The sequence below is a fragment of the Misgurnus anguillicaudatus genome, chromosome 21 (genome assembly GCF_027580225.2).
Source record: "Misgurnus anguillicaudatus chromosome 21, ASM2758022v2, whole genome shotgun sequence".
Classification (NCBI taxonomy): Eukaryota; Metazoa; Chordata; class Actinopteri; order Cypriniformes; family Cobitidae; genus Misgurnus; species Misgurnus anguillicaudatus.
Window position 1 is genome coordinate 8,528,766 of NC_073357.2, and position 72,089 is coordinate 8,600,854.

General features: G+C 37.3%; 2 protein-coding genes, 1 long non-coding RNA gene and 1 pseudogene across 11 annotated transcripts; 1 reads left to right on the forward strand and 3 right to left on the reverse strand.

The window, feature by feature from the left end:
* The first annotated feature begins 2,826 nt into the window (after nucleotides 1-2,826).
* On the forward strand, nucleotides 2,827-10,193 carry LOC141349090 (uncharacterized). 6 transcript variants are annotated; one of them, XM_073859428.1, is made up of 5 exons: nucleotides 2,936-3,037; nucleotides 3,145-3,206; nucleotides 3,285-3,366; nucleotides 5,392-5,474; nucleotides 7,070-10,193. In XM_073859428.1, exons 4-5 carry the CDS (start codon nucleotides 5,400-5,402, stop codon nucleotides 9,158-9,160), a joined length of 2,166 nt encoding a protein of 721 aa, XP_073715529.1. In that variant the 5' UTR covers nucleotides 2,936-3,037; nucleotides 3,145-3,206; nucleotides 3,285-3,366; nucleotides 5,392-5,399; the 3' UTR covers nucleotides 9,161-10,193. The 6 variants fall into 6 exon arrangements, with proteins under 6 accessions (XP_073715530.1, XP_073715529.1, XP_073715527.1 ...); XM_073859429.1 differs by lacking the exons at nucleotides 2,936-3,037; nucleotides 3,145-3,206 and adding an exon at nucleotides 2,827-2,877; XM_073859426.1 differs by having other exon boundaries at nucleotides 3,145-3,366.
* Nucleotides 10,194-11,040: 847 nt separating this feature from the next.
* On the reverse strand, nucleotides 11,041-17,441 carry LOC129431402 (uncharacterized). Of its 3 annotated transcripts, none has more exons than XM_073859661.1 (3): nucleotides 17,145-17,441; nucleotides 15,841-16,720; nucleotides 11,041-12,736 (listed from the first exon to the last, which is right to left on the reverse strand). In XM_073859661.1, exons 2-3 carry the CDS (start codon nucleotides 16,672-16,674, stop codon nucleotides 12,386-12,388), a joined length of 1,185 nt encoding a protein of 394 aa, XP_073715762.1. In that variant the 5' UTR covers nucleotides 16,675-16,720; nucleotides 17,145-17,441; the 3' UTR covers nucleotides 11,041-12,385. The 3 variants fall into 3 exon arrangements, with proteins under 3 accessions (XP_073715762.1, XP_073715763.1, XP_055045258.2); XM_073859662.1 differs by lacking the exon at nucleotides 17,145-17,441 and adding an exon at nucleotides 17,005-17,093; XM_055189283.2 differs by lacking the exon at nucleotides 17,145-17,441 and having other exon boundaries at nucleotides 15,841-17,056.
* Nucleotides 17,442-20,886: 3,445 nt separating this feature from the next.
* On the reverse strand, nucleotides 20,887-21,090 carry LOC129418023 (small nucleolar RNA U3; annotated as a pseudogene).
* A 26,635-nt stretch (nucleotides 21,091-47,725) lies between these two features.
* On the reverse strand, nucleotides 47,726-55,006 carry LOC141352916 (uncharacterized). Of its 2 annotated transcripts, XR_012359974.1 has the most exons (8): nucleotides 54,865-55,006; nucleotides 54,568-54,693; nucleotides 54,392-54,460; nucleotides 53,643-53,697; nucleotides 52,197-52,265; nucleotides 52,018-52,055; nucleotides 48,958-49,011; nucleotides 47,726-47,862 (listed from the first exon to the last, which is right to left on the reverse strand). It is a non-coding gene; the product is annotated as an uncharacterized lncRNA (long non-coding RNA). The 2 variants fall into 2 exon arrangements; XR_012359975.1 differs by lacking the exons at nucleotides 47,726-47,862; nucleotides 48,958-49,011 and adding an exon at nucleotides 51,370-51,699.
* Nucleotides 55,007-72,089: the final 17,083 nt, after the last annotated feature.

The following is a 72,089-nucleotide window of genomic DNA, read 5'->3' on the forward strand; positions in this document are numbered from 1 at the left end:
CGGCCACACCACCCTGAGCACGCCCGACTTGGTACGTTCCAGGAAGTGAGTTGGCTGCAGTTTGGTGAGGAAGGCTCACCACATTTTTTGTAGTTATTTTGTTTGTTTTATCACTTTATTTAGAAAGAATTTTATTTTATACAAAGTTTTTTTCTTTATTCCTCCCAGCAGCGATCGCTGCTTGGGGGGGTAGAAATTTATTTTTGGTACTTGTGCCTTTCTTTTTATTCAAACACAATTGTTGGACAGACTAATGGCATCGAAAATGGATATGGATGAGGAAACTAATAAACAAACACTGCATTGTCTCGTTTATGCACTTGCCCGCTTACATAAGCGATCACAAAAGTTTAGAAAAACTTGAAGGGTGGGGAGTTATCCCCATTTCGGCTACTAAAAGACGTCTTTATCCGGGCACCACTATCGAGGATGGGACAAGATTTGTTAAAACAATGTTCCCAAAGGAGGTTACCTCTCTCTCCTACAGTACTAAGTTTGATACGGCTGAAGGGCTTCAATATTTTCGGGTGATGCACAGCCATCAGGTTAAAACCTGTCGGCTGTGCATGTGCCCAGATCATATAATGAAAGATTGCCCTGCTTTCTAGTGCTATATATGTGACGAGAGAGGACATTTTGGGAGAGATTGCACTGCGATAAGGTGTATGGATTGCAAAAAGGCTCTAAACAAATGTGAATGTTGGTTTGAAAATGATGATGAGCATTGTGCTGGCGAGCAAGTGCATGGGCGAGAAAACGTAATAGATTCAGAGGCTCTCTCTACAAAACAGATAAGAATCGATGGAACTGCTGAATACAATGACAATGTTGAACAAATGGAGGATCAACACAAACTTTGACATCAAAAGCCAGACATTGAGGTGGGAACTGTTACTGATAAGACTGTGGAAAGTACGATGGATATATTAGACAAAGAGGAAGAAGGGAGGGAAAGACAGAGGATGGAACTTAAAGAGCCAGAGGAACAATCTTCACAAGAGAGTTGGCGGACTGGATGGAGATGAGAGCTCTAACAATGATAAAGAAGAACATGCTGGATTATCAGTGAAAACCTACAAAAAAAACAAGACAACTAAAGGTAAAGCCAAAATTAAAAGGAATAAGGAGAAAAACTCTTTTGCAAAATAGATATGAATGCTTAGAAGATATAGAGGACATGAACTAAAGAGAGAATTTTGGTTCATTTATTGTTTTCACTTTCTTTTTATATACTTTTTATTTATTTTTATTTCTCTCATATGGTTTTAAATCTGGTCACCTTTAATGCCAGAGGACTTTTAGACTTTAACAAATTTGAAAAAGTGAAATAGATGTTTAAAAATGAGGATGAGATTTTGTTGCAAGAAACAAATTGGAGAGAAACACATATATGTGAAATTAGGAAGAGATGGAATGGTGATATTTTTTACAACAATCAAGACAAGAGCTATGGCAGAGGGCTGGCCTTTTTAATAAAGAAAAACAAGAACATTGTTTGTAAAGTGGTATATAAAGATAATGTTGGGAAGTGTTTAGCCATTGAGATGGAATATGAAGAAAACAAAATAATTGTGATAAATGTACATGCACCTAATGAGGAGAAGGAAAAGAAACAGTTTTTTTTTTTATAATTTAAGGACGGTTTTACTCAAGTACAAAAAGGCCATTTTGATGGGGGATTTTAATACAGTTTTAAGCAATATAGATATGGTGGATGGTATGGTTTTTAAAACTGATACAGGAAGGAAAGAATTGAAAATCAATAATGGAAACTTACAAACTAATTGATGTGTGGAGAGAAAGGAACGGGAAAAGAAAACAATTTTCTAGAAGACAAATGGTTGGGGGTTTTATATGTCAAAGCAGAATTGATTTTACTTTATGCACAAGAAACCTAGAAGGATTTATTGACAAAATAAGATATGAGGGAACTAGTTTAAGTGATCACAAATCAATGTTTATGCAAATTGATTGGAGTAAGCGTAAGAGAGGTCCAGGGGTTTGGGCTTTAAATGTGGAGATTTTAAAAGGGGAAAGTTATGTACAAGATATAAAGGAGCTCATAGAAAACGAAAAGCATAATGCAATGTATATGGAAGACAAAAGATTGTGGTGGGAAAATGTCAAGTACTTCGTGAAAATTCACACAATAAAGATATGCCGATTGATAGAGATAGGGGTAAAGCAATAAGAGAGAATTTAGAAAAGGAGTTAAATCGGAATGAGAAGGATATAAGAAAATAAAAGATCTAGAAGATCAACTTAAAGAATTAGAAGACAAGAAGTATGAAGGTGCAAGGTTGAGAAGTAAAGCGCAAAATGTAATTGAAGGAGAAAAGTGTACAAAGTTTTTTTTTCGATCTACAAAGAAGGAAAGGAAATGCGGAAACAATAAAAGTAGTTAAAAAGAAGAATGGAGAAGAAGTTGAAAGGAATGAAGGTATTTTAAGAGAAATTAAAATATATTATGAGAAATTATTTACAACAGATAGTTACGGAAGCCGAGAACGGCCATGGACTTTTATTTTTATTTTGTATGGATTTATTTTTTTTAAGCACTGTTATCTTGTAATAACAACTTATTAATTCGTTATCACGATATAACAAAGTTTGTTTTCTCGAGATAACTAATTAATTATTTAGTTATAACAAAAAAAATAATTCGTTATCTCGATATAACAAAGATTGTTTTCTCGAGATAACGAAATAATTAATTCGTTATAACGACATAACAAATATTGTTTTATCGAGATAATTTTTTTAATTATTTTTTTTTATAACAATAATGTGTTCGTCTTGAATTCGTGCGGATGCGCTCGCGCTGCCACCACGGACTGCTTCCTAGCGCCACTGGCTGCAGCAAGCTCTATCCTATCGGTAAGTTGTGCGATCCATTTTGTACACGTTTATTTGTTAGTTGACTGGGTGTGTTTAGGGTTTAGCAGATGGGAGGCTGATCTTGTTTAGCAGATCTTGTTTAGCAGATGGGAGGCTGACAAACTCTTAGCTAGCTATATATCCGACTGCTTCAACTAAGGTAACGTAAATGTAGGCGTACGGTTACTTAGAAATGTGATGTGAAACGTGATTAGACGTTTATTAATTCATTTAATAGTGCTTTGATATGTGTCTGGGTTTGTTTAGAGGCTACCGGTTAGCAGATGGGAGGCTGACAAACTTTAACTATCCGGCTGCTTCAAATTAACGTAAATGTAACTTAGGCTAACCCTAACTTAGCAATGTGTTGTGAAACGTAATTAAATGTTTATTAATTATTTTAATAGTGCTTTGATATGTGTCTGGGCTAAGTTAACGGATGGAAGGCTGACAAACTCCTATCTGTCCTGGCCGGCTGCCTCAGCTAAGGTAAGTAACTGTAGCTAGGCTAATGTTAATTAAGCAATGTAAGTTAATGTGAAACGCGTAATTAAACGTTTATTAAGTATTTTAATAGTGCTTTGATATGTGTCGTGATTAGTATTATGGTTTGATGCACAGCATTACAATACGGTATATGTCGAACGTCACCTGACCAAACCGGAAAACCGGTTGCAGGTACTTGCTATTGTAGCATGTTATTCCCTGCTAAAAAAAACAATAGACACCATCACAGAAATTCTATTGGATTTATTGGTTTTAATGGGAATTTTATTGGTTGTATTGGAAACTCTAATGGTCTCTATGGGTCTCTGTGGGTCTAGTGGTATGTATTGGTTCAATTGGTGGGACCATTAAATCCTGAATTTTGTAGTAGGTTTTAATGGTAAAAGCTAATGGTAATTATTATTTGTGTTCTGTTCTTTTTTGTTGTAATATCTGAATGTATATGAGAAGAGAATTCCTTTGTCAAAAGCTATAAAGTATAAAAAGTTAGTACATTTTCTTTTACTTAGGTTTAAGATGTTAATTAGCATTATCGTTCCTATAGCTCCTAAAGGCTTTATGTATGAAAACAGCACCATGTCAGCGTAGACCATACAGAACCGGAAGTGATAGAGCCTGTTTTCCGCTTTGGTCACGTATTACATGGTCAAATCAATATGTGGCTATTAAATAATCAGAAGAACTATGACCAGGGGTGCACATAACTGGTACGCAGGTACACATGAGCAATTAAAATAACAAATTCAGACTTCAGACAGGATGCCAGTATGCAAGCAATGGTTAAAACAGTGTGCAAATGCCAACTAAATTAATGTTTTCTTGCACTTGAGCAGACATTTTGACACAAAACAATCTCAAAATGCTGTGATTATAGTAGTACACAGTCTTTTACACCTTAAATGACTATAAGCAGTTGAGAAATCAAATGCGTGCATAACAATATATTGAATCTGTGCACTTAAAGTGATAGTACTCAAAAAAATAATGTGTTGTTACTTAACAACACCTAACTATTGGGTTCTGTCCAATACTTACTCAGCCATGGAAGCAACCCAGCATGTTTAGAGTGTATAAACTTGATGCTCTTTTCAAACCACAGACAAAGAAAATCATAATATTATTGTCTTGGTTGAATAACTTTTTATCTGATTACTTTATTCAGTTTCTGTCCTCTGCCTGAAAACTACAGACCAACCTGAAAACATGAACAGCACTGTTTATTTAATTTGTATGTTTGTTCTATTGTATTTATTTGTGCTATTGGTCATAATAAGATTTTTTTTATTACAAACCATTTACTTGTCTTTAACAATATTTGAAATTTATATTAGGCTAGAAGTTATTTATGAAGGTTACATGGGTTAAAAACAATAACCAGGCATATTTTATTTAGCCAACATTATCGTCTACTATGCTTAAAGGAACAGTGTGTAGGATTGTGGCCAAAACTGGTATTGCAATCACAAAACTTGTGGCTAAAACTGGAACTGCAATCACACAGCTAGTGGCCAATACACAAAATGACAACATAAATATCAGTTGAGGGCTGCAACTCCACTTTTTAAATGACAATATCCTGGCCAGACCACTGTTGTCAGTGTTATAAGTATTTGAAATGAAAATAATTTCTTAATTTCTAGTGACATATCAGGGCCATTTTATGATTGACTGATATAAATTTCTTACATACTGTTCCTTTAAACCAAACAAATGGCAAAGAGAGTAGTCAGGAGATTAGTGATGATGACAGCATGTAGGATGTCTGTGCCATAAATAATGTGAGTACCAAGCAACATCTCCAGCTACTCACTTGAGAACCAGGACAAAAAACCCCTGACTATGACAACCCTTTTGTATAAGGGCCAGCAGTCAAGAATTGAACAACTTTGTTGCAGTTGCTAACAATGACTTGCCTAGAAATCTAGACGTACCCTAGTGGCAGCAAATTTAATTTGTGGTTCTGGCTTGTCAGGCTAAACAATAACTAAATTTACTGTTGAATCCTAGAGATCGCCATGGACCAGTTTCTCTCAGCCTTGAGAGAAAGGGGTGTTCCTGAGGAGAACCTGGCAAGAATGGCAGAGGACAAGGTGAAGTAGCTACACAATCTTTGACAGGTCATAGGTCCGAGCGAGGATTTGGGAGAAACATGCGGGATTCTAAATTTAAAGAGGGTGCTAGAGTCTGTCAGGACGTCCCCCGCAATGGGGTGTAAGGTTCAGGGATGAAAACACGGCGCTTTTCGGCGCCTCCCGCTTTTTTTCACATCAGTTTGGTCTGGCCATTGTGCTTTCACACCGGCTGTGTTTGCCGAGCATGCAGTTTAATAACAGTATAAAAATCTCAAGTTTACATTATTTTACATGCATTTATGAGCAAAACCTCTTCAATAAGTGTTTTGACGTTGAGCAAACGTGATAATTACCAGGTACACACACACACACACACACACACAAGAATACACAACTACATACACAGACAGACACACACACACACACACACACACAAGAATACACAACTACATACACAGACAGACACACACACACGCACACAACTACACACAAACAAACACACTCACATACAGAACCACACACAAGTACACACACACAAACGTACTAGCAGAAACACACATAAAAATATACAAAACACACACACACACACACACACACACACACAAACAGACATACACAAACACAATATTACGCAAACATACTCGCACAAACACACAGACACAAACACACGTACACAACCACACACAATTACACACACAATTAAACACAAATACACCAACACACAGACAGACACATGAACATACACAACACACACAAAACACACAGACATACAAAACCACACACAATTACACACACACACACACACACACACAATTAAACACAAATATACTTACACCAACACACAGACACGCACATGAAAATACACAACATACACAAAACACACAGACATACACAACCACACACAATTACACAGACAAACACACAATTAAACACAAATATACTTACACCAACACACAGACAGACACATGAACATACACAACACACACAAAACACACAGACATACACAACCACACATAATTACACACACAAACACAATATTACACACACAAACATACTTGCACAAACACACAGACACACACATAAAAATACACAACATACAAAAAACACACAGACATTATACTCTACAAACAGTACAGTATGAATTAATCCTCTGTACATTCCTTAACCTAACCCTCAGACAAACCTACCTACCAAACTAACTACTTGTCTGTCTGTCTGTCTGTCTGTCTGTCTACCTACCTGTCACAAGGTGGCAATAATGACTTATGTCACAAGAATAAAATGATTATTTTTCCTTCCAAAATGTTCCTTCAGTGTTTTCTAAATAGAAAAGTTCTGATATAGGCAGAAGAGGATAGAGTAGCAAAAAAAAAATACTCAAGTAAAAGTATATATATATATATATATATATATATATATATATATATATATATATATATATATATATATATATATATATATATATATATATATATAGGGGAGAAAAGTGCCAAAAGAAGTGTTCTCTAGAGTCAATTGTTTATATGTCGAAGTCAATCTCTCTGTGAATAGCTCTTTTAGAGCCTTCTTTTTCTGACTGTGATTATGACATTATATCTGCTTTTGTGTTTTAGATCGATCAAGACATTGTAAAGTTCCTTGGAGAAGACAAACTCTCTGCTTTTATTCCTCGATATGGAGACCGTGTGTTTGCCAGAAACTGGAAGGAGTTATCCTCAAGTGAAAGGATAGAGGATACAGAGCAAAGGAAACATACTTTAATAAATAGACTAAGAGAGAAGATGAAACTTCCATCCACTGCCTCAGCCACAGCAACCAGCAGCTTTAAATCTAAGCCTACACTTCTTGGAAATAAGAACGCTGAAAAGAAGACAAGGAAAATTGAACTTGGCTGGTTGAACTACCAAGATTCTATGTACAAACAAGTAAGAAGGCCTACTGGGGGTGGAACAAGAGAGATAGTTGTAAGCAAAGATGATACTGTATCCACAATTATTGAAAAAGGGAAAACCCTTTTTTTCCCCAATGGTACATCGATGAAAGGAAAATTAGAGGACTTTGATGTCATGCTTTCTGTCATTGGTTCTGATGAGCCCCTTGAGGATAGCGTCACAGTTGGAAGTTTGTTAGAGCAAACTAATTACAAGATCCTCAGACTATACCTCTGTACAAAGCCAAAAGATTGTAGTGATTCTGAGCTTAGTGATGAAACAACAGACATGTCCTTTTCACCTGACACATCCAACACAATTGGGTCAGCTAAACATCCATCCTCATCCAGCCCATCACTGCTCTCCCCTACTCCTGTCAAAAGACCTCGGTACGGCAGTTGGAGTATTCCCAGTGCTACCTCAACACTCCACACAACTCCTGCTTCTCAAACATCAGTCCAGCCTCTTATAGATCTATCCAGTGATGATGAAGTTATTGTATATGAATATAACACCAACATGCCTTGTGAACTTGTCGATGGTCTTGCAGACACACTGATATACTCACCTCTACATGTCAATACCACAATAAGTCCAGATTCCTTGCCAGTTAACAGCCAACAAGAAAGTGGCACAAACACAGTCTCAGAAAATCAAATAGAAACAGTAGTGGTAGCTGAGATGGAAGAAGCTATTATTGACTTTGTGGATTCTGAGCAGGCTTTAAGTTCCACCAGCACGATGGCCACTGATTTCTTTGAAAATCCAGAGAATATAGTGGAGAAGCAAGTCATTGTGATCCGCAAAACACAGTGTGTTGTGGACATGATTAAAGCATTTACAGACGACTTCATACTGGATGCTAATATTTCAATCAGGCGTGTGCTTGAACGTGGTGAGGTTGAGGCTGGAGTTGGGAGTGGGGTCACCAGAGACTGCCTCACTGATTTCTGGGATATGTTTTATGCAACAAAGACCTGTGGAACCAACTACAAGATCCCAATTTTGTACCACAAATTCCAAGAGAAAGAGTGGACTGCTGTTGCTCGCATCTTGGCCTTTGGATGGCAGAAATTTCAGCTATTTCCAGTCCAACTTGCCCCTCCGTTCCTTACAGAGGCGCTATCTCTCTCCTGCTCAGACAATCTACTGGATGCTTTCTTTAACTATATCAGCGCAACTGAGAAGGATGTGCTAACTGAGGCCATTAGCAACTTCAAAGGGGCAGACATGGATGAACTCCTTAGCATACTCAGCAGTCACAACTGCTGTGTACTCCCAACTGAGGAAAATATACAGAGTCTTGTGGAGGAAATAGCCCACAAAGAGATGGTACAAGAACCAGCATTTATCATAAAGTGTTGGAAGCCAATTCTCAGGTCTATTGGAGAATCCATGAGTACGGAAGGACTGAAGAAGATTCTAGATGATCTCAAACCCAAGGCAAGAAACATTACCAAAACCATCAAGTTTCCAGAATCGATGTCACTGGAAGAAAAAAATACCTCAAATCATCTATTGAGATTTGTAAGAGAAAGAGATGAGAAGGAGCTTGGCCTATTCCTTAGGTACTGCACGGGGTCTGACTTGTTCCTATCTAAGACCATTAAAGTCACATTCACAGCAGAACAGCCACAGTTCGAAAGGGCACCTTTGGCTCACACCTGTAGTTGTTCTTTGGAACTGGCATCTAACTACAAAAACTATGCAGATTTTAGAACAGAATTCATCTCTGTGTTGAAGAGTGGAGTGTGGGTAATGGATTTGGCCTAATAAGGCTTTGTTTGCTTAGACAGCAAATTAAAAACTGCACACACATTTTGAAGGTTAGCAGCGTGATCTTTTTTAAAATCCACAAGTTCTATATGTGGAGAGCAGATGCATTGTCATAGTAGGAGATTGATTTTTCTTTTCAATTTATGATCTCTTTAAAATTCAGTTCTGACAGCTGACAGGGACTGTGGGAAAAAATCACAAAACAATTTAAATGTTACAGTGTATTCTTGGACAAGTTGTGTGTAAAAACTGGCCAACTGTTTGTGGTTGATGTTTTTCCATTGTTGTTAAAATTAAACTAGGGCTGCATTATGATTAATCGGGATTAATCTATAGCAGAATAAAAGTTTTTGTTTACATCATATATGTGTGTGTACTGTGTATAATAACGTATAGATAAATACACACACATGCATGTATATATTTAAGAAATGTGTACATGTGTATATACATTTGTATATTTATGTATACATTATATTAAATATAAATATAAATACTTAATGTATAAATATATATTCTTTCTTAAAATTATACATGCATGTGTGCATATTTATATATACATATTTATTATAGACAATTCACACACATATATGATGTAAACAAAAACTTTTATTCGGCTATAGATTAATTGCGATTCATCGTTATGATCCCTAAACTAAACCTAAAAATAGTTCATAAATTACAGTGTAAAGCTATGCAGATCTTCAAACCTGGAAGAGTTATATTGCCAGTAATGTTCTATGTTGTCAGTGTCAAATGTGCTATATATATACATTTTAACCACACTTAAAGTAATATTTGACTTAGACCTAGTTTCAGTATTCTTACCTGAAAAACTCAAAATCTTACAAGGAAATCTTGTAGTTTGTACAATTATTTTGTTTTGATTAATTTGATTTAGAATACCCACCTCCATAGGACCCTGCACTTTCTCGGGTCCATGTTCATGTTACTTAAATGAAGGCACTGGCTTATGAGTTTGCAATGTTTGCAAAGAAAATGTTTAATAAATTAAACTATGTCAACTGTTTGTAATTTGTAATTGTCTTTTTTAAACTGTTAATGTGTTGTGTTGACTAGTCGATGAGTCAGTTCTAATGCTGAATTAGTAATATCCTGGAAGATTACAGTAATTAGTAATTTCCTGGAAGAGTACAAGGACATATCTGATGAGCATGGTATTTAAAGAGCCCTACCTTACAATGATTTAAAAAAAAATCATAGAATGGACTCTATATTTGTTACACTTAAGGGACACAGACTCTCATTTTATGTAAACTTGTCTTTTGGTCCCAAATCTGAGAATATTTTTATTAAACCCAAACTACCGGTCAAAAGGTTGGGGTCACTCACTCATATTTTTTTTCATATTACAGAATAATAATAAACTTGTCCAAACTACGGCATAACACAAATGTAACTGTGAGACTCATGTTTGTGACTAAAAGCATCCAAAATAAATCAAACCCTGTTATATTTTATTATCTGAAGTGCAGTCACCCTTTGACTAGAAATTGCAAAACCGTACGCCAAGAAGCTTCTAAAATTTTAAATTTAGGAATTTTAGAATTTTGAGTATAGATGGAGTTCATATTTAATCTGGGCTCTTATTGGCTGCTTCAATATTTAGTGCAAGTCATCTATTTAAAAACTAATATTTTAAACTAACATTTTAGTTTTCAAATAACAGAAATTAATCTGTTTGGCACAGGTATATTTTTGTCTACAAAAGTAATTTCAAGCATTTAACCGTACACCAGATTAAATTATTTTTAAGATCATAGTTAACATTTTAGTCAAGTGACCGTAAACATTTGAACAGTAGTGTATATACAATTATGTGCAAAATAATAGCAGTGTAATAATAAAAGTGAAAAAAGTGCAGACATGTTATAGATTTTATTTCCTTATTTCAAATGTATTGAAAACATTACACATTCAATTCCAAATCAAAATATTAACAAAATTTACAAGTCTGTCTTGTTCTTGTAAAGTGAAACAAAGAAAACAAATATTAAAGGAATAGTCTACCCTTTTATTACCTCAACTTAGACAAATGAATACATATCTATCTTATTTCAATGCGTGCACTGTACAGCGCGTCGTGAATGTGTTAGCATTTAGCCTAGACCCATTCATTCCTATGGTACCAAACAGGGAAGCCACCAAACACTTCCGTGTTTTCCCTATTTAAAGACTGTTACATGAGTAGTTATAACAGCAAGTGTGGTGCCACAAAATAAAACTTTTTTTTGGTACCATAGGAATGAATGGGGCAATTTTGGAAATTTAGCTTATTCACCGCATCCCATATTCACCGAGTCAGATAAGTCCACACATAACTTTCTCATCTCCGCGCGCGCTGCAACTCCGTCTGACGCAGCCCCCACTAGCCTAGCACAAAGTCTGGAAGTGAATGGCCCCAGCCAGCACACCGCTCCAAACAAGCGACAAAACAACGCGAACATTTTCCTATTTGTGTGTTGTGATTTGTGTGGTCACACCGTGTACAAACAACAAGGTGATATGAGACACAGCCATCTTTTAACAGTATACATACTGGGAACTATATTCTCTAAAGGCGAAGCACTGCTACTTGGGCGGAGTGCTTTGCTCGCAGCACCCGAGAAGCCCTCTCGTGAGGAGCAGAAAGTTCGGTCAGAGTTGTGCAAATCACTCCGCCCAAGTAGCAGTGCTTCATCTTCAGAGAATATAGTTCCCAGATCGCTGTGTCTCATATCACCCTGCCACCTGCACACGGTGTGACCACACAAATCACAGCACACAAATAGGAAAATGTTCGCGTTATTTTGTCACTTATTGGGAGTAGTTTGCTAGCTGGAGCCATTCACCTCCAGACCCCGCGCCAAGCCAGGTTAGCGGTGCGTGCTTCAGAGCCACAGCACGCACGGAGATGAGAAAGGCATGGACCTACCCAACTTTGGGGGATACGGTGAATAAGCCAAATTCCCAAAATCTGTGTGTGTTCCTTTAAGTGCCTTTGCTGGTCCCCATTATGAATCTGGCCTACTACACAGAAATCACATTATCTTAGTAAAACATTTCAACACACAGCATCAATGGATGCAAATGCCAATGATACTTGAGAAATGTAAATTTTTAGAGAGGCATCATTGCTGGAAATGCCACCACCATCATCATCATCATCATCATCATTATTAGTACCATAGACAGTACATCTGTCTGTATGCTACAACAACATCAGAGATGAGGCTCTGGCAGGAGTGCTCTTATTAAAGGCCTCAGGTCTTTGTAAAGTCGTATTGCCTCTGTAGCGTTATGACACAGTGCTATGTTGTTTTCTTCCATCACCATCAAACAGAGCTCATGCAGGTCATGGTCGCAGGGAATGTCTGTTTTCCACAGACAAATGTCCTCTTGGAGAACAATTCCAACTCTTTCATACTGTAGTGGATGCAAATAATCTTGTGTATGATAGAGCTCAGGTACATTGTACATCAAACATGGTTTTCCATGATAATTAGGGTGTCCGTTTCCACCTGGTCGAATGCGATGGTTGTCCCACATTGTCACAACGGTGTCTAGCTCATTCTGCAACACAAAAACATGAGGATTTCAATACCTATGATGACTTATTTTGAAAATAGTACATGGAAGAAGACACTTTAGGCGCCTTACACCGAATATATCGTCATTGTGATTAACAAATGACTTAGGCAATTATTTTAGGAAGGTGACATTATTTATTATATCTCATTATAGCATAATAATGGGGAAATGCAGTAATGTTTTATGCTATGCTGGAGTTATTAGTAGAATAATACCGTGCCCCAGCTTCCAGCACCATAGTAGCCTTCATAATGAAGACAAGAGTATTGACTGCAGGAAAAAAAAGCCTACATATTGATGCAAAACAGGCTTGGAGAAGAAGAAATAAGTAGTTACAGAGAAAAAAGTCCAGAGAGCTCAGAAGTTTAGACACATGTTATGAGTGTGCTCTATTATGGGATGATTTTAGTCGTATTATGGTTAATAAATGCACACACAATTATCCATGTACTATAGATAAATGTGGTGAATGTATTTTACTAACTTCAAACAAATGCCATTTAATTTGAATCTATGGAATTAGGGATTTAATGATTGTGCAGCGATTTATACAAATACAGACATGTTTGCGAATAAACATGTTCTGTTCTGCATTAATAAATAAAAATTGCTCATGCAAAAATTAATCCATGCATTTGTGGATCAGAATACATGCATGCATTTATTGACATCTTGTTCGAATCAATCGTGCTTGGTTCATTTGGATTTTGGGACTTCCTTTTCGTAGTTTAGGTAAAAGCTACTTGTCTGAGCCTACAGACAGGTATACAAGTGGAGCAGGTGGCAAATTGATATTTAAGCTGGTTCATATCAAAACAACACAAAAAACAGCTCTGAGATGTAGGCTACTACAGGTACAAAAGTTGTCACTGGGACAGTACTCTTTCAAAAATGTACACCTTTGTACCCAAAGAGTGCATATTAGTAGTTCAAAGGTACACAGCAAAATCCCCAGTGTTAAATTAACACTGCTCAGTGTTTATATAGGTCCACACTACAGAGTGCAATCTGTGACTTTATCCTCTCTATCATCATCTGTGTTTGAAACCTAAAATTGCAGTTTACATCTTGTAGAGTTATTCATTAACTTAGGTTTAGATGTTTGCTTTGTTTTATTTAAAGTCCCCATTATGGTGATTAGTGTTTGTAGTTGGACTCTTAGTTGGACTTTTTGGCTTGTTTGTTTTTTCTGGCTGCTGTGGCTTTGTGTGTTTGAGGCATGTTTGTTGTGGCGAGGTAAGGGGACTGTAGTGCGGTTCTATGTTGGTGGTTGGGATATAGTGTCAGACATGATCTAAAAAATTGATTTATTATTTTAGTGTTTGCTTACTCACCAGAAGTATTTTTTCTGTCAATAATATGATACTAAAGTATGAGATCTGGCACTCTTATATAAGTTTGTCTTCTGAAGAATTTTGAAACACTGTACAATAAAAAATGGACAGACAGTTGTCTAATAGACACACAAACATTAAGAATCGGGGGATTGATCTCAACGATGGTGACAATAAAATTAAATGCTTTATGCTGCAATGCATGATGGGCATCAACAAATTATAAATCTCAGAATTCCCAGAATGCACTGCAGCATAAAAAATCATAAACATTTTGACAATTTTCTTTTGTCACCATTGTTGAGTGTCGTTGTATCAAAATCTTCAGGATGACAAAATGCTATGAGTGTGTAGTATCACATTACTGAGAGAGAAAGATACTTCTGATGAGTGAGCAAACACCAAACTAATAAATACATTTTCTGGATGATAATGTTTGACATTATGTATCAACCACCATAATAGAATTGCAACATGGTCTCTTCTTTGCCATAACAAATATGCTTTAAACACACAAAGTTATAGCAGCCAAAAAAACCCCGAACAAGCTAAAAATCAAGAGTCAAGAGTCCGGCTAAAACAAACACTGATCACAATAATGGTGTCTTTAAATAAAACAAAGCAAACGTCCAAACCCAAGCCAATGAATAACTCCACAAGATGTAAGATGTAAACTGCAATTTTAGGTCTCAAACACAGACGATGACAGAGAGAACAAAGCCACAGACTGCACTCTGTAGTGTGGACCTATAGACGGGTTGCACGGCGACGTCATTAACTGGTTGCGCGCGCAACCGAGAGGCAAAAAGAAGAGACGTGCATTGAGTTGTAGGCTAGTAGCTGTGTCTGTAAGTCAAAATGCCAAGGAGTTGTTGCGTGTAAAATAGTACCAACAGAGTCAGTGCTGGGTGCCTGATGTTAACATACCAGTAGATGCGACTATTACGTTACTACCCTAACATTATAATTCATACATGTATCACAGTAACGCTGCAAAAATAAAGACAGAAAAACAGATCCAACTAAAATCAAGTTTTATTTATATACAAACAATAAAGAACGCTTCAATAATTAAGGTTGTTGCAATAGCGAATCAGCTCACCAAGCGGGCTTTCTGCCTCCTGGATGCGCGCGCACCCTGCAATGTTTGTAAACTTGCAACCCGTCTATATATACACTGAGCAGTGTTAATTTAAAGGAAAACAACACCATTTTTACTATGTTCTAACTCAACTTAGACAAATTAACACATACCTATCTTTTTTCAATCGTGCACTGTACGGCGCGTCATGAATGTATTAGCATTTAGCCTAGCCTCATTCATTCCTATGGTTCCAAACAGGGATGAATTTAAAACACTTCCATATTTTCCCTATTTAAAGACTGTTACATGAGTAGTTACACGAGTAAGTATGGTGGCACAAAATAAAACATTTGTTTGGATCCTAAGAAATGAATGGGGCTTGGCTAAATCCTAACACATTCACGAGGTGCAGTAAAAAGATTAAAAGTGCACGCATTGACAAAAGAGTGGTGTATTAATTTGTCTAAGCTGAGGTAAGTACATAGTAAAATATTGAAAAACGGTGGTGTTTTCCTTTAACACTGGGGATTTTGCTGTGTACCTTTGAAGTACTAATATGCACTTTGGGTACAAAGGTGTACCTTTTTTGAAAGGGTACTGTCCCAGTGACAACTTTTGTACATTTATTTCTGAGAGTGTATTGAAGATATGGACAGTGGAGGACTTACTTGGATAATCTTAAGAAAGCAGAATTGGATGAGACCCTTGTCTATGAAATCCCCATTAAAGTCTCCAGTTGCCTGGAACTCCTGGAAGACGTCCCTCCAATAGCTTGCGTTCTGTCTCCTGTAGATCCCCCACCAGCTTTCGATCCGTTGATTTGCTGTACTGCGTCCTTGGAACACACACGGCCCATGCACAACGCCAGTCTCATCTTCTCGGAATAAGTGTTGCAGCCTATTAACATGAACATTCTCAGTTCCTAAATCCGATCGGATTATTTTTGGACACCCCCCGGGTCCCGTGACTGCATTCATAAAGTATGCTGCAATTACTTTGGGGTTACTATTGGAAGAGTTTGCTTGCATCCAGATTATATGACGCGAAAACCCATCAATGCATCCGTTTATTCCAATGCCGAAAGGAGTCAGCTTGTCATAAGAGTCCATATGCCATAAATAATTGGGCCCTGGGACACTATAACATCTTCTCCGAAGTCTTGTTCCTCTCCGTTGCTGTACGCCCTCTGGGTCAAGATGTGACTGAATCTCCTGAACCATGTCTCGAGTCACGCGCAGTCCAGCCAATCTGCACCTCTCGTGCATCATTCGGTAACCATGAAGACGACCCGGTCCTCTTATCTGGTTGCTAATGAAGTTAACAATCTCAGCAGCATCGCTTAACCGTCGTCTGTAAAGTTGTAACCGGGCTAGTCTTCTCCTTAAATGACGAGGACTAATCTGAAAGCCATCTCTAACAGAAAGGCACAATGCAATTTCTGCCTGTGTTAGACCTTGATTGTAGTACATCCTGATGCGTTGATCAATAATGTGATCTGCCATTTCCCTGGGACACACTTAGACCAGATAGTGACAGCAGCTCTGAAGGCTGAAATCAGGACAATCACATTAACCAGCATCAAACCATAACAATAAACACGGCACATATCAACGCACTATTAAATGAATTAATAAACATTACGTTTCACATTGCTAAAAGTTAAGGTTAGCCTACATCTACGTTACATTAAGCAGCCGAATAGAGTTTGTCACTTACCGGTAGCCTCTAAACAAACCCAGACACATATCAAAGCACTATTAAATGAATTAATAAACGTCTAATCACGTTTCACATCACATTGCTAAGTAACCGTACGCCTACATTTACGTTACCTTAGTTGAAGCAGTCGGATATATAGCCTCCCATCTGCTAAACAAGATCTGCTAAACAAGATCAGCCTCCCATCTGCTAAACCCTAAACAAACCCAGTCAACTAACAAATAAACGTGTACAAATGGATCGCACAACTTACCGACAGGATAGAGCTTGTTGCAGCCAGTGTCGCTAGGAAGCAGTCCGTGGTGGCAGCGCGAGCGCATTCGTATGAATTCAAGACGAACACATTATTGTTATAAAAAAAAATAATAAAAAAAAATTATCTCGATAAAACAATATTTGTTATGTCGTTATAACGAATTAATTAATTCGTTATCTCGAGAAAACAAAATTTGTTATATCGTGATAACGAATTAATAAGTTGTTATTACAAGATAACAGTGCTTAAAAAAAATAAATCCATACAAAATAAAAATAAAAGTCCATGGCCGTTCTCGGCTTCCGTAGATAGTTGCTTAAGTTAATAAAAACAAAAGTTGGAAAGGAAGGGAAAAAAGATTGCAATAAAAGTATAAGTACAGAAGAAATTGAAAGAGCTATAGGTGAACTGAATAAGAAGAAGAGTCCAGGAATAGATGGTTTGGGAAGTGAATTTTATATAGTTTTTAAGGAGGTTTTAAATGGTATTTTAAAGGAAGTGTATGATGAGATATTTAAGAAAGGAAAGATGAACTTGAGAATGGGTATGGGATTAATGAAGGTGATAAGAAAAAGGGAGATAAGGCAGACTTAAAGAACTATAGACCATTAACAATGTTAAATACAGACCTGAAAATTCTATCAAAGATTCTAGCCAATAGACTAAAAGAAGTGATGCCAAGCATCATTGAAAGTAATCAATCATATGGCATAAAAGGGAGGGATATAGCTGACACTACAATAAGCATAAAATATATTATAAGATATATGAAGGAGGAAAATATAGAAGGCTGTGTGATAAGCTTGGATTTTGGAAAAGCATTTGACAGGGTGGAGCATGAATTTTTATTTAGAGTCTTAAAAAGCTTTGATTTTGGGGATAATTTTATCAAATGGATTAAGATTTTATATAAAGGGGCTGTAACACAAATTAAATGTAATAGGTTTTTAACACAATGCTTTAAGCTTACCAGATCAATTTGACAAGGATGCCCATTATCTGCCCTTTTATATTCCTTGGTTGCTGAGCCACTGGGGCTGGCAATGACGCAAGCAGGGAATGTCACAGGAGTTAATATTAAAGGAAGTGATGAAGGGGTGAAGATGTTCCAATATGCTGACGACACTACGCTAATTGTGAAAGATATTCAAAGTGTGCAAGCAGCGATGGGAATAGTTCAGAAATTTTGTAAGATATCAGGAGGGAAAATTAATGAAGAGAAAACTGTGTACATGAGATTTGGGGAAATTCAAGAATTAACAAGTTCTTTTACTTTTAAAGAAACTCAAGAAACTAAGATTTTAGGAATTTTAATGGGGCATGATAAAAAGCAAACAAATAATACCATGTGTGAAGGCATTAAGGTTTAAGTGGAAATTAAGATCGTTAGGAAATGTAAAGTTTTAATCCTTAATATCTTAATGGTATCTAAATTATGGCATGCATTATATGTGTCAAGTATGCCTCTATGGGCAGAGGAAAGACTACAAAGATTTTTCTTGGATTATTTATGGGAAGGAAAGCCTCCGAGAATTGCCTATGACACTATAATAGGAGCAGTAGAGAATGGAGGTTTAGGTTTGATTGATGTTGCAGAAAGAAAGAAAAGTTTGAGAGTTAAAATTGTGAAAAAGTTTTTGGATGAAGGCATTGTTACGATATGGAAAAGTACGATGTTGTATTTTTTAAACAAATGTGGGAGTTTTAACTTGGGTAAAAATATTTTATGGATGAAAACGAAGAATTGGATGGTACAAGGTCTACCTGACTTTTACAAAGAAATGTTAAGTGCTTGGGGGAATTTTCTAAAGTATGTGCAGTATACTCCGCAAGGGAGAGAAAACCTTTTAAACCAACCTCTGTTTCTAAATAAGAATATTGTACACCAAGGGAAAGAAATGTTTTTTAAGAAATGGTGGGATGTGGAGATCATGAAGGTGAGAGATATTTTATATGAGTTTAAAGAGGGGTTTTTACCTGTTCAGTACATTGTGGACACAATGGATGAAGCAAAGGAAGATTACACTAGACAAGAAATCCAGAAAACTTATAATATTATAAAGGAAGCTATACCAAGGGACTGGATTAATAAAATTGAAAGTATGGAGCAGGGGAATCAAGAAATTGATGTATGTGTAAAGTCGGAGGAGAGAAAGTATGTTTTTCAAGAATGCTCTGTTAAAATTTTGTACCAGGTTTTAAGAGATGGTGTTTTTAAGAAACCCAAGGTAAATGAGTATTGGTTACAGAAATACAAAGACTTAAAGGAAGGTCAGTTGTGGGATAATATGAGACGCAAAATGGTTGAAACAAAATTAGGGAATTTGGAGTACCTGATCCGACACAAAGCAATTTTTATAGATACATTTTTGTACAAATGCCAATGATGCTTTTGATATGTAATTATTTATAATATGTTTTGTTTTGTAAATGTAAGCGTTTGCCGATGGCATGGCGTTGTCACATTAGTCTTGAAGTGGCTCTCGAAATCGAGTCAACGTTTGCTTACAGCCACACCACCCTGAGCATGCCCGCTCTCGTCTGATCTCGGAAGCCAAGCAGGGTCGGGCCTGGTTAATACTTGGATGGGTGCTGTAAGCAATTAATTATTTATTCATATAATTTTTTTCCATGAATGCATCCTTTCTGTAAGCGTTCACCAATGGCATGGCGTTGTTACATTAGTCCTCAAGTGGCTATACTGTTGGGCCAATCCCAAGTGACAACGGTCAGAAAATAGAAAAAACAATTGAGTACGTGAAACTGGAACGAAAAAGAAATGCAGAAAAACGTAACTTAAACGCTTGAAACATTTCGAACTGAATTCAAAACCAGTCACATTCCTATCTAACCATCTGTGCTACTCACCTGACCAACGGTGAGCTCGAACTGCTTCCCTGCAGAAGCTGCCTTGAAGGCTCCGCTTGAGGGCTTAAAAAACGCCAACGAGCACGTTCATTGGTAATTTTTGTTAACCAATCATATTCCTTTCTGCCCCTGAGATCATGTTTAAGTAAAACTCCTATCTGAACTGGTTTGGGGAAAAAAAGTCACTCGTCCGACCATGGTCGCCGCCATGTTACGTAAAAACGTCAGTTTGGAGCCAAGGCATGCGAAGGAATCGTCCGTGGAGCCAGAGGCGGAGCTGCGGTATCAAACTTTTGCCCAAACGATCGCACGCCCAATTCAACCACGCCGATCATAACGACCGCCCCGTTTCTATAGAATCAAATTGCTAGCTAAAATAAAACATAGCACAAAAAAGAACAATTGAACATATATCAGCGTGATATCAACTACCTGAAAGAACCAAAACCCTCTTTCGGAAACTTTTATTGGAAGTGTAAATAATTTTTTATTTAGAGCAGAGTCCCATTCGTTTGAATGGAGAGGGCGGGCATTATGACTTGTACTGCAGCCAGCCACCAGTGGGCAATCAAAGAGCCAGCGGCTTCACTTTTCAAGACTTATGAGGCCGACACGTCGCAGCTATACCAAGAAGACAACACGAAAAGAAACCTTGTGGCGCAGTTTAAGCAAAACAGTGATTTAGGTAGTTTTCCAGTCCCGTTGTGGGAGCTTGTGACCACTAAAACCAATAGTGCACTCCACCAAAAATCTATCAACATGTTTGTTGCAATAGGTAGCAACCACAGCACTCTCACATCACAAAACAAAAAACAAACATATTTCAGTGATTGTTTTTGTATTCTTTCTTTTAATTTCAAACAACAAACGCACTCTGATCATGCACTTCTCTTCTTTAAGCTTATTTGGATTAAAGAACATTCATCAATAGCAATGATTTGTGATAATGATCACCAACCATTGCTTGATTCATGCTCAGTGAAACACTTCAACACAGGGTTCAAGAAACTCAACTCTTTCGAAACACATTTCCTAGTTTAGAAACTATAGAAATGATCCCTGAAAGCATAGTCTTGCCGTTTCACTGCACTTACCCAACACACCTTCTGAGAGACAATGAACCTCAATGACGGTAAGTTGTGGCTTTATGACGCTCAGAGGGACAAAATGCTCAGAAACACAAAACTATAAAACCTTGAGCACGGACTGTAGTAAATGAATGGATGTGTGCAAATCTGTTAATAACAATGTATTAATAGTATTAAATATGCAATGGTGGCATGGGCAGTCGTCACCTATTCGTTAGAGAGTCAGGCTTGTAACCCGAGAGTTGCCGGTTTGAGTCTCTGGGCCTGCAGGTTGCGACCGGGTTGCATTTTTCTGTCTAGGACAGATTTCCAAGGTCTGCGACAAACTCTCGAATCACGACCAAATCGGAGCTCGTTGCGCCTGCCGAAAGTCGTTAAGTACAAGTATGACAGCAAGGTGATTCGAACCTGTCTCAAGCTATCACAGAAGCCACAATATTTTCAAACCTGTTTGATATTATTCCCACGTGATCTCGTAATGTGAGCGAAACAATGACAACTTGTAAGTAATCCAGACAATCCCAGTGCAGATGGTATTAACAGAAAGAGGTCAACCAATAGAAGGGCAGATTGATCATCCATTCATGAAGTAATGGCCTGATCGTTGAAATTTCTCTGCAGAATTTATGTGAGAAAATGTATTTTCGCTGATGGTCGGGAACGCCTCTTTATCGACTGTTTTGTAGCGTGTGCACCTGGTCAGCGGTGCCTTAAGTCATTTGATGATTAGAATTAGGATTTAATTTTATTAAGGTTTAAGAGATCCTGCAGTTGCCTGCTATTGCTCAAGTGGAAGGAGAGTTCAGCTTGTACTTTTATACTGTTTTTAATACTACATACACATTTTCTGTATTTTCTGGTTGTATTCTTATAAAGACACTGAGAAATAATTATATGGTCATTATACAATTGCAAAAACAAGAAATCTAATGGTAGCATGGTGGCCTAAGACTTTTGCACACTACTGTATGTCCACATTTACCCACCTTTACTTTGAGTGAACTGTAATAGCAACAATAATGCCATAAGCATGGAAAACTAGGTAAAAGTGAGTTGTGCATGCTTTCTAGTTTTAGCACAGAATTCTGTCTCCCTTATCTTTTAAATGTTTGCTACAGATTTTTTGCAAGACATTTTAAACATATCGGCAGAGGTGGATGGTAACGAATTACATTTACTTCGTTACATTTACTTGAGTAAATTTTTTGGGTAACTAGTACTTTGAGAGTAAATTTAAGGATGGGTACTTTTTACTCTTACTCAAGTACATTTCTAGTGAAAAAACTGCACTTTTACTTCGCTAAATTCGGCGGCGTTACTGCGCTACTGTCAAATGGTAATAATTCATAAATATATATATTTTTAAAAGTTTATAGGGCGTGTTCGAAAGTTTCACGAAACATGCTGTGTCACCCTTTCGCGCGCGTGACCGCGCGTAGATGATAGGAGAAGCAGATGAGGGCACGTGTACGTTGTGCGAGATATCGGAGGCAGATCATGCGTGGCTTCAAGTTCGTTTTCACTCCAAGAGGTCAAAAAGAATAGTTTCATAGTCCGATCATGCTTTGTTCAATAAACGAGCTGACATACAGGAATTCAAGATCCAACCTGAAGTAAGTGTCACAGTAATGTCTATTTGAACACTATTAATGGTCATTTCACACACTGTCCGAGTTTTTTTGCCATATGCACTCTTGTGCAAGGGATGACAAAACCTAGTTTAAAGGTATAGCGGAAGATTTTCCCGAATTATTTAAAAGAACCGCCCGAAAAAAATGCACACGAAACTCTCTACCTCCTCCCGAGAGGGAACGCCTGTTAAACGCGTGCACGAGACAGAGAGAGAGAGAGAGAGAGAGAGAGAGAGAGAGAGAGAGAGAGCATGCAGGAGCCTAGTTCTTCTATTCGCTCTGTTTACAAGTTTCTGTCGGCATGTTTACCGTGTCTGTGCGGTTCGTGACTCGTGCCAGGGCTAGCATTGCTAATCATAACTTACATCAACTTTACTAGCAGTGATTTTAAATGGATTTCTCCAAATAGCATGACAAAATGTACCTTTCCTGTAGAAATTTCGTGTGGGAAACCCAACCTGTCCTATTAGCTCACGCCAGCGTGTGAAATAGTCTCCCATAAACACTCTGGTCTTGTTTCTTTCTTTATAGTCCTTTCTCTTCTTGTCATACAATTCGTAGACACTTTTTCTCTTGCGACCCTCAGACATTTTGAAAAAAAAACACAGCGAGAACGCGAGCTTCAATGAATGGTTGAAACTGTAGCACAACACACATACACGTGAAAGTGCGCATGTGCAGAAAGCGAACCGAGAGGCGAGCACGTACGACGGTTATACGTCAACATATAATCACAATGATTGACATCTGGGATGACCAATAACAGAGGTGATCCACCCGGAAAACGAAAATCTTCCGCTATACCTTTAAGTTAAACCATACAAACAGCACGTTCACATCTGCACATTTACATATAGTTTCCCCACAACTAAACAAACTGAACAGCATAACGTAATGACGTCTTGCATTTATACACAAATCCGGACACCTCACTAATGTGTAGAAAATACATTCAAATAAAAACGGGATATTATTTTATTTAAATCCTTCCTAAAGAATGAATGAATAAAAACAAAAGAATAAAGTTTGTTTTTAAAGAAACATGTATTATATATAATAAATGAAGAGTTGATTTGCACAAACAGATCAGTTCCATATGAAATTCTAAAATGATCATTTTTATTAAGCTTCTGTTTATGTTCAGTCCTTGCACTTTAATGGCAATGAAAATAACCTATTCATATAAAAACATGATAACAAACAGACACACAAGTTCTTTTTTGTTTACTGTTTGCTTGGATAAAGGCAGATGCTGACAAGTTTGTGTTGTGAACATGAAAATAAATACAGAGTTAACCGTCAGAAAAACATCTGTGTGTGTGTGTGTGTGTGTGTGTGTGTGTGTGTGTGTGTGTGTGTGTGTGTGTGTGTGTGTGTGTGTGTGTGTGTGTTTGAGATATTTTCACAAATGATACATTATGTGATGTTGATGTACCCATTGCAGGACTGAGATAGGCTGCTTTACTTGTATATACGCAGAACACTTTTAAGGAGACTTTTAAGGAGAGGTTTGTGAAAACCCTCCAAGTAGTCTGAAATTCAGTGCTTTTGCACTACTTCTCTATCAGATCGGAAGTAACGAGTAACTAACTACTTGAGTAGTTTTTTCATCTAATACTTTTTTACTCTTACTCGAGTAAATAATTAGATTGATACTTTTACTTGAGTACATTTTTGAGATCAGGCACGCGCACGGGAGCTCACGCACACACAAACAAACACGAAGCACAGGATAACAACTGTTCAATTAAAATAAATTAAAATGTGGTAAACAATGTTTCACGTGTGTGATTTTATTGGTTGTAATGAAATAAATCGACGTGCTAAGGACTTTAGGCGAACGTCCCCTAAAAGTCCCGAAAGTCCGCTGACCGTCCTGCGAACGTCCTTGTGAAAGTCCGGAGGACGTCCTCGCAGACGTCCGGAGGACGTCCTCGCAGACGTCCGCTCTATGTAACGGGGACCCTACACGATAACGTCCGGGGGACGTTGTGGGATTTGATTTTGTTTTATTAATCGTGCTGTTTATAATCTTAATTTATGTGTATTGTTATGATAATGATTTCTGTGCTGACCACAAGAAAGTTGTTTGCTTTATAACTATGTTATATTTAGAGAAAGTGAAAATTAGTATGTTTAACTAATGAATGCATTTAACTAATTCATGAACAATGGAGTATTGTTGTGTTGTTGAATAATTATGTTTTATATATTTACTGCTTACATTTCATGATGATTGCCAAACGTGTTAAAGTTACAAAGATGTCCAAATAAGGACTGTGGAAATTGATTTTGTTCCATTTTATATTTCTTTAATTAATCATTTTATTCTACAAACACTGTGTGTTTCATATATGCATTGAGTTATTACGTAAAAATGAGGTGTTTAAGTTTGAGAGTGGAAAGCTACCAGCTTGGGTGTGTGTGTAAAAATGCAAGAAGGATTAACTAGGAATTTATGTCTGGAAATTGTCAAAGATAAGAAAGAGACCAGAGTGGGAAAAGCAAACAGACAACCATGTATTAACCAATGCTTTAATATTCATAGGATAAAATATGCAATATATTTCTTACTTAATCAGTATTAATCAGTGAATAATTGATGTAATAAATATAAGATGTTGTCTTTGATAAATGTGTATTAACCAATGAAATGAAGGTTGCATACAGAATAACCTAATGGGGGGATGGCAGCTCAACCTTGAAGAACAGAATCTCTCCTGCGCTAGTTCTTTGTGTATGTGTATTCTTCCCTAACAGATGTTTTTTAATAATGATTAAAGTGTTTGCTTAGAAGTAGTATTGCAGTAAAAGATGTAATATGTGTTTATCTATCTAAAGAAGTTAATGTGTGCCTTATTCATATAACCAATTTTACGAATAATGAAATGATGTCATGATATTGAAATGTGTTTTACATAATAATCACTTTCATCTTACAGCTTATGTTTTTATGAATAAATGAATGTTTCATTAATGATTTGTTTTTAAGAAAGCATTATAATATGCTATGTGAAGTCAATCATATGTGAAGTGGAAGGGTTCTAGGGAGGAGGTGACGGACTGCATGGACCTCAGGGATGAGCGGAGAAAAGTTTGTTTTTTCTTTGTGTGTGTGTGTCTATCTCCTGCAGACTAAAACTGGGTGTGGTAATGGAGTCAGATGTACGAGGGGAACGGCCTTTGTGGGTGGAGATTCTAAGAAGACGATCGACGTCACATACTTTATAAATAACTGTTTTCTCCAAATGCTGGCTGTTAGTCGATTGCCTATTGTGGCCTTGAGACTGCCCAGCGCTGTAAAACTTTTTCATATCTGATCAATAAATAGTTTAATTTTAATACTGTGCCTCTCCTCTAATTATGAACATGCAAATGGACACGTTAAAGTCCAACAACGTTCACAGATGCCATTTAGGGGATGTGCTGGGGACCTTTTTTTTTTGTTAGCTGGGCAGAATGTTTTCCCCTCCCTTATCTGATCTGACTCTTGAGGGGATGCCATACTGCTCCACGGCTGACAGGAAACTTTCCAGAACAGTTTGTGCTCTGTTGTTTGTTGCTGCAGTCAGGTAAACAATGAGCCGTGAAAACCCATCAACACCACCATGCACAACTATTCTCCATCTGCAAATATTAATAAAGAATGTATATAAGCCTCTCGGCACAGTAGCTCTAACAGACACACACAAGGAAAACAAGATCATAAACTCGCTGTGCATCCACTGCATACAAATTCATAACTAGTGTTGAAGTGTAAACCTGATTACTAATCAGCTGATCCTCTTAACAACTAAGGCCCTGTTTATATTAGAGCATTTGTGTTTTAAAACGACATTTTAAAATGAAAACGATCCTCGTTTATACTGGCATTTTAAAATGAATCTTCATCCACACTATACACCACCATAAATGCATGAAACATGACCAATCACGTAACTGGGCATGCGCATAAAAGTGTAAAATAACTTTACTCTAATAATAGCTTACCTTTGCGCGTTTATGCAGCCTAGGGGTGTGCGATATTGACAAAATTCATACCTGGGTCCTCTGCTGGCAACTACAACAGACACTATTTTTGGACTTATAAAAATGTGTTTGGGAAAGTCTTATATTGTTCTAGCTCCCCCCCTACAACATATTAATATGATTAATAGGTTAATTTTGATTTTATAACTAAACAGAAAGGTCTTTATGATTTAAAAAAAGCATTAAGTGAACAGTATCAAACGAACTTGAAGCAAAAATAAATTTCAGCAAATGCAAACTTCAATCAAACATAGTAAGAGGTGAAGTATAGCTTTAGCCTACAGAAATGCTTATTGCATTTATTTTTAAAAGTGTGCGAGGTCCGTGCACGTCCTCCGCTAGCAACACAGAAATAGCTAAAAGCACAAGCGGCTAAACGAGCATTAAAATATTATTGACGTTGAGTTTATTGTTTTTATTAATTTATATTCACAAAACTTATCAACAAAACATCAATTAAAATTAAGAGACAAATTATCTGAATCGAAATTCTTTTTAAAGTAGAAAACAAAACTTAAATTAAACTCGAAAATAATGTCTGACCCATTACAATTCTCCCTTCATATTGGACTTTACAACGCCCTATATGGTGTTTAAAATTACAGTCTATCTTTCATAATAAGCTAACTAAATTTAAACAAAAAATAAACAACATTACAACAATATTCAAACTCAACAATACTCAAACATGCATATAAAACAGACATTTATAAGGATAAATGTTAAAACAATCTGATATAGCGTTTATAATAGCTGGTTGGTAGATGTTTACTATTTTTGGCAAAACCTCTGTTGCAAACCTCCATTTACCTGAATAAAATAATTTTTACTTTGAAAATGATGCGCTGTCACGCTAACATCAGCTGTTAGTTTACATAAGACTCTGTCTACGTTCATTTACACTCAGAGCAACGTCTGAGTTATCAAACTAAAACAGGGTCTTCAGCGTTTGCGAACGAATCCATTTATGAGGGTCAAAAATGGTGATGTAGTGTAGATGAAAAGCGTAAACGTAGCAAAAGTAACGCGTTTTAAAGGAAAAATGCATTAATGTAAACATAGCCTAATACTAAAGGGGTAACACATTTTTTCCAAGAAAATATAATGATCTGAGTGAGACCATTATCAACATAATTCTCCCACCAAACAACCCACATTATCTGACATAACATGCCATAGGCTATTGGGAGCTGGTACAGAGTACACTCTTCGTCTAACGGTGCGTAGTGTGACCCTACGCATCAGGGGCCTCATTTATAAAGCGTTTTTACGCACAGATTTGATCTTAGACCATGCGTACGCTCAAATCCACTCAAACGCTCAGATTTATAAAACTTGTCTTTGACATGGAAAAGTACTTACCTCCATGTCAGGTTCCGACTTGACGTACGCACGTTTCCTTGTGGCAATATTGCAGTATTGCAGGTAGGCATATTCGAAACTTTTTGTTTTGTAACTTTTGTGGTCAACATACAGAAACATTTTTTCATTTGTTTTAGAGTTGTCCTTATTTAAAAAAAAAATTGGTTAGATTTGTGCTCTTTTGTTAGAATTCATATATTTTGCTTAAGACTTTGTTTGGAAAATATTTAATTAGTTTTTTTCTCTTATGATATCTTATTACATAAGAAATATTATTTGATTAATGTGCTACTTTTGTTTGCAACGTTTATTATAATTAAATGTAAATATGGTGATTACAAACCATTATTCCGTATTTTTCTATTAGAAGTTAAGCAATAGGCTACCTAAAATCTATTAATAATCTGATAAACAAGAAAGCTGCTAAATGTATTAATGTATGTCAGCATTTCCATGTTTTTATTTAATTATTTTTCTATTTCATCCCCTGGCTAATGTAAAAAAGTGTTGAATATGTTTGATAAAAAATAAATAAATATTTGAAACTTTCACAACGTCAACATCATCTGTATTAGAGCTTAGATCGGGCAAAAAAACATAACCGAAGCCCCTGCACGTTGTGTCTGAGCCCGGCCCGACCGACACATTACCGACAATGTTTTAACAGTGCCCCGTGACGTTCTCAAAAACAGAGTTTTTTTAATTACATAAATCTGTTTAGAATTATCTTAATGAGCTAATGCAACAAGGACGAAGCATGTAAACTGCGCTGTTTGTTTATTCAGAATAGAAACGTAAAAACATGCAACAATGATGCACACGGAAAATGAACAAACTGTGGAGAAGGCCTACTAGGCTATTCCAAAATAATTTAACCAGGTTTTAGGATATATTTTAAAACAAAATATGTTGGCCTATTTTGATATTTTAAAATGTAGGCCTATTCTAATGCAAAAAGATGGCGCTCAAGCTATATGTTCAGGAAATGATTTTCTAGTTCGTCATCTTTTAAAAAAATATTTAAAAATATAACAAAATTGTTTCGCAGTGTTTAACGCACATGTAAATGTTACAGAACATGTGCTTTATTTAATGAAAGTAAAAATGATCGAATTTAATGATTAAAACGACGTGAAAGGAACTAAATTGTGAAGCCTCCATGTATCCAAGGGACATGCGACATTTAAGAGTAATGGGTATTTCAAAAAATTAATATAAATTATTCCCATGCATCGATTTTTATGTTAAACATCTGTAAATCCAAATGAATCCATATGGAATATATTCCGACAGTTTAAGCAGGGCTGCACAATAACTTGCACGCGATTGTCACGCGAATCTCGTCGTTAGTAGTAAAGCGGCATCACCTGCTCTCAGAACCGGCTGCCGGTTGCCGCTTCTGAAAGCAGCTGATGGTGATTTACTAACTTACTAATCAATGAACCGGCTTTACTGAAGAGATGCACGAGACAATCGCATGCGAATTATCAGCAGTCCTAACTTTTAAATTACATTATGGAGCCAGAGAAAACTGAAATGATATATTGTAAACAATTATGCAATGTTAACATGTTTGCTAACTAGATGCTAAAGTGTTGTTTTGTAACGTTAAAGTCTTTGGTAGCCACCGGTTTTGATAGAATATCTGTTGGAAATCAGACGTTGTTTGTATTCTTAGGTTACAGACACAGCCCTTTTGGTGTCTGTTTGTTTATTGAGTTAAACATGGTAGGCTAAGGTTAAAATCTCTTAGTCTCTGTGTCTATTGGTTTACTAACGTAACATTTAGTGTCCAGAAACTAACACTTAGTGTAATTCCATGGGTAACTTTATTTCAACTGCGTATTTCACTCATAAAATAACAGGCCTATCAGAAGAGAGGCTCATGAATATTACTTATTACATGCCAAAACGACCTGTTTTTAGCAGAGCTCCTGAAAGAGGAGCTGTAAAAAATATATAGAGATTGTTTTTGGTACTTAAACAGCAAATATATATTCTAAAGGACATCATAACCTAAAATAAAACTCTAGAAAGCCTAAAAATATGTGACCTTTAAGAAGCAAGCGGCTGGCCAGCCTTAGCAGTTTAACACCCACAAAGAAGAAACAATCAACTCAGGTTGGAGAACATCTCCCCCAGACCGTGAACAGCCTCTGAACGATCCCACTCGGGTGTCCAATGTTCTCTCTTGTAACCCTGCTCCGCAGCGCCAATAATGTCGTTGATTTCTTCAGGAGAATCTGAGACGGTTGAGATGTAAAATTCTCTTCAAAGTATTTTATTAAAGAATTGTGTCAGACAGCTTGAAACACAATACTGGTCATAGGGTGTATACACTTGCATTGATAAAATGATGATGACAATGACTACGACAATGACCCCGTTCTGAGTTTTTCAGTGATTTAAATAGTGCCCCAGTTTTAGTAGCCCTCCCATTCGGACAATCTGTTTGTACTGGGCCTGTATCTTTGCGACCTTTAAGTTGCTACACAAAAAGACAGCCATTGCTGGTAAAACACAATGCCTTTGTTTTCTAATGCGTCATGAAGCTATCTTGCTACTCTTCATAGGTGTGATTGGCAAAGGACAAAAAAGCAGGAAAATATACAGCACACCTACCATGGCGTGTCGACATACATATGCACACATGCACGCACGCGCGCACACACACACACACACACACACACACACACACACACACACACATTTATATAAAATGAAATACAGTTGAAATATAATTTGGGCTCAAAGTTGATCGATCTGAGTGGCCAGTCGTCAATGCGTGGGAAAGTGCCACCCTGACCATTATGTAGCCTTGCCACTGCATCAGACTGAACAAAATCATTTTGTGCTTTTAAAAGTAAATACATCAATGTGGTGCATTTTGAGAGTAAAAATAAGTGACTAGATCTATGAGGATTTTTATGTTCTTCTAAACAAATGTATGTCCTTTTAGTAAAATCTTTGGTTGCATATGGTAATAATAAGGCACACAAGCCACATACACAATTTGATAAATGGGATTTGCTATTGGTCATAGCATAAATATGTTTAATGTTTATAGAATAATTAGTGGGGGCATTTATTACAGATTAATTATTGATAGCAACATTTGTTACTTAATTCAAATGTTATGACTTTCTGGAAAGGCAGTCAAGTGCATTTGTCTTTTGCATAGTTTTTTGGCACAGTCGATCTACGCGTTTCACACACACACGCACATACACACAGGCAAACCAGATCCATGAATGTGTGTGTTTGTCATTATATTATTCTGTAATCACAAGCATTACTGCCAGATTCTCAAACCATCAAGAGGAGCAAACGTATCCGTGTGTTCGTCAGGATGACGTTGGATCGGTTTGCGTAACTTATATGCGTGCGTTAACGTAAGTGATTACAGAATAATAATGCAAGCAAACGTTTTGACACAAACGCAACTTTATATTGATATTGCGAGACAGCATTTCACCTCGACGAGAAATCTGATATTTACATTACTGGCATAGCCTGTTTTGTCAAAGCAGCAAACACTTGGCGGGTTCTCTTAATTTTCTTACTACTAAAATGCTGTTTGTCTCTGCCTATTCCTTCTATCCATGCCCAGCGCCACTGAAGTCCTTAGTAGGGTAGGAAGGGGGGGTTCACCTGCACCCGAAAGGTATATTTTTTTAACCTAGTTTTTTGTAATCCTTAAGGTGTCTAGAAAAGGAATTTTGATGTTCCCCATGCAAATTATTGTTCCATGTGTGATTTTTTGTATCATCTTTTGTGTCCGTGCTTGATTTTTGGCTGTGAAAAAGGAAAACTTTAAATCAACATAGAATCTGTACAATACATTCTACAGACACATTCCACCCCATTTCCTCTTCGTCTTTGCACGAGGAATTGATAGATATGAGGATTGTCATGATTAGATGATGTATAATGCATAAAAACTCAAATAAACACAAAAAAATGTAAATAAAATTGTGACATTGGATCACTGGAACTCCTCCCCTATGGACCCTATTGATATATGTCTTCTAACTTTTGTATTTTGACAGTCTGTTAGATGTCTAATAAACAAACGTTGATGATCCACACCTGAAATATTGTCACGTGTATGTCTTTTCTGGTTATATTGGTTGCCTCTCTGGATTTCCAAAAAAAGCAAAAAAGAACATTTACATAATGTCTTTTTCAAACTGGTATATATTTGTAATGCTTCAGGTGTCTGATAAACATATTCCACATTAAAATATTGTGCCAAGTTTTTTATTTAGATTGGAATCAATTTGAAACTTAGAGCAATAAGTGTGGTCGAAAGTTAATAACTCTGAAGGCCTTCAGAAAGTCCAGACTTAGCAAGCCCAAAATACAAAAAAAGCTGTTTGGAGTAATCCAGTGCCACACTGTATCAGTGCCGGCCCATCTTCCCAGCTTCTCTTTTTTTGCAATTGATGCATGCTAATCATCCTCAAAAAAGAGAAGAGTGATATCGATGGTGAGTCTGAAAAATATACTACTCTACCAAGTTTGAAGCTGCCTTGAAGACATTAAGGAAAAATAAAGTCAATACTGTTATACTATAATAGCTAATTGGCTAGTTGGTGATCATTGCTAATCATGCCCAAGTCAAAAAAACACAAGGAAGAAAATGATAGTGAGTCTGAAGAGTTTAATCCTGCTACAAAGAAATCCAAGAGAGATGATGGTGTCAAATAATAAAAATAATAATAATAATTAGTTACATTTATATAGCGCTTTCCGGCAGCACTCAAAGCGATTTACATATGGGGGATTCTCCTCAACCACCACCAATGTGCAGCATCCACCTGCATGATGCGACGGCAGCCATATTGTGCCAGAACACCCATCACACACCAGCTTATTATTGGAGAGGAGACAGAGTGATATAGCCAATTAGTATGGGGGGGATGATTAGTAGGCCAACGGGCAAGTTTGGCCAGGATGCCGGGGCACACCCCTACTCTTTTTCGAAAGACATCCTGTGATTTTTAATGACCACAGAGAGTCAGGACCTTGGTTTAATGTCTCATCCGAAGGACCACACTGATGGCCATGTAAGAAGGACTATGTGAGATACCTCAGTTGGATTCAACCCAAGAGACTGACAACCGGGTTGTTCTGTACTTGCTGTATGCCGCTCAACTGGGGCACAAGGTGGCTGTGGGGAGGACTGCAGACACAAACATTTTCTTCATCCTCCTACACCACGCCCAATCCGTCCCGCTGACCATCTATGTGGACATTGGGATCGGAAAGCACAGGCAGATCCTAAATGTCAGCGAACTGGCAGAATGTAAGGGGGCAGACTACTGCACAATACTCGGCCTCTACATCTTCACAGGGAAAGCTTTACAAGTACCTTTAGAGGCAAAGGGAAGGTTGGGTTTTTGAAAAAGCTGCAGAGTAATCCAAGTACCATGCAGCCTTCAAGTGAGTTTTTTCAAGGCAGATATTCTGTAGCATGTAATGGCATGGTTTTTTACAGATGCTAGGACACATTTCTCAATACATAGGTCACTTTTGCAAAACTCTTCACACAGTTCTCCTAACCAACTTTCAGCTTGGCAAAGCAGTTCATTTCACATTCAAAATCATGCTGAAAAGAATGATTGGAGAGGATGAGACGCTTACCACCAGATCCAAGGTGGATCTGTCCGGGCTCCCGCCCTGCAGAGACAACCTGGTCCCACACAACAACTGTGTCAACCACCGTCTGGCCATCTACAAGAGAGCAGCCACACCGATATTCTGGTGTTCCAAGCCACCATGATCCTGGCAAAGGCTGGGAAAAGACTGAAGGGGGTACACTGGAACCAGTGTGGTCTTGTGGACCTATCCTCCCAACTTCACTCACTGGCTTGCTGGAGGAAACAGTCGAGGAGATGGATGGAGATGGTGAAGACGACAAGGAGCAAGAGATCGATTATGAAGACCTGGGCTGTTTATCAATTACAAGAACGCAAAGAACGGACTTGCGTCCTTGTGGAGATTGAACTTGCCAGGCGACCTCGGAAGAACGAACTCAGAAGGTCGCGAGAACACAGAACGCACTTATGAGAATTGAGATTTGTGCTATCTTCCTGTTGGTCAACTGAACTCCGCCATTGTTTTGCCTCAATGACTTCTGGTGCGTAAAGCGATTTAAGCTCGCATGTCTGCACTCGATGCATCCTCGATATCAAGAACACATCCGGGTATTTTCATGCGTCCTCTGTACTTGCGTTCTTGAGAATTGGAATGAACTTCGACTGTTAATGATGACGTAGAGCGAGGACACGAGAACGCAAGATCACTGAAGAACGCATATTGAGAAACAGCCCTGCTGTATGATAAATAGACTTCATTGCCCTTGACCTTTTGACCTTTGATTAGAATCACTTTTTTCTATTTCAGTTTATTCTAATGGGGATTTGTTATACCCTATATATACACATATTTGACTATATGAGTGGTTTTCTCTTTTGTTTCTATAAATATAATACCAAAATAACGGTTTGAATAGTAACTCCTTATTATGGAAGATGTTCAGTTGGACCAACATGTGACAATATTTTAAGTAGGGATCATCAACATTTACTTCTTAGACATCCTAAAGACTGTAAAAATACAAAAGTTAGAAAACATATATCAATAGGGTCCATAAGGGAGAAGTTCCACTGATCCAAGTTCACAGATTTTTTTAATTATTTGTGTTTATTTGAGTCTTAATGCACCATACATCATCTAATCATGACAATCCTCATATCTATCAATTTCTTATGCAAAGATTAAGAGAAAATGGGGTGGATTGTGTCTGTAGGATGTATTGTTCAGATTCTATGTAGATTTAAAGTTTACATTTTTCACAGCCAAATATCAAGCACGGTCACAAAAGATGGTACAAAAAATCACATATGGGACAATAATTTGCATGGGGAACATCAAAATTCCTTTACTAGACACCTTAAGGATTACAAAAAACTAGGTTAAAAAAATATACCTTTCGGGTGCAGGTGAACCCCCCCTTCCTACCAGACTACCTTTATCAATTAGGTTGTCTTACCTAGGCTTCATAAACTTACTCTTCATCCTGCTGACAACGTTAACTTGTTACGACATCACCGCGGCCGCGCGGCATCTGTAGCTGGACCTCACCCGCTCCTCAAAGACCCCTCCCCATTCTACTTCTGATTGGCTAGTTTGTTAGTTTGGTTGAGAGTGAAAGATGTGTTTCTCTCATACTATTTGTTGGCAAACGCATGTTTTTTTTTTTTATTCGCAGCCAACAACACACGCCGGAGATCTGACTGCAAGCTCTTTGGTGAGCTCTGCATTGAATGAAGTTCCATGTGACAAATAAATAGACTAATTCGTAGTGATATGCGGTTATTTATAACGGTGCCTTGCAACCCCCCACCCACACGCACACACAAAAAAATTGGATTTGCATGATTCAGGAAAGCCTCATTTTCAGGTCGGAAAAGCCGGAATTCCGGATTTATCCGGAAGAATCACACCCCTGTACTCTTACCAAGGTCACACGTCCCCCATCCAGGCCTAGCTGTGGAAAAACACTGTCATGGCAAGCAACAGAGAGACAACTTAATTCATTTAGACCTCAACCATAAAACACATTAAAAGTATACTTTATATAAAACATTTATACTAAGCTTAAGATAAAACACTCAAAATTTCTCTACCATAAGCCTTATCTACATTATATCAAATATCTGCACAAAAGGCAAGCCTTAACCTAAGTTGAGTACTGGAGAGAAAATTTAACTCCTGTTGTGTATGTGCACAATAACAGTGTGCTTTTAAACACGTCCAGTCAAAGCACAAGCTTCATAACATTATGCACCTTTTGCTATCATTTTAGTGATTAGCTGTGTCGTGCTCTCACCTGTTCTCAGTCAAGATGTAATGCTCATACAGTATGGCTCTCTGGTATCTCTTATCATTTGATGTTTAAATATGAGAAGATATAAGGGAACTTGAGACGGCGCTGTACATTTTGCATCTGACTGACTGTATTTTTTTCCTACCGAAGTGAATCCCAATCACAGCATCCTTTTAAACCATAGTGCCTCAGTGATATGAAGTGTATTCGGCTCCACGGCCTTGTGCAGATCTGTGGGTTGCCGCGGCATGGGTGCGCACACTTTATCTGTTTGTTTTGAATCATGCATGGTAACGTGATAACGGTCTGCCTAGCTCAACACAACGTCAAACAAGCACACCCAGTCTTTACTACCACAGGCGCTTGTAATGCTAACCAGATATCCAAATGCCGCCATAACCACAAAAAAACCCACATGATCATCTTTTTCCTGATCGTTCAGCGATGCCACGTTCGAGTACTCGTGCAATCAAGTACTCGTGCCCATCCCTACTTTCTGGACATGGACAGTATACCTTACATACATTTTCAATGGAGGGTCAGAAAGCTCTCGGACCTTTTTTTTTTTAAACATTTTAAACTGTGCTTCCGAAGATGAACGCCGGTCTTACAGGTTTGGAACAACATGGGGGTGAGTAATAATGACATAAGAATCATTTTTGGGTGAACTATCGCTTTAAGATCAAAGTCTGGATCTAATATACTGTTGCACATGCGTTTCCTTTTTCAGCTGTTTAATTTCTCTTTTTTAAGACCTAAATGGACGTGTTTATGAGTATACTTGCAAAGATGGGAATTTTGGTGCATATATGTATGTAAACAATGCTCACAGCAACATGACGTGGGCACATAACCTTGATAGAGACGATACTCCAAAATCTCTACCAGTTCACACATTTCTACCAGTTTATCATATCTACTGTATCAGTTTATTGCCCAACCCTACTAACATACTCTAACCATGATCTTGCGGGTGTCATGATTTCGGTTTTATTGACTGCTGTGTTTTTGTTTTGTTTTGAGAGCTTCACACGTGCGCGTCTCTCACATGGGTGTTATTAATGTGATTTTCTTCACGTGCATCATTTCACAGCTGCAGCTTATTTTGATGGCCAATCAGTTTGGTATTTAATCCCTGCGTGTTTTGTGTCTCGTTGCAAGTTCGTCTTTGTATGTGCTCGCCCGTATCTAGTCTTGTCTTGTCGTGTGAGTTTTGCTAGTCAGCTAACTATATTCATTTATTCCCCGTTTATCTGTGCTCTCTGCTACCCAGAAGATTTGGATTACCGCCGCTGTTTTCTTCAGTGATCCTCTGCTTCATCTTCTCTAAAAGACTGCCTATATCTCCATCTCCTTGCAGAGGATTCCCATCGCGGGTTTGCCGCTGTCCAGCAGGGCGGTTCTTCGCCTCGGGTGCTGTCCAGCTTCTCTCCGTCAGCACTCAGCACCACTAACGCTCTCTCTCTCTCTCTGCCCGCCTCAGGATCACCTCTCTCGCCTGCCGAGTGTGGCGTTGTGCCCAGGCGAGTTGTGGATCTCCCTCGCTGTGTTGTGTGCCCTCCTTCCTCTCACCCACCGTTCGTTTAAGTGTGGCTGGAGCCCGAACGTGTGTGGCTATCTCTCTAGTCCAGTGTGTGATCTTCGTTTTTGCCGTCTGCCTCGGAGTGGCGTTTGCGCCCAGACGTGCTATTGACTCTCTTTTCATATTATTATTTCAATAAATATTTCTGTTCATCTGCACTGGGATCTCTGTGTTTTTTGCCCTAACAGCAGGGCCTTACTCTACCACCAGTTTTTGAGACTGCGCAAGCATTTTTTACAAGTTCTCGCACATGTGTAACCTGCAAATTTGGAAGTTATTCTAGATGTTATTAAATGAAAGATGAGTAGATTGTGAGGCCCCAAGTGTGGCAAAAAATTTTTAAAAATTGTATTTCCGGGTGGTTTAAAGTGTGCGTCTAAATTTTTTTTGCTCGTTGTAAAAAAAGTTTGTCTTGAGCCCTGTCTTGAACATTACAGCTTTAATTTAGGCATTTAATTTTCTTTGTAGATCTTTGCCAGCATCTTTGCAAATTCACAGAAGGTAGGGTTGAGCCAGTGGATGTTTGCTCACCAAGAAGTTCAGATGGGAGAGAACATGAATGTGAGAACATCATTGAAGGGACAGAGGAGAGCACTGATGAAAGTGCAGATGAGAGTGATATAAGACAACTTCTTTCAGAATGGGCTCTCAGGAAACAAATTCCTCATTTAGCCTTAACAGAACTACTAAAAATTCTGTGCACCAAATTACCTGAATTAGGGCTACCAAAAGATGCATGGACCTTGTTAAAATCTAAACCAGTAATGGAAACTAAGGAAGTCTCTGGGGGGAGTTATTTCCATGCTGGCATTGAACATGGTGTGCTGTCACACCTCACATGTGTTCGTCCAGTGTGGTCTGAGTCATTGTACCTGCAAATTAACATTGACGGTCTTCCTCTATTCAAGAGTTCAAACTCTCAGTTTTGGCAAATTTTAGGGCTTGAAGAAAACTACAAACTTGGGGTACAGACAAACAAATCACCATTTCTCATTGGAATTTTTTTTGGTGAGAGAAAACCAATCAACCTTGATTTTTTGAATGACTTTGTTCAAGAAATGAAACAGCTTGAAACTAAAGGTGTCTTCTTTGAAGACAAAAACATTAAAGTCAAGATTTCTGCAATTGTTTGTGACACACCAGCAAGAGCCTACTATGGCTGTGACAAATGCTGCCAAAAAGGGGCCTACCACAACAATCGTATGACCTTTCCAGAAACAGCAGCTTGTCTGAGGTCCAACCACAGCAACTTTGATGACTTTACTGAAGATGCACACTACAGTGGGAAAACACCTTTAGAATTACTAAGTATTGGTTTGGTGACATCTTTTCCTCTTGACTACATGCACCTTGTATGTTTAGGAGTAACAAGGAAACTGCTTACTTTATGGCAAAAAGGACCACTGAAGACTCGTTTAGCTTCAGTGGTTGTCAGAAATGTGTCTTCACAGCTAAAAGAACTGAGACGTTACACTCCCTCAGAAATTACAGTTTTTCTCAAATGCTAAAACACAAAAGCCAATCCTCTAAACCAAATGACCAGTTGTCTAAACACATTTACTATTATTCTAGCCATCATTTTCCAATATCATAAACACATTTCACATGAAGACACAATTCAAAAAACACAATCCTCCATTCTCATTAATCTTAACACATTTCTCTTTGCTAAAACACAAGTTGCAAAAGAACTTTGCTCATATTTGCTCGTAGTTCAAGATGGCCAAACACGCCGGTGCCAGGGTGTAACGTCTGATAAACAAACAAACAAATTAAAACAAATTAAAGCTTAAACCTTAAGAAGACTGACTTTTGTGGAGTGTATCATGCCTTGAACAATCAAGTTATGATTTGAATTATCAAGTTATTATTAAAGGAGTAAAAGAGCGTCTAATAATGCCAAGACCAAATCAAAGACGTGGTGAGTTGTTGGATGTCGTGCCTGCAAGCCAAATCTGCCTGGAAAAGGGCGCTGGTAGCGCCGACGACACTTCAGCAATACTGAAGGAACTCAAATTATTTTGAACCGAAACATCTGAAAATTTCGGTGTAATGAAGGAGGTGAGCGATATAAAACTGAACTTTGAAGAATTAAAAATAAGGGTGAATGACGCTGAACAGAGGATCTCGGAGAACGAGGACCGTAATATGAATTTGACCATGGTGCTGCGGGCAGTAGGATGGCAGTCCCCCCGCAGCAGGAGCAAGTATGCCCCTGCTGGGGAAATAACAGCCAGCGTTGAATCTCTTCGACTTTCATTGGAAAGTTATGAAAATGATAAAGCACACGATGAATAAGGTATGTGGATATTACATTGTGGCAAGTGCTACTTTGTATAACTGACTGCAATGTCCACAGTGTCTGAATAAGATAAGATTTCAGAACGATGTGTGACTATGATGAACTGGACTCGGAGTCAAATTTATTTCCAAACATAAATGATACATGTAAATATTACACAGATGCAGAATTTACTAGGAATATAGAAGTGGCTGGTTTATTTTCTCTTATTCATTTGAATTGTAGAAGTCTTTATTCAAATTTTAGTAAAATACAGGATTATTTGAACACATTACAAAATAAATTTACTGTCATAGCTTTGTCGGAGACTTGGTTAACGGAGGAGAAAGGTGTGGAATTTCATTTTGAGGGTTATGAATTGTTTTATGTTAATCGGATTAATAAGAGAGGAGGGGGAGTTGCTTTATATGTTAGTAGTGATTTGAGTTGTAAAACAATTGATTGTATGACTATTGCAATAGAAGATTTAATGGAATGCTTAACTGTTGAGATTGAAATTAAGAAACAGAGGAATATTGTTGTCACGTGTATGTATAGTAACTCCAGGGTCTAGTATTATAGCATTTAATAACAAGTTAGAGCAATTATTAGTGGGGATGAATGAAAATAAAGTGTCTATAATTTGTGGGGACTTTAATATAAATCTTTTGAATGTGTCTAATCATTCTAGTAGTTTAGATTTCCTAGAGTTAATGTATAGTAGAGGCCTTTATCCTACCATTTTTTGATTGCAAACTTTATTTAACCAGGAGAAATCATATTGAGACTATAGTCTCTTTTTCAAATGATCCCTGGTCAAGAAAGGCAGCACTTAAAATCTAATAACATCCCAGTAGGACATAACACAACATCTAACAAAACAAAAGTTAATACAACAAAATTTAAAATGACATAATAATAATTATGACATAATAACAGACAAAAAACAACAATCTATACATTCACAAATATAGCTGAAGATTTCACAGATATATGATTTAAAATCCTTAAGTGATATAATAGTGCCTAGTTTCATCTGTTTCTGCAAAGCATTCCAGGTTGAGGGAGCATTATAACGGAAAGCAATTTTGCCAAATTCAGTTTTAACAACAGGTATATTAAAAAGAATACTGCTTTTTGATCTAAGGTTATATCTGTTGTTTTCTACTAAAGAAAAGACTGATAAATAAGAAGGCAACAGTCCAATTATTCCCTTATAAATAAAAATAAACCAATGATGCTGTCTACGAATTGAAAGCGGAGTCCAACCTGATAAACTATACAGCTTACAATGATGTGTAAAATAATCTGCTTTAGTAACAAAACGTAAAGCAGAATGATAAATAGAATACAGTGAACATAAAACAGACTTTGCTGCATGCATGTACAAAATATCCCCATAGTCTATGACAGATAAAAAGGTAGAAGCAACGAGTTCCTTTCTTACTTTCAAATTAAAACAAACCTTATTCCTATAATAAAAACCTAATTTAACTCTCAATCTTTTTACCAAGTTATCTACATGGGGTTTAAATGTAAGCTTATCATCCAATAAAAAACCCAAGTAATTATAACATGACACTCTTTCAATTTTCTGACCCTCTTGCGTATTAATATGTGGCAAATCCTGTACATTGCTGGAGTGAGTAAACAACATAAATTTTGTCTTTTTGGAATTAAGTACTAATTTAAATTTAAGTAAATTATTTTGTAGAGTTATAAAGGAATCCTGCAGTTTCTTTAATGCCTCATATGGAGTTTTAGCAAAACTGTATATGATAGTATCATCCGCATAGAGATGTACAGCTGCATTTATATTTGTACAAATACCATTTATGTAGATTGTAAACAACAAAGGTCCTAATATGGAACCTTGCGGTACTCCAACACTTAGTTTTGCCTCCCCAGACATAATACCTTCACAATTAACATATTGATATCTACTATTCAAATAATTATTAAACCATTTAACAACATTATCAGACATTCCAATTTTAGACAAACATTTTAACAAGATGGCATGATTAACCGTGTCAAAAGCTTTTGAGAGATCAATGAATAAGGCTGCACAAGACTTTTTACAATCAATAGCACTAATAATATCATCAACTACCTTTATGGCTGCTGTGATGGTACTATGCCCTTTCCTGAAACCTGACTGAGACGAAATGAGAATATTATTTACTGTTAAAAAATTCTTTAATTGATCACTAACCAATGACTCAAAGATTTTTGCCAATAAGGAAAGTTTTGAAATTAATGGCGCTGTAATGGCGACAAGCAGCAGTATGTGTGTAGAGTACTGAGTTGAGAGTGTTGTTTTAAAGTTAAACCTGTCCCAAATAACTAACTTTGCTTTTAAGCGATCTGTGCGTGACGGTGACAATAATGACTCACCTTAGTTTGACCGGTTGTTTTATTTTTTTTACGCTGTTATGCAAACTTTTGGGCGTACTCTGTGAACATCGGGAGTCCCATCAATACTCCTGTAAATTTCTCCTGTTCCTGCATAACTCTGGCGCGGGCATCGTGGATCCCACGGCGGCTCTTCCACCAGAGATCATCCGGTCGGCAGCCACTTCTACCGCAGTGAACCAGAGTTGGGCACCCAGGACAGGAGTGAGGAAAAGAGAGAGATGCGGAGGTGTACGGCAAAGATTGAAGCGACAAGGTCATCGTCGGATGCCTCTTCCTTCAATTATCCTCGCTAACGTCCAGTCCCTTCGTAATAAAGTGGACGAGCTTCAAGCAAAAGTAAAGTTCCTCTCGGAATATAGAAATTCCTGTTTAATCGCTCTGACAGAGACGTGGCTTAAAGAGCAGGATCCACTCTCCGATCTTGAGTTGGATGGGTTTGGGGAACCTGTCCGTCTTGACAGAGACCTCACAGTGACGGGAAAATCACTTGGTGGAGGTTTATGTCTTTATATAAATAAGAAATGGTGCAATACGGTGATCATCAGAGAAAAACTGTGTACCCCTGATATAGAACTCCTGTCCGTGTCTTTACGCCCATTTTACCTGCCCAGGGAATTCCCACAGATATTTGTGACACTTGTTTACATTCACCCGAAAGCCAATGCAGATTTAGCAACACGGGCTATGGTGAAGTGTGTGCAGCGGCTTCAGGGGATTTCACCTGAAGCACCGAACTTTATCATGGGCGATTTTAATAACTGTAAACCAGGGAAGTCCCTGTGTAATTTCTATCAATATGTCACCTGCGTAACACGACGGACCAAAAGTCTGGATCTTTGTTATGGATCCGTCAAAGGTGCTTTTAAATCATATAGCAGGGCTCCCCTCGGTATGTCTGACCACAACTCTGTTTATTTAGTTCCGTCCTACAAACCGGTACTGAAGAGAAACAAGCAGGAACGGAAATTGGTTCCGGTTTGGTCAGAGGACTCAATACAGTGTCTACAGGAGTGTTATGACTGCACGGACTGGGATTTATTTAAAAACGAATGTACGGATATTGATGAGCTCACAGAGACTGTCTCTGCGTACATTACTTTCTGTGAGGACCTAGTCATTCCTCGTAAATCCATTACCATATTTTCAAATAATAAGCCCTGGGTTTCTAAATCAGTAAAAAACTTAATTAATCAACGAAATATTAGTTTTAATCAGGGTAATATAAATCAATACAGGATACTTCAAAAACAAGTTAAAAAGGACCTCAAGCTTGCTAAACTTAATTATAAAGATAAAGTAGAAAACATGCTGAGCACAGGCAATTCACGACCTGCATGGGAGGGGGTGAAAGCCATGATGGGGATGCAGCCTAAGAAGTGTCCGATTTCTCTAAATGGCATGTCTGACCTTGCTCTTTCAAATGACTTAAATAGTTTTTATAATCGGTTCAGCATTAATGATTATAGCGAAGAGCTGTCCGTTTTTAATAACGTTGCCCCAGGGCATGGCAACATACACGTTGACAGGAATAAGGTTGTGACACTCTTCAGTGGTATAAAAGAAAGGAAAAGTCCTGGCCCCGATGGCATTGGGGGCCGTATATTAAAGAACTGTGCAGAACAGCTGGCAGACATATTTTGTTTTATTTTTAAAATGTCCTTACATCTGCACATTGTCCCTCGTGTTTGGAAAGACTCAATTATTGTTCCAGTGCCGAAAAATAAAGCTCCAAAGATTCTTAATGATTTTAGACCTGTGGCGCTCACGTCCCTCACTATGAAGACATTAGAAAGGATTGTGAAGGATGAACTTATGACGGCTGTCCAGGATCTTCTTGATCCGTTTCAATTTGCCTACAGATCGAATAGAGGAGTGGAAGACGCAGTATGTACTCTTTTAAATTTGATTTATACACATCTTGAGGGTGCAAAGAGCTTTGTGCGGCTGCTTTTTATAGATTTTTCTTCAGCCTTTAATTGCATTCAACCACATGTCTTAGCAGGGATTTTAAAAAATACTTTTAACATTGACCCCAGTCTTATCTGTTGGTTGATGAATTTTTTAACTAATAGATCTCAACGTGTAAGAGTGAATGGCATTTTATCTGATGTTCTCTTGTCCTCCACTGGTTCCCCACAGGGATGCGTCCTCTCCGCGGTCTTATTTATATTATATACAAATGCATGTCAAAGCCAACATACTAGGCGTCATATTATTAAGTATGCTGACGATTCAGTGATCGTGTCATTGTTGACACACAAGGACCCCGAGCATGGCCCTATTTTAAATGATTTTACAGAGTGGTGTAAGTCGTCTTTTATCGATATCAATACGGAAAAAACTAAAGAAATGTTGATTGATTTTAGAAAGAATCCTCCACTCCCCACCCACTCTTCCATAAATGATCAGGATATAGAAGTGGTGAAGCAATATAAATACCTTGGAATTATTATTGATGACAAACTCACCTTTGAGCCACAGGTAGACGCTGTCTGTAAAAAATCAAATCAACGTATGTTTTTTTACCGTAAACTTAGGAATTTTAATGTTGATAATACTTTTATGAGGATGTTTTACTGTTGTTTTATTGAATCCATTATTTCATTTGCTCTTGTGAGTTGGTTCGGGTCCCTTTCACTTAAAAACAAGAACAGGTTTCAAAACATAGTGAAAGTGTGCGGCAAAATTTCCCACAATTCTTTGCCTGGTTTAAACAATTTATATGAGATTAGGACGGTTAAAAAGGCACATTCAATTTTAGCTGATCCATGCCACCCATTGTACGGCTGTTTTATTTTGTTGCCGTCAGGTCGTAGATTCAAACTGCCTAAATGCAGTACCAACAGACACAAACATTCCTTTGTTCCCGCTGCTATAGGTGGTCTTAACAAGTTAATGTGAGTTGCGGACTTTTGTGTTGTATGTATTGAATTTATTCCTGTTGATTGTATGGTCGTTGTTTTGTGTAATGTGTATTGTATGCTGTTGCACAACAAATTTCCCCTCGGGGATAATAACGTTTCTTGAACTTGAACTTGAACTAGGACGATAATTGTCCATATTAGTTGGATCCCCATTTTTAAAAAGTGGGATTACTTGCGCTGTCTTCCAAGATCGAGGTATACTGTTTTGTTCTAAAGATAAATTAAAAATATAAGTTATTGGATCAACAATAATATGAGCTACAAGTTTCAAAAGGAAAGGGGCAATCCCATCAGGACCAGCTGACTTTTTACAATCTATATTTTGTAAAGCAAATAAAACCTTATCCCTTGAAATAGGTTCAAAAGTAAAAAGGTTCGAACCCCCAACATTGGGGTGAAAAAACCCTGGAGATGAAAGAGATTCTGGCTTTGATTTAAAATGGAGACCAGCAGTGGCAAAGTGATTATTAAAAAGATCAACTATATCTGTTTTATCTGATTTGTACGTTATTAACATTTACAATTTTAGGAAGTGCTGAAAATGAAGAGTTTTGTACCGTTTTTAATGAATTTATAGTTTTCCAAAATTTAAATTTTTTGTTGTCTCGTCAAGATAAAACTGTGACTTAACTTTACGTATGTGTGTAGTACATTTGTTTCTTAAATATCTAAAAGAAACCCAATAAATTTCTAGGCCAGATTTCCTTGCCTTTGCCCATGCCAAATCCCGTTCATGTAATAAAGTGGTTAATACATCAGAAAACCAGGGATTATTCCTCCCCTTTACTTTAAACTTTCTTAAAGGTGCTTGTTTATTTAAAATACCCATAAATGAATCTTTAAAATCCCAGATAGCACACGTACGTCGCGGAGATGTCTGCGCGATGTCTTGTTTTTAGTCTGGAAGACGTATTATTTAGGGCGTTTGCTCATCTGGAAGGCGTCGCCGAGACGTCCGACCCAGCTGTTTGCAAGACACCCAGCAGATCTTTACAAGATGTATGTTATTTAGAACGATGGCGAGCCGCCGTTTCCCAGATCTTTACAAGATGTTAGAACGGCAAGCCGCTCTTTCACAGATCTTTAGCAGATCTCTAAAAGACGCGGAGCCGCTCTTTCACAGATCTTTAGAAGAGCCTTAAAAGATGCGGAGCCGCTCTTTCACAGATCCCTAAAAGATGCGGAGCCGCCCCTTCCAAGATCTTTAGAAGAGCTTTAAAAGATGCGGAGCCGCTCTTTCACAGATCTTTAGCAGATCTTTAAAAGATGCGGAGCCGCTCTTTCCCAGATCTTAAGAAGAGCTTTAAAAGATGCGGAGCCGCTCTTTCCCAGATCTTTAGAAGAGCTTAGAAAGACGGTAAGCCGCTCTTTCCCAGATGTTTGTAAGATTACAAGATCCCTCATTAACAAATTGAATTGCCCTAAACTACAGCAAATTATTTCTACACACATCTACACATGCAAGCTGTGTCATCGATATTAAGTAATTAAAACAGCATTTTCAATTGATCTTAAAACAGGCAGTTGTTGATTTTATAAAACACATTTATTCAAATTAAACAATGAAATCTTTCATTCATTTATCTTTAAATATATTTTTTACATGACAGTATGCGAAAACAACAACATATAAACATATTTAAAATAATCAAAACCCTTCCTCGTCTGCTTTATTAATCTCCATTCTAAAATAAAACATTTCAAAAACTTACCAGGAAATAATGGTGATAGGCTGCTCTTTCTTTATAGCTTTAATTAGGATCTAGAAGATAAAATTACCCGGAAGTGTTATCATTGTTAAATAAATTACGGATGTGCGTCTTTACGTCAAGGTCGTGATTCTACATAACAACATCCGCTTGACCTCGCAATGCCAAGAAGAAGAAAGGCGTGGAACACATGCTTAAGGTATGTAGTAATAATGCATTTAAATAATAAACTGTTTGGTGTGGGATCATTTAAATAATACCTTGAAATTGGGTTGATAACAGTTATTCATGCTTTAATATTGATATTTCGCCCACCTGTCTGACGTTAATTTATTTTGATCGTTTATGTAACTAAGTCTTGTGTAAGATTCTAGAAAGATATAGTGGCTTACTTTTTTTTAAACGATCAGTATTATGGTTGATATTTGTATTGCACTTGTTAAAACATTTTTTGCCCCCATTTTTAATTTCATGAGCTGAACTTAAATATTTTCTATGTCCCCAAAAGGCCTATTTCTCTCAAATATTATTCACAAATCTGTCTAAATCTGTGTTAGTGTTGCGTTTATAATTGTGGTTAGTGTGTGTGTAAGGCACTGCCTGTGAAAACCCAGCTAAAGTCTTTTTTGTGATGTATTGTTTTCTACATAAAATCCTAAACAATGAAAAGAACATTTTGTAAAAATATCTTATCTTTAATATTGGCTGAGTAAGATTCTTTGTATAAACCCTCAGTCTGTTAATTTTGTCTCCAGCCTGTCAAGATCCTTCAGATGATGTTTGAGAAAAAGTCATCATCCTCTTCGTCACTCTTCATCCGTATTTAAGGTAACAAACACCTGCTTCCCACAAGAGACTGGACCGCTGAAGTCAGGTGGTCAGTCTTTATTTGCATTCATCCTAGAACCGTCAAGACTGCCTTTTTGCAGCTGCAATAGCAAAGATAAATGAATTAGGAGTGTAGCTTTTAAAATGATTTTACTATTAAATGCATTATTTTGATTTATTTAAACTTAAGAATCAAATAGGTGTGTAGTTTAGGAAAAATTCTTATAACTGCATTTGTCTGTTTTACAACAGATGTAACTAAGTATAAATTTACTGTTTTTTTTTTTATGTTGGATGGATCATCAGACCTGCACCTTCCTTGAACATGTTGGTAAGGTAACACTTCATCTGAGTAAATAGTCTCTTTCACACAGTAATTCTGGTAAATTACCATGAATTTACCAGAATGAATTTTCCAGTAAATACAAAAATGTGCTGTTCACACATGCAGTGACGTTCCGTCTTTTTACCAGTAAGACATCATTCACACATCAGTATCAAAATACCGGTAAACTCGGACAGAAAGCGGAAGTTACCTGTGGCGCGCGGCCGGCAAACTCCGTCCGTGTCGTATTTGTAAACGGCGGGTTATGACTTAATATCCACGGTCCGTATTTTGTTGTTTTCACATCTGTGGCAAACGGTCGCGAAGTTGCTCGTGACCAAACAACATTGCGTTAGGCGGCGTCAAACGGAACCTGCGCGTTTGCACATTAGGCTTCACAGATGGTGTGCTAAGGACGTCGGCAATTTGGCAATTAGATGGTAAGCTGTTTTAAACAACTTTGGTGAAGAAATGTGGATGTTAACTTCAGGTGTGCTCGACTTTTAAGCAACATGTGTGTGGAAACGTCCGTAAACAGTCTGGGGGAAACCGCGTCACCTGTATAAAAAACTTTCTGATTGGCCCGCCCGATCTGTCAGCGCGGTCTGACGTCATCTAAATGCCGGTAATGCTATATTTTTCGTTCACACACAGCGCTTACCGGCAAATTACCGTTAATCTTACAACCTGTCATACTGGTAAATTGGGAGCACTGATTTACCGGAAAGGTTCTGTTCACACATGACATGTTAACTGCAATTTACCAGTAAATTACCAGTAAAGACTGTATGTGTGAAAGGGACTACTGATGATGCTTTTTTATAAGAACTTTTTATAAATAAATATTATTAGTTTTTTTTAGGTAACTTACTCTGTATTTGTTCACGGTGGTCACCCCAGGGTCTCAGGACTCAAAACGAGTGGTCTATGGATTAAACAGAAAATGTAGTATAAACAAGTGTTAAGTTATGTCTTTAAATGCCACTAATAATGTGTTTCTGTTTTCCTTCTCATTATGCTAACAAACGCTCTTTTATCCCTCATGTTAGGTGGATCAACACTCCAACCATCTGCATTAGGGACTGAATAAAGGATGCCCTCTGTAGCTGGGAATGTTAGATCAGGTAATTTGCATTTGATATATTTTTAAAGACACACACTAATGCTGCTTGTACACCGCCAGCGACTAGCAACACAATCTCATTCATTCCAATGGAAGCTAGGGATGCTCCCATCGATCGGCCGCAGATCGGTATCGGCCGATAATGGCATTAAATGACTCGATCGGTCCTCGCTAAATTTGTCGATCTCATGAACTGATCTTTCTGTTTACTTTTGTCATCATAGGGCTCCTGAATGGGGCTGCAGTTAGAGACCATTTTTACGCAGTGCGAGCATTTTTATAACCCGTGGCTCATGAGCGATGTGCAGATTTGCATTTCTCTCTTTGCCTTTACAGAGATATGTGTATTTTCTATGAGGACGCGGTCCGGTTCTAACAGCGCGACCCGTCTTCACATCCCCATCAAACAGCGTATACAACACATATCTATCGCGGACATTGTATCCTCATGCCGAAAGTTTATTATTTGCATGTGTTTTAAAGTTTTGAGCGTTTAAACTTTCATTTTCCTCACAGCTGCTCTCGTCTGCATACACCCGCCGCGCACACACACAGCAGCCTGTCATCAGTGCACGTGAACAGAGCGATCTCTGTCAAGTCTTAAAGCTACAGTAACCTAATTCATCTCTCAATAAAATCACTCTCTGCTCTTCACTAAAGAACTGTTGTACTTCATACGAATGCTTGTATATTTAATTCATACAGTAAAGACTTTTAACTGTTTTATTTTCATTACTTTTAACAGACATAAACCTTTTTAAAGGCATATTACATTTCTTTTTCAAGAAGAAATATTTGTTGTGCTAATTAATTTAATTCTCTATAAAAACAATAATTTGCATAATTACTGAAAATAATATAACAAAGGCAACATCTGTGGTATTACTTTATCTAGAAAAAATGTTAAAAGTTACAGTCATCAAAGAGCTTGCATATCAGCTTGAAAAATCGGTATCGGCATTGGTATCGGCCGATCACGAAGACAACAAATCGGTGATCGGTATCGGCCTGCAAAAATCCTGATCGGAGCATCCCTAATGGAAGCTTTGCCCCATTCAGCAACATGAGCAACTGTGACCATCGACAACAGGAAGTGGGCATGTCCAGCTATGCCACAACGTTGAGGAAAGTTTAACTTGATGAAGGACTTTTGGGAGCAACTACCAATGAGAGTGAAGCAGTGAAGTTCGTGTCATCACTCTTTAGTCATTTACTGAGAGGATTGTTACTCATTTATTTGTAGTTTTTACTAGGACAACCAGAATTGGGCACGCCTTCTGATAAACTCATTAAAAGAAATGGCTGACACACAGTGACTAGGTTGTTGGCGGTGTAAATGCAGCATAAGGCCTTAAACGGTCTGTGGCAAATATTTTAGCACCCAAAATAAATAGGGGTGATGCTTTTAAAGGAAAACACCACAGCTTTTCAATATTCTACTATGTTCCTACCTCAACTTAGATAAATTAATACACCCCCATCCCCCATCAATGCATGCACTCAATATCCGCACAGCGCGTCGTGAATGCGCCAGCACCCAGCCCAGCCCCATTCACTCCTCAGAGCGCAGTAACATCATCACTCCTGACTACTCCACCTCTTTTGAGTTTGAGCGAGAGGTGGAGTAATCAGGAGTGATGATGTTACTGTGCGCCGAGGTCGAAGTGCTGCAAACTTAGTGCTCTTTTGCCATACAATATAGTTCTCATTTTTAACCGCTTAAAAAATTGCCACGTTTTATTTTGTGCCACCATACTTACTCGTGTAACTACTTTAAATAGGGAAAACATGAAAGGGTTGGGTGGCTTCTAAATTCATCCCTGTTTGGATCCTAAGGAATGAATGGGGCTAGCCTAAATGCTAACACATTCACAACACGCTGTACAAAGATTCTACAAGTGCACGCATTGAAAAAAGATGGGTATGTATTAAAGGTAAAAACATAGTAACATTTTGGAAAGCGGTGGTGTTTTCCATTTAAAGGGATAGTTCACTCAAAAATGAAAATAATGTAATTAATGACTCACCCTCATGTTGTTCCAAACTTGAAAGACCTCCGTTCATCTTCGGAACACAGTGTAAGATGTTTTAGATTTAGTCCGAGAGCTTTCTGACCCTCCAAAAAATGTATGTGCTGTATACTGTCTAATTTCCAGAAAGTTAATTAAAACATCATTAAAGTAGTTCATGTGACATCAGTGGCTCAGTTAGAATTTGTTGAAGCATCATTAATACATTTTGGTCCAAAAATAACTATTTATTCAGCATTGTCTTCTCTTCCGGGTCTGTTGCGAATGCGCGTGCACAATGGCGCTGCTGACGTGTTATCCTCAGAAATGTTTGCGAAGATTTTGTTTGCGAAGATTGTTTGCGAAGATTTTGTTTACAGCGTCTCCCTCAGACTGTAAACGAAAAAAAGCTTGGGTGCACCAGATAACACGCCAGCAGCGTCGTACGGCAGCAGTGTCATGCACACGGTTCACAACAGACCTGAAAGAGAAGACAATGCCGAATTAAGTCGTTATTTTTGGACCTAAATGTATTTTTGATGCTTCAACAAATTCTAACTGACCCACTGATGTCACATGAACTACTTTGATGATGTTTTTATTACCTAACTGGACATGAACAGCACACCGCACACACACCTTTAATGGAGGGCCAGCAAACTCCCGGACCACATCCAAAACATCCCAAACAGCGTTTCCGAAGATGAACGGAGGACTTTAGGGTATTATTTAAATCAACTAAAAGAAAAACAATCTTTAAATGGTTAGTAAAATTGAGGTCAGATTTTTGAAAACTTACTGTCTTGATGGTCATCCAAAGTTCTCGGTGCAGAAAATCTGTTTTGTATGGATCAGAGTTAGACATTGTCATGTAATATATAACAATGTAATAGCAAGTGTTATGTTGTTTTTGAAAATGCTGTGAAAATGAAAAAAAAGCTATTTGTTTATCCACTATGCTATCAAATGCTCTTTTACCTTGCATGTTAGGCGGATCAACATTCCATCCATCTGCATTAGGATCTACCTTAGAGACACTCACTGGAGCTGTAAAGGGAAGCAGGTAAGTTGCACAACCCATCAAGCCTTTGTGGGGAAAAAGGTTTCTTGTAGAATTCTTAGACTAGCAATTTTTGTGTGAGAACTTTAACATGATAGAAATTGTTAAACTACAAATATGGTCAACCATGAAGCCATCTGAGTCTATATTGTCTGAGAGAAATTCTTACTCAAGAATCTGCATATGGACTCTATGCACGATTAACTTCCGCGTTTGACTCACGGCTGCTATTCAGTTTCCGGTACGGGATATTTAAAACGGATTGACGGCAGAATCGCTCAAATGTACTCGGTTGTTTGCTGAATTTACCCAAATTTACAACCTGTGGTTTGTGAAGAATTGTCCAGATGTGCAAACTCGAGAAAGGTTACAAGTTGTATGTGTCGTCTCTGTATAATCATTAAGATATGTTCAGCTAGCCTGTACTAGCAGAGCGTACATCGTGCTATTTTTACGATTCGAACAGCAGGCTAATCGCGCTGGTATATTACGTCTTTGTAATGTTAAAGTATGTTAAAGTAATGTTAAAGTGTCAGGTTAAATAAGAGATTCATGTACACATCGATTGTCAAAACATTTTTACTTGGTTATTTTTGAGTTAGTATCCTGACACATTTGAGAATCTAAAGAACAAAGCAAAAAAGACTTAACTATTGTAAAGTCTGTTGTAGAACTATATTTTTCCCATTATTTGTCACCCCGTTTATTTAGTTTGTTGTGTGTGTGTGTTTTTTTTCTCTGAAGTTATTCTTGTTGTCATTGATATTATATTTCCATTTGTCTTTTGCATTTGTTATTAATAAAGAATACATAAATATCGAAAATATGAGTTTCAACTGTTCTAACATTTAGCTTGTATAACCAAAGATGTTATCTTTGCTAGTACTGATAATAACAGTTATACCAATTTATCAATAACAGATGAATAGCACTGTTATCAGTGCAATTTTTATCTAAAAGTATTGGTAATGCAGATACAGGGTAGCAGTGTAGAAGTTGGCATGCTTTCCAGTGAGTCGCTGTAAACGCTATGACACAGCAGTGGTGGCTAGAAGTTCGGTCCTAAAAAATATACTTTCATACGTTTAAATGTCATTATGGTATTAAGTGTGGAGTATAAGTTATTTCTATGTAAAGTAAACAAGCATCAACAAAATTTGCTGTGTTATTTTGGCTGTTTGTGCAACCAAACAGCCAAAATAACATAGCGCTCTATGACTGGCGGAAGTAGTCCAGCATCCTGAGATATCCCCGGAAACACGTCAAGCGCTGCCGTGCATAGAGTCCATTGCTATAGATATGCAGAGTACTTATCTTGAAACAGTCGTAAAATATTAATGTTTTTTGTTTTGTAGGTCACTTACTTTTCATTCGTCCTTGTTGGTCACCCCAGGGTCTCTAGAGTGAAAATTACTCAATCTATGGATTAAACAGAAAATGTAGTTTTATGAAGTGGTATGTTGTCTTTAAATGCCATTAAAAATGTGTTTCTGTTTTCTGTCTCATATAAAAAATACTCTTTAACCTGCCCACTGGAGCTGGGATTGGTTAGCTGCATTTTTTACATTAACAAATAAACACACTAAATCCTAGGCTTGAACCTGCCTTAGGTTTTAGCATCCAAATTAACTAGGGGTGCTGATTTTTAAAGGAACACGCCCACATTTTGGGAATTTAGCTTATTCACAGTATCCCCCAGAGTTAGATAAGTCCATACATACCATTCTCATATCCGTGCATGCTGTAACTCTGTCTGACGCAGCCCCCGCTAGCTTAGCTTAGAACAAAAGACTGGTAGTGAATTTGACTATACAAATCACAACACATAATAGGAAAATGTTTGCGTTATTTTGTCATGTTTGGAAGCCGTATGCTAGATGGAGCCATTCACTTCCAGTCTTTGTGCTAAGCTAAGCTAGCGGGGGCTGCATCAGACAGAGTTACAGCACGCATAGGGATGAGAAAGGTATGTATGGACTTATCTAACTCTGGGGGATATGGTGAATAAGCTAAATTCCCAAAATGTGGGCGTGTTCTTTAAGGATTTAGGGGTATTTTTGAAGTTAAATGAAGCCGTTTTACCTTTTAAACTGTCTCTTTTATAAGGACTTACTGAATTTCTTTTTTCAGCAATTTGGGACATTCTTCCAGTTGTCGGCAACTTTGTGAAAAAGGCTGGAAACTAAAATGCAGGTACTGTTTCATTCTTTTGTTTTTTACAGCTATTGTGTTATTAATTGTACTGTCTATTAATTAATGATTTTATACAGTGTAACTGATTCTGCTTACCTGACTCATGCAGAATTCTGGCCTGGTGTTTGGTCCATGCTGTCTTTGGCTCTTGCATCTCCATCATCCTGACCCTCTTTAGCAGCCTGTCCATGTATTTATTTGGAGGCCACCATGAGCACCCATCTGCATAATATGACTTTGTTACTCAGTTGTCCATGCTCCTACAAATTCTACATTTTTTTGTAAAGCTGCAACAAGTTGAAACCCTATAATTATTAACATTTGATTTTGAATGATGTAATTCAAATACATGAATAAGTAACAAAAGCAGAAATATATTAATTAAGACATTACCTTTTTGTTGATTGTTTACTGATCTATAAATCATTTTGCATTCTCATAATTGATCATCATAACTTGGTATACAGTGGATGTGTGGCTGTAGATAACTTTCTGAAGTCAATTTAAAAAGGCAAAAGTTAATAAATGCTAAATTGGTCAAATATACATTGTTGTATTTTCACCATTTTGATCTTATTTAGGCATTTCATAACTTGAGGGAAATTTACGTATACTGATGTTTCAAATCAAATATTAATTTATTAATGACAGCTAATCATTTTATAAAGATTTTTTATAACAATATTTATTTATATAATATCAATTTAATACATTTATTTCGTTACACCTACATCACTGAGCGCAAGGGAGTGCAGCCAACAAATACATTCAGGTGTGTTTGACTTAACACCGAGATGCGCAGACAGCACGTGGTATGACATCAAGTACCGCGAGAGTTTGGGAAAGCCCCGGAAAAGGTTTGAACTCGCGGTACTTGATGTCACGATCGGTTTGCGCGTAGATCAGCATGAAGTCAAACACATCTGAGAGATGTGTGGGCTGCCTGCACTCAACGTTGGGATCATTCAATAGAGTGTAACCTCAATCGGTTTTTGCAGCTTCTGGGTCCCGTGTAGAACGATTTTTTTGTTCTTTTCCAACTCGATTTTTAACTCCCTAAACTAGTAGGATGTTCCAACGGGTGAAGCAACAGTGCTGACGGCAGTTTCAGTGTCAAGGTAAGTTAATAGTAATGCATGGATGTAAGTTAGTCGATCTACAGAATCATCGTCTTATATTAATGTTCTATACGCTATTAAAAGCTTATTAACGTTTATCAATGCAATGCTATTCAGGTCGCTGCAAAGTCCCGAAGCCACGTTGTAACGTTAACTTTACATGTTACGCACTGGTGTGGATAAACCAGCCAGTTTAATAGAGTTATTAAATGCCTCAAACCTTTCCCGCCCTGTAACGTTACGTTAAAGTGGCCCTTATACGGATTACGTTCATTTCAGTCAGACCTTTTCCTAAAAACCACTCAAAACCGTTAACGTTGTTCTATTGGAGTGGTTGAATAATTGTATTTATTAATTGTTTCAGTTATATCAGTTATATCTGTTCTTTAATTCGTATTTCTAACAATTAAAACCAGGAATGACAAGCTATAAGTTACTTACCAAGATTTTTGCCGACTATTAAACCAAAAACATACTATTACAACGTGAAAAGGAACGTAATGTGTACAAATTTTATTATTTACAGGTTATTAATAATGTTATTTGCGACAAAAAAGTTGAGGGAACTCGAGCAAATAACGGTCTTCTGGTAAATATTGTGGTCACGTGATGGCCTCGCGACATATAAGTCGTTTCCGGTCGTGTCTCAAACGCACAGCTGCGTTCTTTTAAAAATATTTTTAATATATTTTTTTTAAATAATAAGAAATACAAGTTCAGTCAGGGGGTACATTATACATATATAAAATAAAAATAAATAAGGCTGCGTCCATTTTTTTTTATTTTTAATAAGGCTGCGTCCTAGAATGCTGCATGTCTCGGCTGCCACGTCATCAAGCATCGTTGAAGGACATCTCAATCTGCTTGTTTTCTCTTTTGTTGTTTTAATTAAATTACAAAAGGTTTAACTGTCCATGTTGTAAAGACTGTTGATACATGACTTTTATTCACTGTACTACAGTATTGGATTTTTTTTTGGTGATGCATTGCTAATTTTCAACTTCTCTCTTTAAAGTTTTCATGCCATGACCACTGGGGCGGAAACCATTATGACATTGCCTTGGACATCAAACTAAACCATCTCATTCTGGCTTTTGAGGTGGATTCTAACCTCGAAATCTCAGAAGGACAGGTCTAAGATGGACGCAGCCTCCATAGGATGCAACCTTGCATTTGAGAAACACCCATAGAACGGTCAACTTACCCCATACTCTAACCTGAATGCAGGGATCATAAAACTTTATCTTTTACCTTAATTGTTAGATGGGTGTTGATACCAAACTTTTTTTCTCGTCTACCCAGGAGAAAGTCATGGTGTTCTGCTGCTAAGGTTGTCATAAAGTATGCTTTTTTCCATTTGTTGCATTAGGCAATAATATCAAAAGACATAAATTCTGAAAGAAATAAGATAATTTTCAAAGCATTAACATGAATATAAAAGCATTAAGTCATTAATGACCATCTTTTATTATTGTTTATTTACAGCGTCTTTTATTCTGCTTACCTGACTCATGCAGAATTCTGGCTTGATGTTTGGTCCACCTGTTAGCTGGCTCTGGTGCTTGGTAGTCTTCTCAAACCTCTGAATCAAGACCACCATGAGAGGCCTTCTGAAGACCATCATTACGCTTCAGATCCAGTTGTCTTTACTTTGAGGTAAATCTTTTTTAACTGCAGCATTGAGCGTTATGTGCGTCGTTAATGGCACTGAACGCCTTGCATTTTTGCCCCCTACTGCAACATGCGTTTTTGAAGGAGCGCTAAGAGCAGAAAAGCACCCGACGTCATTTGTGTCTTTCCATTGTCCAATTGAATATGGGGAGAGGCAGGCCTTCCGTTGTAGGACCGATGTTTACAGTTATTTGAAACAAACATACTTCAGTTACTTACTGTCTCCTGTGTGTTTATGCACCTCTCACCTTTGATCAAAGTCAGTGCAAGAGTCCTCTTTTTAAAGTTTCTGCTTATATGACAGTTAAGAGCAAAAGAGCGCTCACGCTTAGATATTTGATTGACAGGACAGCTGCCTCGGTGGTTGCCTAGCAATATATAAGCTGCGCTGCACTGCACTGTTTTTTATAAAGTGACCAAATAAAGGTGCACCTTGTGTTTCCACGTCTTTAAAACGCATTTGGTGTGATTGGCCCCCAACCAGGGTTTTTTCTGCCACTTTTTATTTTTTTCAGCTTTTGCCTTGATGTTGTATTTTACATTGGTAAATGCCTATGGACATTGGCTACTAGCGTTCTGCACGTGTAAATGCACATCGATGCGAACAACGACGCAAACGTGTAAATGAAAAGTGCCGCATAGCCTACTTGTGTAGAGGCATTGGGGTAGGTCTGACAAAATCAGCCTTAATGACAACTGCATCAGTCTTCAATGTTGGTCTGACTTTTACACAGATAAACACTCACTTTGTCTATCCAGACCTCAATGTTAGAGTTCAGACAGATTCAGATAGTTGGTTTTGTTCATTTTCTAAGTGTTTTGTTGATATTTTAGTTAGGGATGCACCGATATGGAAATTTTGGCCGATACCGATAACTCTTTATAGTTAGGGGCCGATAACCGATATATATATAGGCCGATAAATATTCCTATTAATTTCACAATGAAAAACTCCCAGACTGCGGACATCTTGTCTTTGCGCTAGACTAGCATACTCTTCTTAAGCCCGCAACATGTGTCATCTTCGTGATATGTCACAGATAGCACCAATCAAAACTCCACATTGCCAGCAATGAGCAAGTGAAGTGGTTCAACAAACCAAAATAATCCATAATTTATCGGCTTTCATTTATCTGCCTAATTTTGCTATCAGACCGATAATATTAAAAATAAGCAGATGTCGGCCGATAACGATATGTCGGCCGATATATCGTGCATCCCTAATTTTAGTCCTAATTGATTATGACAGATTTGTTACAGCCTTATCTGTCAAAATGAAAAAGTTTAATTCAACCTCTGTTGTAAAGCAGATTTTTAACTAGTCTTCTTCAATTGTGTCACTAGCCTACCACAATCCCTGTGCACCAGCTATGGAAAGTGCAGACCAAACTTCTACCTCCACCTGTGAGTCTCTTCCCATATTTAGTAAAGTAATGAATGCGGTCTTACTAATGAAAGGTTTTTTAGGGTACATTATTTTAATTACCAAATGATTTCTCGGATGAATTGGATAAAAAGACAATATTTTATTTTTCATTTATGAAAATGGTTGTTGCTGCATGAACTCAAGCACATTTATTTCAAACACATCAACGCAACGTCATTGCTAAAAACCAATGCAGCTATTTTGGATAAAAGATAATGCGCCTCAGGTCACACAAATCAAACACGAAGAGTTGTCATACACAGTGTGTACAGTCAGTCATTCAAATTGGATATACACAAAAATCAGATTTAAACTGACAGTGTAAACATAGTCTATGAGATAAAACAAAAATGTTTAAATGTAAGCCTTGCTAAATACCTTATTACCCATAGTTTATCCTCTTTATACTATGGTCACTTGCTTTTGTTTATTTTGCAGTACAAAATAGGACAGGACAGATAAGAAAAGAACATTTATTTTTATTAATTATTTTATCTAGGGGTCAATAGATCTAGTTCAATCAACACCCTCACCATGCTCTCCCAGCTTTAGGTGCTTAGACCTGTTTTTCTAATCAAACAATACAAGGGCAGATGTTTCGGCGTTATTGCCTTCATGGCATGAAAGATTAAAATCTGCATTTAAACCCAAAGGGGATATGATCTTTAAATAAAATTGCATTGTCATTTTCTTGATTACAACCATAATACTGAACAACTGTAAAGGTCCCGTTTTTCCTGTGTTTTTTGAAGATTTGATTGTGTTTACAGTGCGCAATATAACATGTGTACATGTTTCACATGCGGTATTTTTCACACAATCTACATATCTATATAGTCCTTTCACTGTCCTAAAAACGGGCTGATGTATTCTTTGTCCTATGAAGTCCCTCCTTCAGAAATACGTAACGAGTTCTGATTGTGTAGCTTGTTTAGTGTGTTGTGATTCAATAGCAGCTTATCTTAGCCAGGACGGAGTTTAGTCAAACACACTTGCTTTGACGTCATTCAACCGGGAAGTAGAGGGCTGTAGTACAAACCGGCCGTTCGCTGTATTGGAAGGGGGATTCTGTTAAAGAAAATACATCGCCTGGCTGGCAGTGAACTTTGAGCTTTATCATTTACAGGTATTATTTATGCTATTACAGCAACATTACACACTAACTAAAGTTTGAAAAATGGGATCAGGAAAAACGTGACCTTTAATGTTTAAGTATTGAGAAAGAAAGAATTCTTACTGTGGTGGAGATATTGAAAACTCTTAAAAAGAGGGGCATTTTGGGTGTTTTATTTAAAGACCATGTCCCCTTTTAGCCTGACTACATCAGACTTTGTACTTCCGCTCAAGCAAAGTAGCAGAGAATGGTATTACCAGGCTAGTCCCCTTTGGGTTTAAATGAAGACCCTGATCTGTCATGTTTTTAATATTTTGGTTTTTCTTTGGGTGCAATTTATATAAATGAAATACTTTGTCTGATGTGATGATGGTTTCATTGTGTTCTTTTGTTACAGATAGAACTGAACTGGAGTCTATGAACTAATGCTGTGTTCGAGACAACTTGGATGTTGGATATTATTGACCTTAAACCCGTAAGAAGTCAGGAACAGGAAACAAAGTGGAGTATCCGACCTCTCAACTTGGACCAGATCGATCAACACCGACCTCAACGAGATGCGTCATTTGACATTGCAGACAAGGTGGTGGCTAGCCTTTCACAGCCTTACATGAACCGCAAACAAACTTTAAACAGCACGTAATATAGATGAACATGAATGTTAAATTATCCAGTAACCGTTTTCTGCCATAATTGGCACAAGAGCACAAACTTCTCCTGGCGTCTCATTATGTGGTAAACACGCAAATGTGATACGTGATTGACTGGAATGCATTGAGGTCGGAGGTAGGATATTTAATGACATAACATCAGAAATCAGAGTTGTCTGTAACACTGCACAATATTTCACCTAATTGTTAGCACCTGATTATCATGTTTTTAACACAACCATTGATTGGTCACACGGATGAAGGCAGCAAGCAGAGACATTTGTCCTTTGTATCTCTCTCAAAAAAATTAATCTATATTTAATGTTAAAAAACACTTACAGTAGACTGTGTTAGATAACTGTGCTCTTGGAAGTCAGCTTAAGTGAACAAATGGTAATGTTAATGAAAAGTTCATTTTTGTCACTGTTGCAAACTAACCACCACACAGAATATGAAGAATAGCCAGAACTGTGGTAATAAGCTAGCCCTAAAATGTTGTGAGAATCTTGATGTATTGGACACAGGTGTGTAGTATCTGTTATAGATTGACGGTTGACAGGTTTGTTTGCATGTAATTGCATTATTAATTTGGTGTTGATAGTCCAATGTTGATTTGGGAGAAATATTTAATTTCTTTTCTTTTTAGATCCTTTCTCTTTTTAATGCAGCACTTAAGGATGAACCACCCTGATCTACTAAGATGCACAGATTCAACTCTGGCCCAGCATCATCCCCATACCTCATCTGCCATCAGTTCAATTTAATGTCTGTCAATTGCAAATGGTATTTATTTCAGTTATATTACAACTTAATATTGGGGGAATGGTCTGCCCTTTTGCCATATTGAACTGTGTTGTTGCCTCGACCTGGATGAATTAATACATACCTATCTTTTTTCAATGCGTGCACCGTGCAGCGCGTTGTGGGTGTGTTGGCATTTGGCCTGGCCCCATTCATTCCTATGGTACCAAAAAAGTTTTATTTTGTGGCACCATACTTACTGGTATAACTCCTCATGTAACAGTCTTAAAATAGGGAAAACACGAAAGTGTTTGGTGGCTTCCCTGTTTGGTACCATAGGAATGAATGGGGCTAGGCTGGATGCTAACACGTTCACGACGCGCCGTACAGTGCACAATAGATATGCACCAATCCGTCTAAGTTGAGGCAACAACACAGTTCAATACGGCAAAAGGGTAGACAATTCCCTCAACTTTAATTGAGACTAGTATTGTGTAAAGCTGGGGTTTCCAAACTTCTCATTTCAAAACCTATTAGACAACTGTAATCTATTCTAGACCCACTAAAATATTTTTAAATATACATTTTTTAATGGGGTAAAACACATTTGTTCTCTTTCAGTGGAGTCATTTTATTTTCATAATATTTCATAATGTAAAGTAAATATAAGTTTATTTGCAATACCAAATATTTTATGGTATATTCTTTCAAAACCATTGTCATTGTTAATTATTAATTTGGCCAAACTGTTGTTGCATCATTACGGTGTGCAACACACCTTAACCTACTGTGTGACGGACAAGTAGGTCCTCCTGACACACAATTTAAAATCCCCTGGTGTACCGAATGTTGTATTGTAATTAAAGTTGCATCTAAGTCTTGTGTAACAGTCTCCATTATTTGTGATTATATTCATAGTGTCACATGGTACTTTCAGCACTTACTACATCACAGTGTTTTTAATGCTTTCATTTTTAGGGTTATTATAAATTCATTCATTTTTAAAGAATTACTTCTTTATGTAGAACATGCAAAGTCTAAAATGTAAAGTGTCATGATCAGCTCTGGGTCTTGTGCAGTGATTAAATGAGCAGGTAGTAAATGTCATAGCTTTGCAGTATATTGGTTAAGTTCTGGATGTAATGAACATTCAGCACATAGGTTTCATAAATTGAATTTGGTAAACAAACTTGTCGAAACAATTCATGCTGTGATGCTGGATAATACCTGGTCAAATGAATACATGTATAATGTGTTTTAACATTGTATAAGGTTTCTTCATCTATATAGATATATGTTAAAGAACGGTGCAGAGACTGCTGTCCATTATTGGTTACAGTGTATTTGTTAAAATGTTGCCAGTAAGATTATTTCTGTGTACAAGGTACTTTGAGTACCTTTATGTGTCTTATTCTGCACTTAAAACATGAACGCAATTTATATGCAGGCGTCTCGTCAGAACTGCAAAATATGCAAGTGAAACTGGACTAAACGCAAATAAGGGTATGATTTCATGTTATATTACACGTGATATGAGGTAGGGTATATAATAATTATATTTTATGAATGCAAATTAAATGCAAAACTCTTAAAAAACTGGCTAATTATATGCAGCTGAGGGTTTTTTTCAATCTTTTTGTTTGTGTTCAATACAATTAAACAAGAAATGAGTGTAAACAATGAAATGAGTTGAGCATTTCGGTCAGCTGATTCGTCTGCGTTTGCTCGGATTCAAGATCTCCAGAAGATGTATGCAGCTCGTAAAAATTTCGAATGTTTCAAGACATCGCCAAGACGTCTTGCAGAGATATTGCAGACGTCTTACTTTTCAATGTTCGCGGCCGATCTACAGAAGATGAAGCGATATTTAGCAGACGTCTCCGCGACGTACGTGTGCTATCTGGGATAGGACCATGCTAATTCAACATCAGGAATTAAACAAACCTTTTTCCAATCAAAATGAAAAATATCATGGATAAAAGCTTGTTGATCAAACAATTTAAAATGCCTTTTCACTACAATTTGTGGAACTGCCTTTTTAAGTTTACAATTTCTAATCATGCCAACAGCACAATGATCACCTATGTCATTTGGGAAAATACCTATTTGTGTGCATTTATCTGGGTTATTAGTTAAAATCAAATCTAATAGTGTTGACTTTGTTGAGTCCTTTACATTTGGACGAGTTGGAGCATGTATTACTTGAGTTAGATTTACAGAATCACTATAAACTTTAAAATCCTTTGATACATCTGTCAACCAGTTCCAATTTAAATCACCAACCAAAATAATTTCTTTCTGATATATAATATTTGCAAGTGCAGTTGAAAGCATGGATAGAGCTTCCTTGTTAACTGAAGGGGGTCTATAACAACAGGCAACATTTAACCTGGTATTTCCCAACATTAAATCAATAGCCAGCATTTCAAAACACTTAGGAACAGTCATAGATTCTATCAAAATGGCATTTAGTTTACAATTAACATATATAACAACACCCCCTCCTTTGCTCTTCCTATCTGGACGAAATATATTGTAACCATCAATGGCGATATCATTATCTGAGAGTGTTTTCTTTAACCACGTTTCTGATATAGCAATAATATCTGCCTTTGTAGACATCGCCCATACTCTAATATAATCAATTTTAGGCATCAGACTACGGACATTTAAATGCACAATCTTCAAACCAGGACGACGTGAAAAATCAGAAGGAACATACAAACATTCAAGTTCAGGTCCTGGATTTGATTGAACATTTCCTGCCATAAGTAACATTAATAAAATAAGACGACGTTGCCACACATGTTTTGATATTTCGTTTTCAGACAAACATTTCAATGAGTCGAACGACTTCACATTAAAACAACAGAATTTGTCTTTGACCAAAAACAAATAAACTAAAGCGAAATCAACTTTGTGTCCATATTGAAACAGTTTGTGAAACTCCTGTGTAGGAGTATGTGTATGCGATGTACATTTTGACGGTAACTTTTCATGTGAAGCAACAATTAGCGTCTTTTGTGTATTTAGCACATTTTCATTTGTATGACAAGTCTTTAACTCTAGAAGACAAAGTAACCATATTACCTGTAATGCAACCATGGCAAAACAGACTGTGGAAAATCCAGCCACGTTGAGTCCAAACAATCGACGCTGTGATCAACTTTGTCGAAACTGCAGCCCTACATCGACGCCAGCGTTCGAAAAAGCTGAATATAAAATGCAGCACCCCAGGCAGGCGAATAGATGTAAATAGCAACGCCGATTTCCAACAAAAGTAGATCTGGAATTTCCAAGCTTTCTCGTGATTGAAGTCCCCCAGCGAAACTAGCGTTCGAAGAAGCAAGACTTATAGCTCACGGAATCTCCAGGACTTCTCACAAACTGGCATTCGAGAAGGAAGACTCACAGATGCAGCAATGGATACATGCGAAGCTGGTGTTTGCCGATTTTTGCCAAGGTAATAGAAGTTTCCACATTTCCTCTTATATGGACAGATATTGTAGTTATTGTCACTTATAGTCGCTCAACTTTCAACATTGTTAGTATAGAGGAACAAAGAACAAAGGAACAAAAACACAGGGACGTAGACCAGATTACAAGCATGCCGCCATCTTGGATTCAGATGAGGAAACCCATTACTAGGCCTAGCCGAATAACCTCCAGTTGTGCCACATTAATTGATAATATTTTTGTAAATATAATTGAAAAACGGTTAAAAGTGGTCTTTTGATCAATGATACAACTGATCATTTGCCGATATTTGTTACGTACCTCTGTGAAGTAAAAACAAATACAGAAAAGTTTAGTAAATTTATTAGATTAAGAACTGGGGAAAGATTAAATAGATTTAGGGATGATCTTATGAAAGAACACTGGGACAACGTTTATAGTACAAATAATGTAAACAAGGCTTATGAATTATTTTTTGAAAAGTATTTATGGTTATATAATAAAAATTGCCCAATAAAAATATTGAATGATAAAGAAAGAAAAAATAATAAATCTTGGTTAACGAAGGGTATATTGAAATCATGTAAAAAGAAGAATAAGCTTTATCGGGATTTTGTAAAATATCGAACAGTAAAAGCAGAAAAAAATTATAAAACTTATAAAAATAAATTGACCACTATAATGAGACGTGCAAAGAAAGATTATTATACAAACTTGTTGATGGAAAACAAAAGCAATATCAAAAGAATGTGGAAAGTCTTAAGGGAGGTTATGGGCAGTAAAATGACTTCTAGTCAGCCATTATATTTAATGAATGAACGGAACATTGAGATAAGCGGTGAAAAAATGGCTGATGAATTTAATTCATTTTTTGTTAATGTTGGTCCAAATCTTGCCAAAACTATACCTTTACATAATGAAAATTTCAGTTGGAAAGGTGAAAGCAGAGTCATGCAATCTTTTTTTCTTAATGAAGTTAGTGAGAGTGAAATTATTTCTACTGTCTCTAGATTAAAAAGTAAATGTTCATGTGATAGTGATGGCTTAGATATGTACATTGTTAAAGAAACTATACATTACATTATTGGACCCTTAAAATATATAATTAATTTGTCTTTTAACACAGGTGTTTTTCCAGACAAAATGAAGGTGGCTAAAATTATTCCTATATTTAAATCTGGGGATAGGCATAGTCTTACAAATTATAGGCCTATATCTTTGCTTTCCCAATTTTCAAAAATTCTAGAGAAGCTTTTTGTTAAGAGATTTGATAATTTTCTTGAAAAATATTCCTTGATACATGATAACCAGTTTGGGTTTCGAAGCACTCGTTCAACAGCTATGGCTTTGATGAAAATCACAGAGGACATTATTACAGAATTAGAGAATAAAAATCATACAGTTGGTGTTTTTATTGACCTCAAAAAGGCCTTTGATACTCTTGATCACGATATATTGATATCTAAATTACAGACATATGGAATAAGAGGTGTAGTACTGAATTGGATAGTTAGTTACTTAGAAAATAGACAACAATATGTGGAGTATATAGGTCATGAATCTAAGTTGGAAACAATACAGTGTGGAGTCCCTCAAGGCTCTGTGCTGGGGCCTAAATTATTTACTTTATATATCAATGATCTCTGTGATTAATCAAAGATTTATTTTACGTTTTGTTCTTTTTCCGGACGATACTGATTTTTTGTATCAGGGAAGAACTTAAAAATATTAATGAAAACTATTGAACAAGAATTAGTCCTACTGCAGAAATGGTTTAATAAAAATAAATTGTCTTTAAACTTAAAAAAAAAAATGAAATTTATGTTGTTTACAAATCAAAAATGCCCTGAAAATGTTTGTTTGACTTTAAATGGAATAACGATTGAGAGAGTGTCAGAATTTAGGTTTTTAGGAGTACTCATTGATGAAAAATTTTAATGGAAATCACATATAGCATATGTAAGAAATAAAATTTGTAAAAATATTGCTGTTTTGAGTAAAGTCAAATTTATGTTAAATTATAAGGCAATGAGAATCCTATATTGTTCCTTAATTTTACCATATTTGATGTATTGTTTAGAAATATGGGTTAGTTCTTATTTCACTAATTTAATACCCTATTTATTTTGCAAAAAAGGGCTATAAGAATAATTAATAGAGTTGCGCCTAGAGAACATACTACAGGACTATTTCTGAGGTCAGGACTACTCCAGTTGAAGGACTTGGTTGCTTTACAAACTTTATTGGTTGTTTTTAAAGCAAAATATGGTTTGCTACCGCATGGATTACAATCCCTTTTTACGGCAAATAGTGAGACAAGCAGAAGAATTAATGATTTTAGACCCCCATTGGCTGGAAATACCTTGAAACAAATGTGTATTTCAGTTTCAGGTGTGAAAAGATGGAACTCCCTGGATAATGATTTAAAATGTTGTACAAATATAACTCAATTTAAGTATTTATTATAAACAGAAGATAATTAATTTGTATAAAGATCAATGTGAAAATTGCTAAAATTATAATAATGATGCTTATTTAAAAAGTTGTTTTCGTTGTCAGATTGTTTTTGTTTGTTTAGTGCTGTCACTGCTGTGTAAGCAGAATTAATCATAATAAAAAAAATAAAAAAAAGGAAAATTGTAAAAACTGGAAGTAGATTAAAACTGGTTAGGGCTATTATTTTGTTATTTTTTGGTGTTGGTATTTGTTTTTGTTTTCTGTTTTTGTCTATGTCATGTCGGTGAGACCATCAAATTTCAAATTTATAAATGCTTTAAAATAAGAATGGGGTAGGAGTCTATAAGAATTTATTTCTTCATCCTACTCCTGTTATTCTTGTCATGGAATGTATTTTGTTGTGTTTATTGGATTGTTGTTTGTGGCTTCTTGTGTTGCATTACCATGAAAAGAAAAATAAATAAATGAAATGGAAAAAAAAATTCTCAAATGAAAGCTCCTGTGATGCAAAATGCTTGCCACAGTCAGCAATATTTGAACACAATGAACACACCTGGCATCATTCATTACACACAACAACTCAAAATTGAAGACACTTGTTGCTAATGCTGTGACCACATGTATAAAAGCAAGTTCAGAGTGCACAGTTTGCTGAAGATTCCAAACAAACACAATCGATTAAGGCAGAGTCAGGGGAAGAGGAATTTGAGTAAGAGGAGAAGGAAGAGCTGGCCATGGAAGAAGAGGAGCAGGGCAACAAGGAAGATGAGTTCAAATCAGATGAGTAAAAGGAGCAGGCCAACAAGGGAGAGGAGAAGGTCCAGGAGGGAGAGCAAGACATCCTCGCACCATCATTACGGATGAGATGTGAGCAACAATCATTGACCATGTACCATTGCATGACAATGGCTGAAGCAGGACAAAGAGCTTAGTGTGTATGTTTTGCTAAGTAGGTTTGAAGGACTTGAGTTTCAAATGTTTGTATGTTGTGAAACTTTGTGTGAAACTTTGTGTGTAACCTTGTGTGAAACTTTGTGAAATTTGTTGAAATCTTTGTGAAACTTTGTGTATGTTGTGAAACTTTGTGTGCAGCCATTTTGGCCAGGACTCCCTGGAAGAAGAGATTTTATATCTCAATGGGACTTTCCTGGTAAAATAAAGGATAAATAAAAAAAAATAAAGAGTCTGTCCAAACATGAGTAGGTTCACTGTGGCCACCACTATCAGGGCATTCAGACAACACAACAGGTATTGTACTCTATTGCTTTCTTTTTCACAATACAATTTTAAAAACCTGTGAAAGTAGTCTATTGGTTTCAAATCAGTTGTTACTGTATTGTAAAACATGTCAATTCACAAAACATGTTTTTTTCTTTAGAGTTTAAAGAATGCCATATAGAGGTGGGAGGGTTGCCATATTTACAGCGGCACAAGAAGCCCTCATTGTGAAACCGGTCTATAGGGTTCCCTTTGAGTGCAACGTTATGAGTACTGTGCAAGTAAGTATACATCTATGAGTACTGTGCAAGTAAGTATACATCCATGTTAGTGGACATACTGTGTTGCTCAGTGGCCTACATTACTTCTGGACAATACTGTGCTACCTGATTGACTTTTGTTCTGAACACCTGTGCACTATCACATTTTCACAGAGGATATTACAGTTGGACGTGATGGCCAGACCTCATGAGTGCCTGTTCCTGGATGAGGCTGGCTTCAACCTGCAGAAACGAAGGCAAAGACATCATTGGCCAAAGAGCCATCACTGAGGTTCCTGGCCAAAGGGGGGGCGGGGGCAGTGTTGCCAACTATTTTCAATGGAAAGTAGCTAAAGCTTGCTTGGAAAGTCGCTAAATGCTGCTAGATTACGTCATTGCCTCATTAGCATACCCGTGACATCATCACGTCGTATTTGCATTCTTACTACATTGGCTGTTTCACGTTTCTCTTTCTCTCTGAACTTTCACAAATGTAATTTTAATACACATAAATGCCTAAAAATGTTTTCTCGTTCGTTCATCTGCTTCTGTTCTTCTAAAACAAAACGTGTGTATGTTTATATTTAAATGTCCAAACAGCAGTTTCAAAACATATGAGGATACGCTGATAAATGATGGAAAACGTTGTATTCTAGGTACATAGCTCATTAACGCATTGATCAGCTCCACAATAGTTTGTCTGTTCTGAATGTGCTGCTGCTCAGCTCACTCAAATACATTTTTTTTTGGTACAGTGATTTTTTTTATTCAAAGATCATTTTACATTTACACCCTGCCATAAATTTAAGTCATTGCGGGATCAGCCTGCACGATTATGCCATCTGAACGCAGAGAGATTAACCACATCTCCTGCCCTGACTGTATGCAACTGGGAGAGAACTGGTCTGCTGCGCGAGGACTACCTCGCCTGTGAGTGCTTTCGGATGGGGGTGGAGCCTTCGGAAGCGGTGGCAGCTGCTCGTTAAGAAGAGTAAACGACACGCGTTTTCACGTCAAAGTCTCCAACAATGCCAGAAAAAGTCGCTAGATTTGTCGCTAGTCGCTTTTTAAAAAATAAGTCACCAAGGGGGTCTAAAAAAGTCGCCAAGTTGGCAACACTGGGCGGGGGGTAATATTACTCTTTGTGCTGCCATGGGTTTGGAAGGGCTTGTCCACCGGCATGCTGTTGAAGATGGCCCTGTCCCACATGGTCTAAACATGAAAGAGTAGTATACAAAAATGCAGTTCACCCACTTCTCTGTGCAGGTGTCAACAAGTTGAACAACAAGGAGGTTGTTTTAGTGCAAAACCTGGTGGTGAAGGAAAATGGAGAAAATGTAATTGTGTACAAAACCTACAGAAACAAAACAGATCTTTTTGTATATCCCCTGCCATCATCACATCTACAGATAAATCTTCTCTCTGGATTGAATGAGGAACTTCTTTTCATCCAGGCCACAAATGTGCTACGGAAGTTTGTTTTGTTTCCATGCAAAGAAAACTTTGCTGGAATGCCATTACTCCATTTATAAGATGTGAGGCATCAGTATAATTACTGCTTTTCCTTTTACTTTTTTAAACGATGACCATAAACTTTAATAGAAGACTCAGTTTAAATTCTTATACCTTTAACTAGGTCTACATGTTACTGGAATGTTTTCAGATCTTGACTGTGACCAATTAGCATTTTTTTTATTTACAGCTTCATGTTTGCTGTGGTGAACTTTCCTAATGATGATGACAGTTTAGTTGTTGTCTCCAAAACCTGGTGCACCACAGAGGGATGCTATTGGCCTCGATATAAGAGCCATGAGAGGTTTAAGAAAGCTGTGCTGTCACATGAAGAGCCCGACCCTGACACATGGGAGGTCCACACATATCAATTGCTTAAGATAAAGAGTTGAGTTTTTATCTGGATTTCAAAACAGATAATGTATAATTTGCAAACAAAAGTGATTAATTAAAAGCTTTCTATTATTGTGATGTTTTTAGATTCATATGACAAGGCCCATGAATGCCTAATTCGGGCAGAAAAGGGCTCAGGTCTGGAAACAGAGCCTGAGTGTCATAAAAGAAAGTAAGATTATTTTTTTTTACTTAAACCTTACATTATAGCCTCTGATAAATTTATGCTTGTTTTCCCAGATGAAATCCTAAATTTGATCAGACCGAATCTGAGGAGTCATCTCCCACCACCACCAAAGGCTCCCAAATTTGCCCCAAATAGGGTTGTTTCTACAAATAAAAAATTTATGTTTAGAATTTTATTTTTCAATTGTGGTTTGTTCTTACACAGCTTTAAAGCCTGCGTTTATTTGTTCAACAGCATCGCCAAGACCATGTCCCCGTCCCTCTTTATCACTTTCTGCTGGTGGTAAGTGGCGCTTTATTAATTAATTTAATGTTAGAAAGCATATCACAAAATTATACCTTAAAAGAACTGGTGTGTTTTCAAAACAGGATCAGCATGTAAAACTGCATCTAACACTAATAATTGCAAGGAAGCAGAGCAAGGTTAGTTAATTTCAGATTTATCAATTAAGTGAAGGGAACTGCACTATGGCATTAAATGAATGTTTGTAACTGTGTTTGAAAAGTGCTTTTAAGGAATTCTATAATAGTCTGTTTAAGAGCTCTTATGTATTAGACACAAGTGTGCTTAACATTGGTCTGAACAGGATCTTTGCCCTACTCTTCACCATGGGGACTAGCAGCTTACCAGTCTTAAGGTATGTTATCTTGCCCATCATGTTTTTTAAAGTGCAAAGGGAAAAACACTTTTACGCCATGTGTTTTAGAGTGTTTTCAGACCTGATGCTTTGTTTTGGAACCTGGTGCTTTTCCTTCCTTGGTTCGGTTCAATTAGGCATATTTTAACAATACAAGCGTGCTCAGATCTGCACCAAAACAATTGCTATGAGAGCGCCTAAACAAGGTGGTCTCGGCCTGATTGCAAAAAAAATTCTGGAGCAGTTCACTGTAAGTGCGAAAGCAATCCGACCCAACAGACCAATTAGCAGGCTGTCTTATTGTTTTCCCTTGCAGAAAAACTACATGAGTTTAACATGTGTACCAAATCAATTTTACATGTGGAAAAACACATGTGATTACATGTGAAATGTGTGTTTTTGGAAACTTTTCCTGTGAATCAAATGTGAGACACATGTAATCACATGTGCACAATGGGATTCATATGTGTTTCACATGGGACTCACACAAAAATGTTCCAAAACCACACATTTCACATGGGAAGTTGCACATGTGACAAACGTTCGACTTTTTCGGTAAGGGTTATTATTCATGATCATACCTGATAGCTCTTTGGTGACAAATCCTGGCGAGCACATCAACTTAAAACAAAACCAAAGTGTGCCTTTCCCTTTTATAATGTCTTCTAATTGCACTTATTATTCTAAATAATAAAGCAATATATCAGCAGTTACCAAGCAGCTAAGGTTTTGCATTCCGGCCTGTATGCCCCACCCCCAAGTCAATGCAAACCATACC

What these genes read in the sequence shown, in the direction of transcription:
- LOC141349090 (XM_073859429.1), top strand. Translation starts at nt 5,400, where the DNA reads ATGGACCAGTTTCTCTCAGCCTTGAGAGAAAGGGGTGTTCCTGAGGAG. An exon ending in CAAGAATGGCAGAGGACAAG is followed by an intron (nt 5,475 to 7,069) that starts GTGAAGTAGCTA and finishes TTTGTGTTTTAG; the next exon opens with ATCGATCAAGACATTGTAAA.
- LOC129431402 (XM_073859661.1), bottom strand. Translation starts at nt 16,674, where the DNA reads ATGGCAGATCACATTATTGATCAACGCATCAGGATGTACTACAATCAA. An exon ending in GCTTTCTTAAGATTATCCAA is followed by an intron (nt 12,737 to 15,840) that starts GTAAGTCCTCCA and finishes TTTGTGTTGCAG; the next exon opens with AATGAGCTAGACACCGTTGT.